The sequence below is a fragment of the Siniperca chuatsi genome, linkage group LG5, assembly GCF_020085105.1.
Source record: "Siniperca chuatsi isolate FFG_IHB_CAS linkage group LG5, ASM2008510v1, whole genome shotgun sequence".
Taxonomy (NCBI): domain Eukaryota; kingdom Metazoa; phylum Chordata; class Actinopteri; order Centrarchiformes; family Sinipercidae; genus Siniperca; species Siniperca chuatsi.
Genome location: NC_058046.1, coordinates 14,316,308 through 14,369,644, shown reverse-complemented (window position 1 = coordinate 14,369,644; position 53,337 = coordinate 14,316,308). Strand labels below are relative to the sequence as shown.

General features: G+C 40.4%; 5 protein-coding genes across 22 annotated transcripts; 1 reads left to right on the top strand and 4 right to left on the bottom strand.

Annotated features, from left to right (window-relative positions):
* Positions 1-2,450: 2,450 nt before the first annotated feature.
* On the bottom strand, positions 2,451-17,695 carry gfpt1 (glutamine--fructose-6-phosphate transaminase 1). The gene is made up of 19 exons (XM_044197982.1): positions 17,546-17,695; positions 15,535-15,642; positions 14,872-14,979; positions 14,622-14,747; positions 14,418-14,476; positions 14,192-14,326; positions 14,042-14,103; positions 13,882-13,961; positions 13,665-13,773; positions 13,354-13,517; positions 11,174-11,269; positions 10,813-10,910; positions 10,482-10,602; positions 9,964-10,121; positions 7,264-7,378; positions 6,712-6,839; positions 6,172-6,339; positions 5,460-5,621; positions 2,451-4,246 (listed from the first exon to the last, which is right to left on the bottom strand). Exons 1-19 carry the CDS (start codon positions 17,550-17,552, stop codon positions 4,202-4,204), a joined length of 2,049 nt encoding a protein of 682 aa, XP_044053917.1. The 5' UTR covers positions 17,553-17,695; the 3' UTR covers positions 2,451-4,201.
* Positions 17,696-18,572: 877 nt separating this feature from the next.
* On the bottom strand, positions 18,573-22,624 carry nfu1 (NFU1 iron-sulfur cluster scaffold homolog (S. cerevisiae)). The gene is made up of 8 exons (XM_044196197.1): positions 22,480-22,624; positions 21,428-21,528; positions 21,191-21,326; positions 20,393-20,459; positions 20,172-20,289; positions 20,006-20,069; positions 19,732-19,906; positions 18,573-19,001 (listed from the first exon to the last, which is right to left on the bottom strand). The coding sequence occupies exons 1-8, from the start codon at positions 22,536-22,538 to the stop codon at positions 18,963-18,965; spliced, it is 759 nt and encodes a 252-aa protein (XP_044052132.1). The 5' UTR covers positions 22,539-22,624; the 3' UTR covers positions 18,573-18,962.
* On the top strand, positions 22,589-25,362 carry lg5h9orf78 (linkage group 5 C9orf78 homolog). Its single transcript, XM_044196196.1, has 9 exons — positions 22,589-22,779; positions 22,988-23,047; positions 23,178-23,229; positions 23,318-23,388; positions 23,536-23,613; positions 24,039-24,236; positions 24,396-24,532; positions 24,631-24,738; positions 24,905-25,362. Exons 1-9 carry the CDS (start codon positions 22,703-22,705, stop codon positions 25,000-25,002), a joined length of 879 nt encoding a protein of 292 aa, XP_044052131.1. The 5' UTR covers positions 22,589-22,702; the 3' UTR covers positions 25,003-25,362.
* On the bottom strand, positions 25,359-29,494 carry med22 (mediator complex subunit 22). Of its 5 annotated transcripts, none has more exons than XM_044196200.1 (5): positions 29,337-29,494; positions 28,929-29,085; positions 28,527-28,607; positions 27,746-27,954; positions 25,359-26,140 (listed from the first exon to the last, which is right to left on the bottom strand). In XM_044196200.1, the coding sequence occupies exons 2-5, from the start codon at positions 29,049-29,051 to the stop codon at positions 25,942-25,944; spliced, it is 612 nt and encodes a 203-aa protein (XP_044052135.1). In that variant the 5' UTR covers positions 29,052-29,085; positions 29,337-29,494; the 3' UTR covers positions 25,359-25,941. The 5 variants fall into 5 exon arrangements, with proteins under 5 accessions (XP_044052135.1, XP_044052136.1, XP_044052134.1 ...); XM_044196201.1 differs by having other exon boundaries at positions 29,323-29,464; XM_044196199.1 differs by having other exon boundaries at positions 29,251-29,420.
* A 574-nt stretch (positions 29,495-30,068) lies between these two features.
* On the bottom strand, positions 30,069-53,016 carry LOC122876183 (AP2-associated protein kinase 1-like). Of its 14 annotated transcripts, XM_044196195.1 has the most exons (22): positions 51,994-53,016; positions 47,722-47,840; positions 46,988-47,096; positions 46,224-46,366; positions 45,946-46,067; positions 45,783-45,864; positions 45,490-45,622; positions 45,238-45,341; positions 44,732-44,811; positions 44,484-44,647; positions 43,707-43,897; positions 42,626-42,844; positions 42,025-42,212; positions 41,531-41,724; positions 41,374-41,442; positions 40,943-41,032; positions 39,065-39,169; positions 38,717-38,818; positions 37,848-38,024; positions 37,392-37,481; positions 36,734-36,833; positions 32,645-32,781 (listed from the first exon to the last, which is right to left on the bottom strand). In XM_044196195.1, exons 1-21 carry the CDS (start codon positions 52,151-52,153, stop codon positions 36,739-36,741), a joined length of 2,736 nt encoding a protein of 911 aa, XP_044052130.1. In that variant the 5' UTR covers positions 52,154-53,016; the 3' UTR covers positions 32,645-32,781; positions 36,734-36,738. The 14 variants fall into 14 exon arrangements, with proteins under 14 accessions (XP_044052116.1, XP_044052117.1, XP_044052119.1 ...); XM_044196181.1 differs by lacking the exon at positions 36,734-36,833 and having other exon boundaries at positions 30,069-32,781; positions 51,994-53,013; XM_044196182.1 differs by lacking the exon at positions 36,734-36,833 and having other exon boundaries at positions 30,069-32,781; positions 42,632-42,844; positions 51,994-53,013.
* Positions 53,017-53,337: the final 321 nt, after the last annotated feature.

Genomic DNA, 53,337 nt, shown 5'->3' with positions numbered 1-53,337 from the left:
TGTCTCAAAGAAAGTGAATTTGATTAAAATTTGAAGTTTTCTTTTGTCATTTTAAGTTGACAGTATGCAAGGACATTTACACTGGGCTTAGTTCAGTGAATTTTCCATGTCAGACAAACTCCATGCAAGATCTCTTTAGTCTGTTGCCAGTTTTTGTTTCCACTCTGACCAAACCATTACAGCACAGATGTCTAACATATGCATATATAAACATCGCATCACAGATTATGACTATTACTACACAGACTTCCCCCATATGATAAAAATTCAACAACAACAGGCACTAGTGTTATGCTGGGTGCTGTCTCCTTTTAAGTTATTTTTGGGAAGAATTTGGGTGAGGTTCTCCATCAGTATGAAACGTAGACCTTAATTAGTGACTGACAGTTTATCAAAAAGATTTTTCTCCAGACTTTTTCAGCAGTATAAGAGAGGCCAACTTTATGTTAAACCAACATTCACTGGTGTCTGGCCTACATACAGCGTGTGTGGTAGATTAGATTATCAAAAATCAGGTCATACGTGTTCTTGTGCACTGAGATCATTCGGTATTCAAAGAGAAAGCCATGTGCTTATCTATGTCTTCAAATTATTCATCAACTGCTAATAACCAGGGAAACTTTTTTTAACCAATCAAACAAGCCTTAAAAACAGAGAAGACAGAGGCATTATCACAGTTTTAAGCTGTCAGTATTACTTTCAAACCATCATCAGGAGCAGGTAGGACACATCTAATAAATACCAGGTGCGTCAGCTGATTGCATTAATTAGACTGGTGATGTCACAGGCCTACACCTCTTGTAAGAGAAAATAAACACAACACCCACTGCTGTCAATGTCATGAAAACAATTCCTTAGAACTTTTTGGGCCACTATTCAAGGTACATTTATAACTGCTAATTGAAAATGTTTATTTAAGAAGTAGGATGCTCCAATGTTTACTTTGGTCAATTATTTCTGTGTTTTTCCATATTGTCCATTGATGAATGTCTTTTTCATTAGTTGTCTCACAATGTAAAAGCTACTTCAGTTATGCATGTATGAAGAACAGGGCCCAGACAACAGAAAGTTTAATTATATCAGATGTTTGAATTAATGACATGAGATAATGATTTGATATTGAGATTCACACAGGACAATATATTCATTTCACCTTGGAAATACAAAATGTCAGGTGTAGTTTATAACAAACAATGGCTTTGATCCATTTAGGTGTTCCAGTCCAGGCTCCTGGTGAGGCTCAATGACATGGCTTACTGGGACACGTAAATACAATGGAGCCCTTGTTTTATTTGTTACATCTGTGCTTTTCCTGCTGTGACAAATCAAAATGTCTGTGATTTAAAATGGCCTCAAAATATCCAGAACCACTTCAAAATAGGTCCTGATTTAGTTAGCAAAACTATATTCAAGCCATGTAACAATTAATCAGTGGTGACAACACCTGCTGATAGTTATTCAATCCCACTCAGACACCATAAAGCAGCTGATTGGTCTGTACATGCTGTCGAAGGACTTGGCTGCAGCACAGAAACTTGAAATGCAACAGATGATGCGCTTTCTAGATGAAAAACTACCCACAATGCTGCCTGTGGTTGGAGAATGGAGGCTGTCTTTGTTCAGAGCTGTGGCCATCCTTTGTAATTACTCTGCAGCCGCACTTGAAGCCATTGTTGTGATTAGTCAGTGCAATGAAATCCTTCTGAGCATTGCACTTGCTTTCACCAACAGTTTAGCTTTTTACCTTTCAACCATGCTGAGGCTGAATTCGTTCCTCAGGCTAACGCTGGCAGGTGTGCTCCCGTCACGAGACGAACTGGACCAACATGGACGCTCGAGCTGCTCCACCTGGTCTTCATCACAGATCTTCAGAAGCATAAGCTGCTCTCCTCTTGACTGTAGGAGAACTGCGACGTGGTTAAAGTCGGTCCAGTTGGTACTGCATGTCGTGCCTGCACTCTACCGGTGTTCGCTGTCAGTTTGCATGACCATCATCCATGTGGCTCTAACGGCCCTATCAACTCTGTGCAGTGATTTCAGACCCAGTGTCTCCACCATTATGACTTCATGTAGATGCATCAGACCATTACTGTCCACCTTACAGACGGTGACTGGTTACTCTACACAGCTACTTGGAATCGTTTGGGATCTGTCATTGCTCATAAGCAGCCACTGAATGTGTCCTGTACCTGAACTTTGTATATAATGTACATAAAACATGAATCTAACCAAATATGATTTTTAAACTTTGAATAATATTCCAAATGTACGACTGTAAGACTGAACTTGTTTTTAATTTTAATAAAAGTGTGAAATAGTTGCTGACAAGTCTAATCAAGCACACTATTTGACATGATTGTCCATATTTCAGGATGTTTAGGACTATGACAAGCATGCACATCCTTAACTGCACATTTTTCATTGAATGAGCTTGGACACTTAACAAGGGAAGTATTTGACACTTTAATGCATCAGTTCCACTAATGAATAGTGCCCCACTCCCTCAGTAACCCAACAGCTTCCAACAGATGTTGCTAGGATTCACTGCAGCATCCTTTGTCAATGCCTCCAGTCAAGAAATCAAAATCTGCTTAAGTATGAGGGTTACAAAAGTACCTGTAACAACATTGTCCCGTTTTCAAACCCTTTCACTGGCTTGGGAGAAGCTCAATGTTGGGGAAAAGAAAAAAAAAGGGGGGAGGGGGGGGAGTTAAGGCTTGATTACAAAAGCAAGATAAATATCTTTAAACCTAAAATATGTGACTGACTTCAAAACAAGCAGCTCCCATTTCTTCACTACACAACTTTGTGTGTACAACAGCACTCTTGACCTTTGAAAGAAAGACATTTGGAATCACAGACACAGGTGATATCTACATAAACATCTACAGTCTGACATACTGACATAAAACTGTATATGCTCCCTTTTAAGCCTTGATGTATCTTCATAGCACACACAATCAATCAGTACATGTTTGGCTACAAAAACAATATAAATGAACATGTTTTGGTTTACAACTGCCAAAGCCAATGAGATTTTTGCTTTGACAGGACATTTCAAGTGACAGTAACATTCACATTTCAAATCAAAAGCATAACGTCAATAATATAAATTTTTATTTTTATTTTTTTAAGAAAATTAAACAAAACAAAAAAAGATTTGCATCAAATGGTTCCAATATTGCAGCAGTCGTGGTGGCAGGGCATGGGCCGGCAACTGGGTGCAACTTCTACTTCAGGTTAGTAACTTCATCTCGCTTGAATTCAGTTTGTAATTTCAATGTAAACTGGAGACCTGAAATCAGCAATAAGGTCTCTCTTTTGAGCAGTGAAGCAACAGAGTTGAACATAAGAACTAAACAGTAAAATAAAGAACTAAACAGCAAGTAGTAAAAGCAGAAACAGTGTATGGCCAGAAACACTAGGTTTATACACGAGAACATGCTTTTGTAACCTACCCAAGAAGATTTTACACAGTAGTGTATTCACAATCTTTTCTGTTATCTGACTTGTGATGCTGCTGTAATTTCTGTGTCCTCAGACAAAAGTCTGAGAGAGAAACGGAGTCAAACCTGGCAAACTGCGCTGCAATTACGAAGCGGTGACCTGGGGCTTGGAATGATTTACTTTTCTTACTGTGGAGTAAAGATGCTTCAAATGACTAGCTGCCAAAGAAAAATATCCCAACTAAACTACAAATCATTGCACTACAGGATAAAAAACAACCAAAAAACAAAAGAGCCAGTAAGGTCTTTAAAACCTAACTTCTGTCAGTCAACAGCTTTAACATCAGCTCCAAGATGCTCCCAGATGCTCCCAGTGAGACTAATCAGCACAAATAAACATGGAGCGGGAAAGTGAATAAACCCGAATGGCCACTGTCAGTTGCTACGGCTTCACAAACCCAGAGAGTAATGGAGATATATGTCAGTACGAGCCCAGACCCTGCCACCACGAACAAAACAACTTCTCTAACAGTAATTTGACAATGATGTCAATGGTGTTGGAGAAAATAGACAGTGAGATATAGATGATATGCAACTGTTGAGTAAAACATTGCATTAAAAAGAGTCATGACACGAGACACATAAACGGGACATGGTCTTCTCTTGGTTTCTGCATACAGACGCTCCCTCGCCGTCTCTGTGTGTTTGAATACGTGTCCGCCAGGCTTTTGTTGCTAGGTGATGAATGGTGCGGTTCACTCTACTGTCACAGACTTGGCCAGGTTTCTTGGACAGTCCACCTGTGTTCAAACAGAAGAGGTCACTTACTACATGACAAACAACAGCCATTCAAATGGTCAAGTAATACAGGGCTTCGGCTGTTGACTTAATGCTACTGTCAAACTATCCAGTACGATTCACCAGAATCTTAACAAAAACGTTAATGTGCGAGCCAGCAATATGGCAGCTTGATAGCCCTGCTCTTATAATTCTCAAATCCTCGACCAGAACACTTAGACATACTTTAAAAAAAAAAAAGCAAAGCATGTGACTGAGCTGTGTGCACATAAATGTTTGCTTCTCTGTCAGAACAGCAGTGCAATTTGGCTCTGTTGTGAGTAGTTATTGACTTAAAAACGAAAAGAAACTGGGCTGCGCTGTCAGGACGTCTCTCTGAAATGAAGTGCTCCAAAACCAGCATCAACACTGGCTATATTTACATGCCACTTCAGTTAAGCTGTTTACTTTGACATCCTGTAATAAATCAAAGCTAGTGAAGTATACAAAAAGGCTAAAACAGCTAGTGCAATCCTGTTTAAATAGTAAAGCTACATCTAAAAAACGGAGACAGACGCAATAATACAAACACTATTAATAGTGACAGTTGGTGTTCTTTGCCAACAGGGATTTTTGTTTGTTAAAAATGAACCAATGACAAGTCTGCACTGACTGAGGTGTTTACATGTAATTGTAATCCTCGCAATGTCCTCGCACCTTCACTACAGGGTTCTGAAATAAGGAAGTTTACATGCTTCGACTCAAAATTAGGTTACTTGTTTAAGTGAGTTAAAACACTATGATCTGCACATATAAACACTGCATTTTGTTTATTTCTGGCAGTGGATCTCTGTGCCTTCAGAGCAGTCAAGGGGTACACAGCCAGATGATCAGGGACACTGAGCTTACAATTACACTGTATAAGCAGGTGCAGGATTTTTTGGACAGTTCATCTCTAACTAAATGTCAAAATTATTGTTCTCAACTTGTATACACTTATTATGACTATTTTCCTACAGTGAACAGTCTATGTAAACACTGGCGATGCTGAACGTTTTTAGTTAGAATGATGACTTCGGATGCAAATGGTGGAGATGTGGGAGTTGAGAAACTGATATTTTACTGCATTTGTGTGTTTTAAGTGACAGATGAGGTATTAAAAAAAAAAAAAAAAAATTCGCATCTGGCAAAACAGTCAGGATCAGTTACCGCTGAGCCTGAAGGGACAGCACTTACATCGTAGCCTCGGAGGACAGCCAGGTGGAAGGACAGCAGCTGCAGCGGGATGACGCTCAGGACGCCCTGCAGGCAGTCCACACAGTGAGGCACTTTGATGTTGCGGCTTGAGTTCTTGATGGTCTCATAATCGTCTTTGTCACAGATCACAATGGGGCGGCCCTGTACATCGAACAAAGCAAATCATCTGTCAATCCTAAACCTGGATACGTGTGGCAAAAAGCTGAATCTGAAAAGTACCTGCCCCCCAGTTGATTTTCACACCTATTAAACCCACATGTGCTGCAGATTACTAACAGCAATGATGTCACGCTGAACCGACCCCTCCCTTGTATTTATTGAGGTGAAAGACCAGAGGTGTGGCACAGTCAGGACCTTGAAAATTAGCCTAACATGCAAAACGTGCTGTGGTCATCAAAAGTTCAGGGACTTTAAAATTTAACATTTAAATGTTTCCTGAGCATTTAATAATCTGCAGGGTCAATGATTATGGGTTTAGGGCTGCAACAGGATATTTAAGACAAATCATAATTTGTTTTTTTGTTTTTTTTTTGGGGGGGGGGGGGGTGAGACAAGACTGATGAGATGATTTCAATGCTCTGTGTAGCAATTACGGACTTAAACATTTCGCTTTAATATTTCCTAAATAAATCAACAGTTGGTAAATATCCATTACATTTAATTTTTTGGGGTGTGTGTATATAGGTCTTACCTGGCGGGCAACAACTTGCTGCAGGGCGTTCTGACATTTGTTGTAAGTGTGGTCTCTCATGATGATCATGATGACTGGCATGAGTTTATCCACCAGGGCCAGTGGGCCGTGTTTCAGCTCTCCGGCCAGGATTCCCTCGGAATGCATGTACGTGATTTCCTTGATTTTCTACACAGGATGAAAAACATCCACAGGTTAAGAAAATCTCAGCTTACGTTGTCATTACCGTTTACACCTCAGTCCATGTCTGTACTAACACCGCTTTTCTAAGACTTAAAATTGCTTTGCTCAGTATTTTATTATTCAAAAGGAGGAGTGAGATGTACAGTCAGAAAAGTATCTATTATATAACTCATCACTGAAAACCAACCTTTTTGGAGTAAAAAAAGGGTAAAATATTTATTGCAGTCTGGCATTATGTTTATAAAGCCCTCGAGAGACACTTCATTACTGATTTATAAAATAACAGCAGTTTTAATAGTGCAAGAAGAAACAAAAACTCAGACGAAGCTGGTGGAAAAGAAGGTTGTACTTGCTCACCAATGCTCCTTCCAGGCAGGTAGCATAATGGTAGCCTCTGCCCATGATTAGTACACTTTTCTGCTGGTACAGCTCTGTCGCCAACTTCTGGATCTCATCATCCAAACTGAGGACCTCCTTAATCAGATCTAACACAGACATATCAGAAAAACAGATATGATTGAAACTTAAAAGAAAACTATGCATAATCGTGAATAAAATACTGTGTCAACATGCTGCTGCTGTCACATGGACTCAGACTCATAATGTTGGGCAGGGAGCAGCAGAGTGGCCAGACATTCCTCATTAGTTTACCATTAGGGACATGCCATCATATGCTTTAGATCCAGAGAAGCATGCGAGGGCCTACAGCCAATAGCCAGTCCTCCCTCTCCCTCTCTCATCACTTAGCTTCATCTTCCAAGAGGATTGTTTGAACAAACGACAAAAATCAAACAGGCTTTGGATGCACTTGATCTTTGCTCTGTGAGCTGGTTTTCCATCCCTATACATTATAATCTCACATGTGATCAGGACTTCCCTGGCTGAACCAGGATACTTGGCTTGATTTACCTGGAAGCACTCTCAGGCCCTGGATTATCTCACGGCGCCTGGGCTGCATGGAAATCCTGTCATCGCACATCAAGAGAGCAAACATGATCAGGGCCACAAACTGGCTGGTGTAGGCCTGCAGAGCAAAAAGTCAGAAAAGCAGAGTGTTATTAATCTTAGCACTATATTGAGAGGTGGGGCTGTGCAGTGATTGAGCCCCCCCCCCCTTTTTTTTTTTTTTAAATATTTCATTGGTTTTCTTATCCACCGCTTAATAAAGACAACAGTTGTCTGATGATGTGTGGATGAATATAGAAATGGTCACAAAACTATCACTGGACGTTCCAATATTGCTTGTTGTGACCTGATTACTAAAAAAGGTAGTAGTTTTCCTGTTTTACAGCACAATACTGAATACAAAGAGCAGCAACCAGATCCTGACTTGAGCCTCTCTTTCAGTAGAATCCTTGCAGTCTGTACTTCTTGTCTCCCTGTTTTCATAGTGAACTCTGTCTCCAGCTGATAATCTGCACCAGATGAGAAATGGAAGGCAAGGTGGGTTTCAGTACATGCCAAGAAGCATTAAAATGCATGCAGTTGAGCTCAGTCAAGCTAGTGCTGCTCATCCTGGAAAACTTGGTGAACACACAACATCACACCAGAGAGCAAAGCTCACAACCCCGGCACATATGAGACTCGATGCCTGCCGTCATCACCGCCCACTCTCTCTGTTCCTTCATCTCTGAGCACGTTTGGAGGCCTTCCATGCCCATTTGGGAGATTTAATCAGTGCTCAGGTGAAGCCAAGTCATTTCACGGGACCCTCCGGACTCAGAAATGCCAGTGTCTAGGGCCAAGAAAATAGCTGTAAAACCTTTATACTGTTTTTTTCCACCCCTGACAGCACGCTAACCACAGTCCCTCAGAACTCTGACAGCCTGCGCTGTTTGGTCAGATGTGGCAACATATTTAATCCACATAGTAAACTGTGGTGTCTTTCTGTGTTCATGTCACCAACTTGTGTTTTTCATGAAGAACATGCCAACTTTTACCGTGCAAAAGGTGACCACCCTTACATAAAGCTAAAAACGTCAGATTTCTCTCACACAGAAACAGTTGTGGACGAGAAAACAAACTTTGTAACCCTGAAAATTCCCAATGGATATGGTTACGTAATTCATCAAGGCAGTCTTCTTCAATTCCCAGTCAGTTGACCTGCCAGAAGGATTTGCCTTTTGATAGCATCAAAGTACTTTGTCTCAAGTCTCAACTTATTCCATAAAACTTGAATGTGATCATAGTAATTGGAAAAAGCTCTTCCTTTTTTTCCCCCCTCCTTTTTTCCAGTTCACAAAAAAAAAACTCAAATTAGCATGAAACAGAGAAAATAGAGTCCAAGTAGATGCATTTGGAGTCATTCAGCAGTTGGGTGCGATACATGTTCTCCAATGATTTGATGAGCTAGGTTTTGCAGCATTTGGTTGAGCTGGGTGTGGGTGTGTGGCCCAGCCAGCCAAGCAGTAAATGATGGCGTCTCCGAGGCGTGCTCTCGGGCTTTGGAGCAGCGCAATAGTCGCTGAGCCAAGCCCAAGGGCTGGGCCAGGGAGGGACCTGCTTCATTCTCCATCTCTCCTCACTAGCTGGTGCCGGGCTCCACCACTTCTCTGCTCTGAGTCCAAACTGACAAATGCTTTTGGTTTCGAGAAGGGCGTGGGTGGGTGGAGATAGAAAAATCAAGGATCCTAGCTTTACATGAGTTGAGATGAGAATATCAGGCGACTTCGACTCCCCGTGGGATCAGAGTGGAGGAAAATGTCAGCTTCCATGAGGCGGGGCCAGACTTACAATGGAATTTTCATCTGGGTTTCATTCAGTGTCAGTGGGCGTTGAGTTCATTTATGAGATGATGCAACAAATTGGTGTACAGTTTCCTCAAGCTCAGTATAAAAAAAAAAAAGGGGTCAGTTCAGCCAAAATATAATATAATATAAATATATATATAAAAAAGTATGTTTCTTCTAACTTGGGTGACATCTATCCATGCAAATATTTTTGGTGTGATATGATATGAGGTACACTTTCTAACTCGGACACGTGCTTGTGACAGAAAAAAGAAATTACATTCTTTTCTCAACTGAGCAATAAGTTCAGTGGGGCTTAGTGAGTTAGCAGTATCTGGTAATTTACATATGAATCTCTGCTAGTGGTGTACATTCACTTGAGTTGTCACCAACTGGTCTGTCTTGTCCAAAAGTATTAGCAAACATTCTTCATTGAAAAGTTAGAAAATTGGCAGGTTTATATCAATTAAAACTAAGGCTGCAATTGATGATAATTTTCTTAGTCTATAGTGTCTTGTGTGTTTTTTGTCCGACCAACAGTTTAAAACCCAAAAATATTCAATTTCCTATCATAGAAGACTAAGAAAACCAGCAAATTTACATTTGAGAAGCTGGAACCAATCAGTTTTTTGCATTAAAAATTACGATCATAATTTCAGAGGAGGGAATTATTTAAATTTATTTTATAGCAGCAATCTGGGAAGAAGTAAAATAAGTTTTATTGCATTTTGTGCGACCTAACCCTTTATCTGAAAAATACATGTTTGTAGATGTAGATTCCCCCCAACACAGAAAAGATTCACGTGTACTGTTTGAGTCACTTAGTGTCTATGAGAGTGTGTGATAAATGTGTCTTATGGTAAAAACATTAGAGGCTCACCTTAGTGCTGGCTACTCCGATCTCAGGCCCAGCGTTGATGTGGACTCCGCAGTCAGTCTCCCTGGAGATGGAGCTGCCCACTGTATTGGTGATGCCCACAGTCAGAGCTCCTCTCTCCTTACAGTAGCGCAGGGCCATGAGGCTGTCAGCAGTCTCCCCTGGAGGATTGGCAGGAATGGAAAAACATGACAGTTGCAATGTAACAGTTCTGACAAAAGAAAATAATGCTGATTTATTAGTTTGTTAGGAAATAGATTTTGCACCATACAAGACTCTGATTTGAAACAGCTTCACAGAAAAACCACCACAGAAATACCACACACACAAAAAAAAAAACCCCACACACATTCAGAAAACTCCACTGTGCTGTACAAGTTTGACTCAACAATTTGCTAAGACTCAAGCTGAGCACAAGAAAAGATAAATCAGGAAGAACTAGAGTGGCTCCCAGGGATGGAAAGTGGAGGACTTGGGGGAACGTGCACTAGATCAAGTCCAGATGGCATCGGCTTCCCCACCTGACTGGCTAATAAAGAAGCAGACGTCGTCTCGGAAGACGGGAGTGTTCCTGTCCAGGAAGTCGCTGGACAGCTCCACCATGACAGGCAACTCGGTTAGCTCCTCCAGGACCTGGCGGGTCTGGGAAAGCAACAGAGCACTGCTCAGTATCATTCTGTTAAAACAAGCCAGTCAAGCAGAGCATGTGCCAGCACACAAACCTCACACCTGTGTCCACAATTCACATTTCCTACTAGTCTGATGGATTCAGTGTGGATGGCAATACAGACATGTTTCCATTATGTGCATTTTCACCAAAGAAGAAAAAGCATTTGGTAAGTGGCTACTCACCGCCACCCCGGCATGGTAACTGGTGCCGCAGGCAATAAGGATAAGTCGTCGACACCTCTGGATCTCTTTGATGTGGTCCTTCAGTCCACCCAGGATCACTGAAAAGCAAACCGAACAGCTAATCCATCACTCTGCTCCATTATTTTCCACCTCATTAAAAAAAAAAAAAAAAAAAAAAAAGGGCTACAAAGAGCCCATGGCATGGGAGTATGTAGCATATGTATGTATGTAGCTCTGTTAATGTTAGCTCTGTCGTTTGAGCAAAATGCACAAAGGGACAGAATGGAAAATAGTGTTTTCATATTATTATTATTATTACATCAATGCTCCACTGAGAAAACGAATCAGACCCCACTCTAACCTGTGTTGTTGTCGAAGTTGACTCTCCCTCTCATGGTGTTGACCACAGACTCTGGCTGCTCAAAGATCTCCTTCTGCATGAAGGCACTGTAGTTGCCTGTGGTGGGAGGACCAGAAATCAGGGAAACATTTCCAACACTAGTTAAAAAAAACAAAAAAAAGGTAAATGTCTGTTTGACAACACAGTGATTGTCTTTTTATAAAGTGTGAGCCCACATGAGGCCATCTGAGAAGGGTCATGCAAACCACAGCTTCCCAGAGGAGTAAGAAAAATCTTTACATGGTTTTAATGTAGGGAGTTACTGTCTTTTTGTTGCTTTATTAACATATTCAGAGCCACAGGGTAAATCATCACTTAAATGAAGGGAAACAAACATGAGACATCAGGGAGATAGTGTTTTTCCATCAATAATAAACTGTGGCACTGAAATATGCAAGCGTTTGTCAGCCTGCTTCTGACAGCAATTTGGGTCATGCGAATTAGGTTATTCAGCAGAAAGGCTCCAGAAACTGAAACGGAGAAGAGAGGCTGAGTAATGACAGGACCACAAAGGAATGTCAAGACCAGCCAACATCAGTTTACTTCTGCCCTCTGCTGGTTTACTGAGGAAGAGTCGATGGAGAAGAAGGAAATACAAAAATTCACACTCACAAATTAGTAAAAGGTAGTGCGGCAGGGACACTTTTTTAAAAAAAATGTTTGTTTTTTTTTTTATAAATAAATTGTGTGAAATTAAACAATGACCATGATGTTAAAGAGCTGTCTTTAAGGGTGTTTACATCCATATTGGGTAAACAGTGCAAGGCACCCTTTTTCTTCTAAGTTCCCTAATTTAAAAAGGACAACAGCAGGATAAAGCAGACGATTGTAAATTTGACCAATACTGTACACTTTGGTCCCCTTTAAAAAACGATTCAATTATTTTTTCAAGCACAAATGCTAAATATTTGCTGGTTCTAACTTCTCAAATATGATGATTTGCTGCGCATTTTTGTCATAAGATAGTAATATTGATTTTGGACTGTTGGTCGGATTAAAAAAAAAGAAAAAAGAAAAAAAAAGCAATTTAAAGACATCACTTTAGGCTCAGTGAAGATAGATGTTTTTCACTACTTTGACGTTTCATAAACTAAATGATTAATCGAGAAACTATTCGACAGATTAATCAATAATGAAAATAGTGGAATAATGAAAATGCGGCCCTATTCCCCTTAAAAAGGAGTAGTCTGACATTTTGGGAAACACATTTATTTGCTTGCTTGATGAGAGTTAGGTGAGAAGATCAATACCTCTCTCATGTCTGTACGGTAAATATGAAACTACAGCCAACAGCCAGTTAACTTAGCTTAGCACAAAGATTGGAAACATGGAGAAAGAGCTGGCCTGGCTCTCTCGGAAGGTAACAAAATCCACCTTCCAGTACCTCTAAAGCCAAAATCTACAAATCAGTGTTTTACGGGAGGTTGTGTGCTGGACTGTTTCTTGGCTGGGACCTGTAACTTCCTAGAGTCTCCACTCTTTGCCTGGCAACTGGTCCCAGCCAAGAAACAGTCCGACACACAACCTCCTGTTAAAAATGACCGTTTGCCTTTAAACACTGGTTTTTGTGCGGATTAAAACAACAAGATATAACATGAGATTTGAGACATGACAATCAATCTTCTCAACTAACTCTCAACAGCAAAGCAATTACGCATATTTCCAAAAATGTTGAACCACTCCTTTAGTTTGGGGGGACTCTGTATAAAAAGAGCTACAATTCCTACAACCGTTAATCTGATGTAAATGTAAATACTCTCAAATTAAAGCTGAAATTTACACTTTAGCACTCATTAGCCTTCGATTCATTTCATATCCTGTGTGCAGGAGCTCAAAGCTAAAAACAACAAGAGGGATGGTGAGGGTAATAAAGTCCTATAAGTCAGGGGTCATTTTAATGACAGTTGCTTCCCTGGGGGTGCAACTGATCCAGAACGGTGGTAACTACCTGGATAACAAGGATGGCCTAAGGGCTGGTTGTTAAAAGCCAGTTCAGCTATCTCCCGTTAAGACTCGCACAATAATAACAGGGTTCAGCACAAAATTACAAGGCAGTGTACCAATAATTTATTTGCAAATATGGCCAGGAGAAATGTATGGTGGGAGGGAGTGAACAGAACAAAGGCTGACCATCCACTCACCCTTCATGATCTGCTGTAGCTCCATCTGCAGGGTCTGGATGGCGCGGGCTGGATAGTCTCCGGCCCTACGCTTTATCCTGTGGATGGACAGCCGGCCATCCATCACAGCAGCCACGTCATCATCCTCCAGGAAGATCACCCGGTTTGTGTGCTCAATCACTGCACTGTCATGACGAGAGAGACGGACCAAAAAAAACAACATCAAACACACTCCACAGATGAAACGGAGACGTACGGAAATGGTGAGCATGTTTCATAGAGAATCTTTGGATGCTGTAAAGGTGGATGCAAAGACACAGGTATCTGCTTACCTTGCATCAGAAGCAAAGTAGTACTCCACAGCTTTCTCATCCACAGGGAACAGGCATGTGTCCTGGTCTGTCCTGGGTAGGGCGCTGCAGCTTTTCTTGTCTTTAGCAGCTGAGAAATAAAAAAATAAATAAAAAGAAAGAAAAGAAACTGGGCCTCAGTCACACTTATGCAATCATATGTGGACAAACTAGACTAAAAACTGAAATTTAAACTTACAAGAGCGGTACAGCACAGGAATATGATCTGCGGACAGCTTGTGATCACTCCTCACTCCCATCAGCAGGGGACTTCCCCTCCTGCACAGCAACATTTTTATGAGCCAACAACACCTTAATCTGCAATAACTAACAGTTTGACAGCATCAGTGGGAGCGTACCTTGTGCCAACTGCCTCTCCCGGGTAGTGGACACTCTTGAAGACCAGGGCAAAAGCTCCCTCCTGCCAGGTGGAAGAACACACACATCAGACATGCCTTTCTATCTGCTGATCACTTCCGCAGAAGCGGTGTGCATGAGCAGGTCCTTACCAGCTGCTGCGTGACCCGTTCCACGAGTGTAGAAAAATTTATGTCGTCACTCTCCCGGTTGTCATACATGTACTTCACCAGCTTGGCGATGGTCTCTGTGTCAGTCTCTGATTCAAACTCGTAGCCTTTGCTCTCCTGTGGAGATGGAGAGAGAGTTAACCCTGTCTCCCGTTAGAGTGATGAAAAATACGTTATATTATATATATATTATTAGATATTGGCTCACTAAGAATTTCCTCAGGTCTTTGTAGTTGGTGATAATTCCATTGTGAATGACGATGAACTCTGCAGACCAAAAAGATTATCATAAACTTTAAGATATCAAGATACCTACACCCAGGTCAAAAAACTGACTGAACCGTTGTGAAATACAAGGTAAAACGTTTAGCCGTGTGGAGAGAGTTCGCTTTCCATCTTTAACACAACTGACCATTTGTCTTGTCAGATCTATGCGGATGGCTGTTAACTGGGCTTGGTACACCGTGGGTGGCCCAGCGGGTGTGAGCAATGCCGAGGTGAACATCAAACTCCACATCCAGGTCAATATCCTGCTGTTCTAAAAGTCAAACAAACACAGAATATTAGTATCATAACTGTACCACAGTATATAGGATGACAAATCAAAGCTTCATTTGTTAATGATTGATTCTTGTCAAGTGAACAATTTCATCTCAGCTTACTGTGGATCTCTTCATCAAGAGCTTTCACTTTTCCACTTTTCTTGATCAGATGGATGGACTTGGCATTTGACTCCCACTCCTTGCCATTTCCGCCATCAATTCCCACACCTGACAAAATATAAAAAAATAAAACATGAGAATTACAGTGATCAAATTCTTCAGTATTAACTGGTTAAAAAAAAAAAAAAAAAGGTATTATGGTGCTTTTACCACTTGGCAAGTAATGTCCTGTTTTATTGGTCTAATGTCAGAACGAAGTCCAACATAACATGCTGTAACACTCAACACAATCATAGAAAAAACCTTTAAGACCTGCGTGGAATACAAACAGACTTAACATAAAGTACATTTGCTCTGTTAGTGGTGCAGTCAGTCTAACCCAGCAACATGATAATAGCTGTTCAATACTTCACAGCGAACATCAGTCTTGCTTCGTGTTCCTAACTCATTAGAACAACTAAACATGAGTAAGTGTGATTGATAAGACAATTCTTATGTTACATTAATGTTATATTGGACACACTGTAAATACTATCAGCAACTTGGTGGCATTATCAGAATAGTTGTCCTGCAGGCAGAAAGTGAGGGGACAGTGAATGAAAGAGGCTTGATAAAACAAATAAGTGTGTGCTGGTGATAAGAGCCTTTTCCCATCTCTCTCACCGGCTGAGTCGTAGCCTCTGTACTCCAGACGCTGCAGACCTTTGAGGAGGATCTCAAGGATCTCACGTCGAGTCCTTGGCACATGGTAGTTGAGATAGGCAAAGATTCCTGGGGAGAAGAACAAAATGACTTTCACATTCAGTGCTGTGTTCTTCCTTTAAAAGTCTGCTTAGAAGTGCAGCTTCTACCATGTGACAGTGTTAGTTAACTGTTAATTCAGCACTGTTTTGGAATCGTTAACTTCGACAATTGTATTTTGTACAACCAAAAACATACTGTCACAATACAATTCCACCAGAAGTCGATGTACGACAATAATGAATTTCTGATCTACACTAATAAGAATGAATATGTCAAGGCGGCAGCTGAAACCAAGAAGAATGTAATGCGATTCCTTAAGAAATGACAAAGTGGGACAAGCATTACTTAGTTATGTCAGCCTCGACTATTTTGGTTTCCACGTCAAAACTCTATGGTGGGTAATGCCTGAGAAACTAGTCTTACAGGAGGGGTTACTGCACTATAAAAACAGATAATGTTTTGTCTGGGCAGTAAGACCTGCTTAGAAACAATGGAGTGTATCTATAGCCCTAACGTTTTGCAAGCTGATATCTCCTGTCTGGGGAAAAGGAAGTAACTGTCACAGTAACATAAGACATTTAATTCAAGAGGTTTTGGTTTTAGTCCAAAAAACTGCATATAATTTTAAGATGTTTACAGTGTCACTCTGTAAAATCAGACTGAGAGTCGTTTGTGTACAATTACAAAACTTACTCAAAGACTATTCTCGTACAATAACAGGCCCACATAAATCAAGCCAAGTGCCATATAGTCTCATTATATTGAAAAAAATGCAGACATCTCTATGGCCGATATCTCCAAAACTCTGCAACTCACACCAAAACAATCTACATAGATAAATAGCACTATGGGCAGAGGGAAAATATGTATTTTAAATTTTGGAGTTTTGGAGTCATTTAATTGACAAATTTTTATTCAGCAAGTAACTCAAACTGAGAGGAGTATCTTAATTTGTCAAAGGGAAGGCATGAAATACAGCCCTGTTACACAGCTAAGCAGTGACAGATAAATGCTAATGTAGAGCCAGAGGGCTGCCTGGTTCAACAGAGCATGCATTCAGAACAGCAGGTGATCCAGGAAGGCAGTGAGGGCCAAATCGCCTTGGGAAAGTGTTGCAGCAAGCGGGCAAAAATCATAAGACCCACCTTTGCTTAAGAAATAGGTTTAACAAGAGTAAAAATGAACCAGAGCAAAATGACATCTTACTGTGATAGTAGATATTAACAGAGAAGCATTTGGTTTTGGTATCCTAAGAATACCAATTAGTCTATCTGGTCTGGTCAGAGATTGTAGTGACAATGATGCACGACAGACAGAGAGGTTATCAATGACAAGTGTGTGTGAGAAGGAGACAGGCATTAGAGGACAGTAATAGATACTAAAAAAGCATCTCTGCTACATTTCCCAAACTGATCATGACCAAATACATCATTTTCCGGGTACTTTCTCAATCAAAGTTTGACGTTAGTCCTGTATGACAGCCATACAGGAGTGTTCATTCAACCACTTCTATTAACGCTAGAGTGTTTATGGTTTACGCAAGTGGAAAGTTACGCGATGGACGTAATGTCACCGCAAACCTCTGGCGTTAGCAGGAAGAAAGCAGGGCATCATTTTGACGCTACTCGCGGATGTCGAGTTGCCGTTAGACACTCTTAACTTCACATCACACAGCATGTTCAGTAGAATTAAACACTGGTTGCTTTATATTTGGCTAGCTAATAGCATCGGCAGCACTAGCTCACATTCGCTAACTCAGGTTAACGTCAACGTTAGCCACCCCTAGCTAATTTCAACTGACTTGCACATTTAACCTAACACAACAATGCTAGCAGTATTTCATATTTGATTAAAATGCTGTTCTAGTAAATGGGGAATACGATACATTTCCGTCTGAATAACAAAAATGTAGAATTTATTCAGTACTCACCACACATGTCTACAGTCTGCCTGCCAGTTACAGATACTCTGGTAGCTGGGAACGCCTGTCCGATGAGCTTCGCCCCCTTCTGATTTCACTGAATCAGAGCCAACCAACTAATTCCATACCGCCTTCTGATTGGTCGAGTGACCTGTCAGTCAGGTTGCACCTATCAACGCAGGCACTCCTGACGTGGCATCAGGATGCAGATCCGTGGGCAGGACAGCCCTATTCATTGCAGCTAAAATCAACATCACTGCACAATGACAGGCCTGTGCTGTCTTCCAACTGCAAATTAATGTAAAATCTGGTAAAACAATGTAGCACTATAGCAAATTTTCGATAATTGTTTGGATTAACTAACCAATCGCCTGTCAATAAAATTACATGAAATGCGTCTTCAGTACAGGGCCTTAGCCAGGATTTTAGAAATACTACTTGAGTCCAAAGTCCTCCAGCACAACCCACACACCTTTTGTGTACAATTTGTATTTCACCTTTTACTTACATTTACTTATATTTTTTAAAATATTTTCTTTATTCCTCTACACTTTTGCATATAGTACATCAAAAGCCATTCCTACACTGCCAGGTCTGTAATTCTGGTGAATACCAAATCAATTTTGTTTTAATAAAATAAAATAAAATTTGATAAAAGAAAAAAAGGCAAATATCAGAATCCACCTTTTTTACACTTAAAACATGTAACGTGCATTATCATAGAATATAAACGCCTCTTCCTGTCATTAAAACCCCCAAACTCCCAGAAACACAAGGGTAAATGATCTTCGTTACAGCCCCAAGGATTTAATTAGTAATGCCAGGCAACAAATGCAACTCGCATTTGTCAAAAGTATTTCTACATGGAAAATTACAAAAAATATATTAAAATTTGTTCATAAAAGAGTATGATTGTGACAGTGATATCTAGCAACTATAATCTTATACATTTACACTGGAAGAGGCATGTAAAAAAGTAGTTATAAAGCACATAAATTATTCACTGCACATACACAACAAAATACAGCAGTCAAAATATTTCAATAAACTTTATTTATATACATACAGTATATGTATGTCAGCGCTAAAGGCTGTTCTGACAAGCGACTGACTCAGAAAAGGTGTAACAATGTGAAATAATAAATACGACTGATTTCAGCTCTACAGTCATCACTTTCTATGACTGGGCTTTTCTGTCCCAATATTTTAAAATACCGTCATTGTACAGAAAATTGCTACCAGAATCAATAATAACATCTGGATGAATGATGATGATGATGAGTTGTCACACACAGCTACGCTATACACCAGGTCATTTTATTGCAACTATGGCTTGCATTAAAGGAGGTGGCCGGGGGAGGGAGGAATGTGTAAATGTGGTTCTGGTTTCAGTGTAGTTCAAACTTCAGCAGCCTCCTCCTCATCCTCAAACTTGAACAGCCTCCTCCTCATCCTCATCCTTCACCTGTGAGAAAAATTAAAAAATGTTTTCAAGTAGGACAGACTTTTTCCACTGCTTATTCTTTAATGCATTTTTGAAGAGTTTGTTTGCCCTATAAATGTATGTGTGCTGACTGTAGCTGGTAATTATGAGTAATGACAAGGTATGCGCCAATATAAACAGTTATCTAATCATAAAGTGTAATTTAAAAATACAGTGCTCATACAATTTACAACATAAAACATCTGTTTTCAGGCTTGGCCACTCTAAAATGTTATTCTAACAAATTATTGTAGGCCTGTAGTATACTCAGCATTAAATATAAGCATTTAAATAATAAAACAAAACTACTAATATCTAAAAGACAATGTGAAGTTTAAAAAACAAATATATTTCACAATAGAGGAAGATATCATTTGTTTTGCACTTTAATAAATCAAGCAGTTTGGTATTGAATTTGCTCCTATATCTGAGTGGATGGCAGAGAATAAAGAGGTGGCAACAGGCAACATGTGTTTTTTGCATTCAAATTGGTTACTGTCATAACATACACCTGTTGCAGTATGATAACTGTTAACATTTTTCATCAAGGTATATAGTTTAATTATACATCAATCGCTATCCCAGCCCTTACTGTGAACCAAAACATGGCTGAATACAAAATATTCGTGAGAATTCAGAAAGAAGAAGTGTGCATTACTGTAACTAAATTAAGCAGCAGGTTTACAACGTATCCTCTGGCAGGAGAACAAACCTGCTCCACTGATTCAACTTCGGGGACGTAAAACTGCAGCATGTTTTGGATTCCACTCTTCAAAGTAACAATGGAACTGGGACAACTGGTGCAGGAGCCCTGCAGCTTCAGTTTAACAATGCCGTCCTCAAACCCCCGATACAAAACATCACCTCCATCCTCCTGCACTGTTGGCCTGGGAAAGAAGAACATCAATAAGTGTGGAAAAAGGATAGAAAGCCATGGTAATTACGTACAGACGCTGATATTAGAGTGCATCTTCACAAGAAGCTACCTTATTCGAGTATCCAGCAGTTCTTTGATCATAGCAACTACTTCATCATCATCATCTGATGGTGCTGAAAAGACAAGTGGAGATTCCTTGGCGTTCACAAACAGCATGTCCTACCAGTTCTGTCTATTTCAGTGTTTTGCCCTGCACGGCTGGCTGATATTCTTACCTGTATCTGCACTAGGTTTGCTGTCCTCATTGACAACAGGAAGTCCAGAAGTGAAAAAGTCCATAATGGCAGCATATACATCTGGCTTGATTACTTTCCATTCCATATTTGCATCAGACTACAAAGAAACAGAAAAGAAAAAAAGTTATTGCAAGCAATGACATTACAATGTGCTACACTATGAGGTACTGTATACAGTATGTAACTTGACCTGGTTTTACCTTTGATATGGTGATAAAGTCGGGGCCCAGGAACACACTTTTGACTCCATCAATCCTGAAAAGCTGCCTAAAGACAACTCTTGTTACTGTACATTTGGGACGAATTACCGAGTTAATTTGACACTTGAAGCATTTTAAAATGTTTTGAAATACTAAAAAGTGAGGCTATACAAACCAAACCAATAATAGAGATTATGCTTAAAAAAAGAAAATTGTAGATATACATAGATATGTATCTATGCACACGCGTGTATTTCATCTTCTAATCTAATATATCATTTATTACAGCATGTACAGTATCTCAATTTAGAACTATTAACATTGACTGATTTTAACCTCATTTACATGTAAACGCTCAAACAGGCAACACAGTAACAGAAAGTATCTAATCATGCATTGGAAGACACACTGTGTTTCACACACTTATAAGCATTGGATTGGACAGATAGAGGAACAGTGTGCTCAGCTTTAAGGACACTGTCTGCAGACTCAAGGACAACCTGAGGAGCACACAGAAGTCTCACTGCGAGTGCTTAACGAGAATTAAAACTTATTTTGTGAGTACAGACATTGGCTTTGGTTCTCATCCTACTGGTACGGCAGGTGAATGAATCTTCACAAGTGTAACTAATAATAATAATGGCTGTATTCCATTTAGGTGTGAAATGGTGGAACAAAGCCAGCATCAACATTATTATTTAAACCTGTGCTTTTCCTGCTATGCCATATCAAAATGCCTGCTGTGAAAACGATTTAATACTCTCCGTTCATTAACCTTGTATTTCAGAGGTCATATACCTGGCTAAGGGTGAGCAGTGCGCATCACGAGGGCTGGAAAAATTCATAGTTCCTGATTCAAGAACTGTACGACCGGGCAGAAACTTTAGGCTGTTAGGATTTGGTGTGTCCTGCGTCTGCACAAACATGGTCCTTCCTGGAAATAGACAAAACACAAAGAACAAGAATGTAACAACAGTCATTATATGGTGTTTTCTCCAAGGTAGAGCGCCACAAGGATGCTGCAGGTGTACAAACCAGGAACAACCCAATGGGGGTTTTGTGGCCATCTGTTCGAGACTCCTGTGTTATGTGAAGGCCAATGTAATCCGGCGCTCTGATATCCACTGCCAGCAAGACTGAGACAACACATATGAGAGATTCAAAAGGTTACTACAACAACAATCAGAAAATTTTGTTCAGTTAGTCATATCATGTTTCATTTCCTCCCTCCCACTTGTGGATGTGGCAGTAAGAGATTCAAAGAGTAATCAGTCGAGTAAGACATAAGACACAAGACACAACATGTAGCTGAAGTAATACAAATTGTTACATGGGATAATAAGTAAACTTGCCCTACAATGACTGATGCAGCACATGTTACGTTGTATAGTTATCATTTGACTTGTCCTAGCCAACTTAATAATATAGATTAGCTTCTATACTACAGGCAGAATATCATGATTACTGGAATTAAAACACAGATATAAACAACAGAACATATATGGGCTCATATGTCCTATATGAGCGGCACTGCCAGCTCATAGCAAGAATATTCTGAGTTCATAAAATCAAAGCTACACAGGAGAGTCCAGTCAGAGTTAAGACCTCAATCCTCTCTATTAATTGTGGCTTGCTATTCACTTGTAGTTTTGCAAAAATAACTTATGAAACATTACAATGCCCGGATGTTCACATGGGCTCAAGGCTGTAGTTAACTGCTGACAAAGGTCACAACAACTAAATCTCGATTTGAGGCGTCTTGAATGGGGTGTATTTATTTGTGAACTTAATTCAGTAACATTTGTAAAGTTTTTTTTTATAGTATGACATTAAAGAGTCATCTTTGTTGAACAGTGTCAAAAAACTTTAATAACTGACTGTGATCTAAAGAGCTAAACAATAACAGACACGCACATCACATCACGCTGCTCTGAGATTTAATAATCAATCTGCGTCACTCTGCAACTTAGCTACCTAGCTAGCCGCTAATAGTTAACGTCAGCCGGACTGGATGCATTCATACAAGCATGAAAAAAGCACAATGACATGACATCGCACTTTCACAGCGGACAAACAGATAAACTTACGGACGCGAAAGTCTTGCTGAAATACCCAACAACCTGCCGACATGTCCGTAAGTCGCCATGTTTGTTGTGATTCCCTGAAAAGAACGGAAGAGTTTTGTCCTATTTGCGGAAGTGACGCGCTATTATTGTACGTTCGTTAAAGTTTTCCCTCGATAGCTAGCCAGCTGCTATCGTCAAGCGCAATTTTGCTAAAGCTCTGAAATAACATTACGCTGCGTTGAAAATGCCTTGTGGCAAAAACTTTAGGAGGAGAAGGGAGTCATCAGATGTGGAGGAGGACGAGACAACCGAAGAAGTCAGGTAAAGTACTTTATTGAAACTGTACAACATGAACAAAAATACTTTCTAGCTAGATTAACGTTATGTTAGCTAACCGACTAACGTTATCTCAGCCAAGTGCTCCATCAAAGTTAAAAACTACCTATTTACTATCGGACTTTGTGTATTTGGTTTTAGCTGTATATTTAGCTAATGTCATTTAATTTGTGTGTGTTTTTTGGTCGTTTAGATCAAAAGTAGAAGAGGCCAAAGAGCTTCAAAGTTTGCGGAAACGACAGACCGGAGTCAGGTAACGTGAATGTAACACTTGTAATGCTGTTTCTCAAACAATGAACACGTTTCAAAAGGTTAAGTCTCTGAAGTATAATATGAGAAACATATGAGATATAAATTAATATTTATATTTCCTTTTTGTTTAGTCTTACCGCCCTATTGGTAGGAGAGAAACTGCCGCCCGAGGCTGAAATTGATGTAAGTGATCTTTTTGACTTTGAATTTATTTGAATTAACCAGAATATGTGTGTGTTTAACTGGCTAATAAAATAAACATTTCTCACAGAATGACCCTTTTAAACTGAAGACTGGAGGGGTTGTAGACCTGAAGAAAATCAAAGACAGGAATAGGGACATGTGAGTAAATCGGCGACTGCTTTAATTATTTTGACGCAGTGTTATTAACATATTATGTATGTACTAGTATGTCATTACAAAATGCAAAATGTGTGCCATCACATATGACACTGATCTGACCCAAGATGACCTCAATTCCACATGCAGGACAGAAGACAAGACGGACCTCAACCTGGGCACCTCCTTTTCTGCTGAAACTAACAGAAGAGACGAGGATGCCGACATGTATGTCTGTTTTTACATTTGTAACATACACACACATACAGGTACACACTCTCACTCTCTTTGGTATTCACAGTGTGCTGACTTAAGTACAGTGGGCACACACTGGTCAGACTTCAGTTAGGTGAACAGATTTATCCCAATCCAATACCTCAACTAGAGCTCTTTATTTCGCTGCATGAGTATAGCTTTATGTTATACAGCAATATTCAACACCTGGTTTATCTAAATGTGGAGGGCCAACATGCTTGGTTTAGATCGGCCATTTTAGTTTGAAAGATGAGTGAATTTCCAGTAATAGTTATCGCACATCTAAAATGCCAAACAAGATTGTAATCCCCAACATTTCGGACACAGTTATGCATACTCACACACAGTTGTTTACAAAGAAATATTTAAAAATATTTTTCATGAATCTGTCCTCACAGGATGAAATATATTGAGACAGAGCTGAAAAAGAAGAAGGGGTTGGTGGAAGCCGAGGAACAGAAAGTCAAGGTGAAGAACGCAGAGGACCACCTGTATGAGCTGCCTGAGAGCATCCGAGTCAATTCTGCCAAGAAGACGGAGGAGATGTTGTCCAATCAGATGCTGAGTGGGATTCCTGAAGTCGATCTTGGCATTGAGTACGTATAGAAGATTCTCAAAATGATCCTGTAGATTAAATTTTTTTTAGAATCTTCAAGAGTAGAATCTTCAGTAGTAGTCTGCTTTGAGACTTGACTAGCTGACAGAAAGGATGCGACTCTGTTACTGATAGCCTGTTTCTGTGATTTCTTTCTCAGTGCAAAGATAAAGAACATTATCTTCACAGAGGAGGCAAAAGCCAAGCTTCTGGCAGAACAGAGGAACAAGAAAAAAGACAACGGCACATCATTTGTACCCACCAACATCGCCGTCAACTATGTCCAACACAATCGCTGTGAGTTCTGTCAGTCTGTAAACATTGGGGTTGAAATAGTGAGAGGACACCAGAACGTGATGAGAGGTGAAAAGATTACATTTTCTCTTTTTTTCCAGTCTATCACGAGGATGTGAATGCACCACAGAGACACCACAGACGTAGAGAGGAAGAGCCCAAAGCAAGGCCGCTACGTGTGGGAGACACTGAGAAACCAGGTCCAGAAGGTAAGAGACTGTACACCACTACACACTGTTCCTTATAGTATACCGTCGCAGTTCGATACCACTGTACATCTTTCTATAAACTCTGGCATTAGTGACTTTATTTGGAACATGGTTTATACAAATAAAACCTATGATCTGATTTATACCTTCTTCTGTTACTCCACAGCATCGTCACCACCCAACTACCGCAAACGTCCAAACAACGAAAAGGCTACAGATGACTACCATTATGAGAAGTTCAAGAAGATGAATCGACGATATTGAGGAGCTGGATGTTTGTTTTTGTTAATTTTTTAAAAAAGAATACTTAATCAACTTGATGTCTCTTGAAGCCTCCAGATGATCCATGAAGATAACTAGCAGACTGGCTTTCTCAAACAACTGTTCATCAGACTCCCCCCAAGATAGTGTTTTATTTTGTAAATAGCTCCTTGTGGTTATCTGTATTAGGTATATTTGCTTTGTGATGTGTTATGTTAAAGGAGAATTCCACATTGAAGAAATCATGTGGTTCAGGATTGTCTGATGACCAAGGAAATAAACCCATAATAAGGAATACAGGAATAACATAAGACGTGTTGGACTGAGTTGTACTGACTTGATTAAAAACATAAAACAACAAGATTTAAGTTGCTCTTTAATGCGACCAGTGCTCAACGGCGTAGAAAAGCAGAAATAAAACATTACAAAAACAAAAAGGTACAAAATATAAGAACTAACACTCACACATATTCAATACTTAAGTCAAGTCCAAAATAAGAATATAAAAAAATGTGTACTGGTTTAAATGCTGCAAAGGTACATTAAAAAATCATCAAGTTGTCTGCATTTTTTATACTGTCCATCAGTATTGTATATATAGTATATGAGTCTGTTTGCAAATCTATTTTAATTCATTTTGAAAAAGTCATTTAAACTGAGGGGAATGTTATATCTAATACCTTTTACAGTGCATTGTTTTGATATGAGTTCTTCAGGTATTTTTTTAGTACAGTTTATTTTACTCTTTTCCTGTAATACCAGTTTACACAAAAGAAATCCTCAATGCCATAGTTTAAGTTTTTCTCCATAACACGTTACAGTGGCAGACCTAATCAGACACTAGTTCACAATGTGTAATGGAAACTAAATGAGCCAAATTACTTCGGTACAAACTGAGCACAAGTGTTCCAATCAGTGTCCACTTTTCCCCTCATGGTTTCTCTATAGAGGATGTCCCGTGTCCGTTGAGGTGGTGTTGGGGGTTTGTCTCCTGTGAAGGAGGTCCCTCCACGTCCTCTCGCTCACCCTGGGTAGAGCTGCAGCTGCTTCCTGGGGAGGCCCAACTGTCTCGTCGGCGGTAGGCCTCACACAGTGGCAGATCAGTGCTGTCCCATTGACTGTAGCTTTGCGGAGCGGAAACCAGTAGGAGGCAAAGAATCAGTGCAGCACAGAAAGAGAGGAGCAGATGAGAGCGGCAGGTCAGAATAAGCACATTCATACACATAGAGGAGCACATAAGGTCACACATACGATAGAAGCATGGAGGTTATGCAGAAGCACTGGAAACTGGATCAACGCATAAAACAGCTGTTTATTAACTAGATACTGTAGTCAGAGGTGTGGCTTATTAACTGTTGATTTTAAGTTCAGCAAAAAGGTGCGATTAGTTGCTGATGGAGGAGAAAGCAGAGCGAGTGCAGCGAGAAAGGAAGGCCCACAGCCAGCATGCTCCAAACAGGACTGAGAGATACTTCTTAATACTTTGTCACAGAAAACAAGACAAACTACTACAGTGTTTTGTCTCTACTTTATTGCTTAATCATTCTGGGTCTATTGGAACAGCTGGCACAAACTGGCACACATGTACAACCACACCACGTGTGCTGGCCACCACTTGCATGGTTACAGCTTGAGTCGCGTGTGATCTTAAGGACGGAATCAATTAAAAAAATAACCTAATTGCTTTTACAGAAAACGTCTACTTGAGAAACTTGTAGTAGCTTCATATTTGACCTCCAATAAATAAGAAACAGTCTTGTCTACTTTTACAGTCTATACCAAACATTCATCCACAGTCCATCCTTAAAATCTACCATATAGCCCATCACCATTACATTTATGACTTAAAGTATTACATATAAATAATCTTGAATGAATGACATATTTATAAAATCTATATTCTGATATAGTTTTAGTTCTTTCATTGTGTAATTCTTCTAAAAAGGAGTTCACTTTGCCTATGAAGCTTTGTGTAGCTACACCCAGAAGCCTTTTAACAACCATCTAACAATTCATCCATGGATAAAATAGCAAGAGCTTTAAATTCATGGATTTTAATGAACTCTGGTCATTACTTTGATTTATTATATTTTAGTTATAAATGAACTAGGAGGAAATGCCTCATTACTTACATTCCACTAAACCATGCATCTCTCCCATTGTGCCTGACAATGTTTGTTAAAACTTCTCTCAAGCCAAACTGAAAGTCTGATCTCCATTTAGAAATAAACCCAGCAGTAGATCAACGCCAATGCTTTCTGTTCTGAATTATGAAATGTATCCTTGTCACCAGAAAAGCTTTCTGGCTTTCAAACTGCATCAAATGCCCAAAAATACATGTTATAGTATAAAATACTAATGTATAAAATATATAGTTCAAGAGCTGGAAACATTTACGCTGCTGACATTCGGTTGTATACCGCTTTAATGCTGAAGTCCTCTCTACTTTGACCAATTACGACACACGTCATAGAGCAGAAAAAAGTCAAGGCATATTCTAATCAATAACAATGTAAAGTCACCTATTTAGATGAGCTCCATCACACCGACCCTCAACAATGATTTGTGTTGATGAATGGATGGATGTGACGATGAGATAAATTCAACCCAAAAAGTGTCATGTTTAGATGGTGGCAGAACTTAACCCTTCCGTGGGCTCAACAGTGAATGGTAAAGGTGAGACAGTACATGGTGCTGGGCAACAGAGGGGCGGTGGGATGGGGGAAAAGTATGAGCCTACTTGTACCTGGAGGAGTAATATTCTTCCTCTAGCTCATACAGGTCGATGGCGATCTCGTCACGGAGCGAGGTGAGCTTCTTGTCACACTCCTCCTGCAGCGAGCGGAGCTGCTGGTTCTGGAGGCTGATGGCGTCGTTCACGGAGGGAAAGTCGTTCAGAATCAGGAACTGCTTCAGATCAGACACCAGCTTCATCAGGGACTCACCAGCTCGTACCTGATACAGCAACGCAGTAGAGGGTAAATGGGTTTAGAAATGAATGATTGTGTTTTTTCTGTTCCTGTTTCTGGATTGAAGACGTGTTTCAGCTACTCAAAAAAAAATCCTACAAGTCCACAAACTGAGTCACGGGGCTGTGATGCATTTCACTTTATCGTTAACCTCTCAAACTCCACAGTCCTACCAGTTGGTCAGCAAGTACAAATTAATGCTGCGCAGCCATACTTGACTCAAACCAAGATAACTTCATTTTAAATTCTAGTGGAGAGCCCAAACTTTACAAAGATACCACACATATCAGGCTGACATTTGTAGAAATTATGCACTTCTACAATATTTCCATTTAAAGGAATGGTACAACCAGAAAATATGTAGTCTAGGGTTTGAACATTTTACTCAGTATAAACATCATAAATGACAAGGGACAAGTTGATACAGAAGTTACATGTGATACTGCCAGACAGTGTAGAATCTTTCCCACTCCCTACTAAATAAAATACAGGGTGTCTATCTGCGTGACAGAAAAAAATAAAAACAACTGAGTATGTTGTATATTCTCTTATACTTACAATGTTGGCTGCTCTGACATGCATCTCATAATGGTCCTGCTCTGCTTGGGTTGCTCGGGCAACCTGTGTCTCATCCTCTATCTGGAGAAAGAAAACAGTGTGAGAATATTACATACACACTATATATACACTCCACATATGTTTGGAGGGCAAAGAGAAAACAAGTTGAGAGAGAGGAGAGGAAATGAGAGTGATGCTGATACCAACAGTTCATCTATTGAACAATTTCCCTCGGGATAAATAAAGTTCAGCTTTTACCATTAAGAAGCATTTATGCTGTATTATTTCTTGACTTTCCTGCTTTCCATCATAAGTAAGAAACATACAACACATGGGAAAGAGCAGAGAAAGCTGTAGAATAACAGAAGAGAAACGAGAAGAGAGGGCGCTGTATCTATGTACCTTTGCTGTTTTGATAATTTCTGTGAAGTTGTCCAGGATGGACCTGATATCATCTTTCAGTCTCTTGTTGTAGTTCTGTAGCAGAGACTCTTTGCTTTGAGAGAGCACTCTCTGAGTAGCCATCGCGCTCACGAAAAGGCAACACAGCGTACGTTACCTGTTCACATCAAGTTAACACACAGAAATCCATTCAGCGGATGAGGTTTATAATACAACAAAAAAACAGTGTAGACAAAACGCAAAAATCCTTCACGAGCGAGCAACTACCTAGCATGAAAACTCGCGTGCTTTCGTAAAAGAAACGGATGAGAAAAACGTGTACCTTACGTGGTTTTCATATCTGTACTACTGCATAAATATATATTATTACAGGTTCTTAGTGGTTATCTCTTACTTCTTATCACATACTTTATAAACGATGTCGTTATTGTATAAAACGATAACCACTGCCTTCGCTCTTCTTGCTCTTCTTCTTCTTGATATTTAATGGCGGCTAACATCCGGTGTGTCTGTGTATTACCGCTCTCCAGCGGAGTATCACTGATTTCACACCGCAAAAACCATCGATATACTGTAGGTATGCACGTAGCAAAACAGTGTCACTCAAAAAAAAAAAAAAAACAGAAAAAAGAAAAAGGTCGGTTTTATTTCTATAATATCAAGAATAGTTACATTTATTTATTTAATTATAGCATGAATCAATGCATAAACCACTGAAAATGTATTGCAAGCATTATTAGCCTAAAGTGTACCTAAAGTATGAAAAGTTCAAGTTCTCATTATGCAGAAAAATGCACCCTCTTAGTGCCTGTTATATTACAATATTGTGTTATTATTGTTGATGCATTAACATATGAGCAGCATTTTAGTGTTGCAGTTGGTGGAGGGGAAGCTATTAACAACTGTATAAACATGTTTTGTATGTAAAATCTAAATCTGCAAAGCATAGTAAATAGCTCTCGGATAAATGTAGTGGAGTAAAAAGTACAATGTTTCACACTGAGATGTAGTGGAATAGTTAGCGTAAAATAGAAATGTGCTTCAAACTGTAGTAAAGCACAGTACTTGAGTATGTGTACTTAGTTACATCCACAACAATGTTTCAGTGATGATAAATAACTGTGCTACATTTGATTTACATTAATTTAATTTTTTTTATTGACTTACAACATAGTTTTCAAAGGCAGGCTGTGCAGTGTAACAAGTATTTCGAGTGCTTTTTTGCCCAACATCATCAACTATTGAATCCTCCAAAGACTTATCGTACAACACTGGTCGAAATACATTTTACAGCTGTGTTACAATCAAAACACATTCTTAGGGAACCCTGACTCTGTGTCAGTGACTATGTGCAACCTTCATGTATACAAATCAGGTGAGAAAAGTGAGCATTTCTATAAAAAAAAAAAAAAAAGAAAACTGAGGATTTTATATTGCAACAGAGGAATACATGAATTAAACTTTGGGTTGAAACAGGTTAGATCCCCTTTCTTAAAAGTGCCATGGTGGGAACGAAAAAGTGTTCCATGATTTTGCAAAGCACAAAGACAATAAAATATTCCCAAATGTTGATGGAAATAAACTCAAAAAGGAATGTCATAAATCAGTCACCATTCAAGATCTCACTTACAAGATACTACTATTACAGTCCCTGACTGGAACTGTGAAGCGTAAGTGCTATAGATATTTGTGACTACAGGAAAGCATTTTTTAAAGTTGCAGTTAAAGTTTTCACTTCAGTTGTTTGTAAGTGTGAGTCACAGCTAGTACACTTTTGGAGTTTATAGAGATGTCTACGATAGAGATGCATTACAGAGTTGAATGAACATCTTGGTGCATTAGCATACTGCAGACAGCAAAAGGAAGTTGTACATGATTGTACATGAGTATTTGGTTGTGAATGCAAGTGCAATAACGTGATGTAAATGCAGCAGTTTTTCTTGGGAGGGCACAAAAGGCAAAAGTGATTGATGCTGTTTGATGTGGTACTGTAGGAGGGAAGGACTGTAAGAGTGTAAGGCTTTGGAGATATCATCTTGTAAAAATGGAGAAACAGAAAAGTGAATCTTCTACATTTATGTAACAAAGGAACTACCATAATGTATGTTCTATGCCTAACATTTATATACGGTTTGTATGTTGCATGGAATAAACACTTATATTCCATTTTCATCAGACAGGACAGTGACCACAAACATAATACACATGACAAAAATGCAAACCTTTTGAAAAAAAAAACAACAAATGTTATCCTGAAATGTCAATGCATCATTATCCAGCACCAGCTTCATAACAAACTGTCAAGCATGAAGACCAAAAGGCCCAAAAAGATGGACTTTGATGGCATAATTGTAAGGCCGTTTACATATTTCAGATACAGATAAATTCCTCATCTTGTCACAAAAAAGTGTTGAGAGACTGTGGATGTGTTTCTCTCACTCATTGTGCTACACAGTGTTTTTTCCTCTTCAAACTTCTGTGAAATTATGATCTTGTGATTCAAGCTGATTCTGTCCTTTCTGAGAACTAATACAATAGATGAATGAGGCGTTATCAGATCATAGTTTCACTGGAAAGCTCAAATATAGAGGAAATTAAACTACCAAAGCTACAGTCAATCTACAAACTCCCTCACTATGTGGTATTGTAGCGCTGACACAAAAAGAAACTGAGGTAGGCAAGAAAACAATCAAATGCTTGACCACCATATTGTCTTTGTGTAGGTGTATGGACCAAAAAGATTTAAGGACAATTCAAAAGGAATGTGACAGGAAAAATAAAAAGTGACTAGGAGTCTGAGAATAATGTCAGTTTTCTTACTCTAACGGAGCATTCAAGTGTAAAGATGATCTTGCACTATCAGAACTAATTGGAGCCAGTTAAGAATGAGATCCATGCATGCCTGCAGTCCAGCTGCAGCGCTGGTGACAGCATGCAGTATGCCTGTTATAGTTTGCATAATTTAGCGGCGCTGATACCCCCTGCCCTGACATCTGAGTGTGTGTTCAGGGCTTTTCTTGCGGGGCCTTGAGGTGAAAGGGTGCAGAGACAAAAGGGTCTACAGCGCTCACTTCTGAAGTCCATGAGTGAAGAGGTCCAACAGGGACTGATGCCACAGCGGCTTGCCTGCTCACGTTAGACACTACTCTTTGAGCTGCTACTGGCTGCTGGGGCACAGGTCCCTCAAAGTGTCGGGAATATTTGGCCAGAGCTTGTGGGCGGAACGGTTGTTGGGCAACTTGTCCCAACACACCTTGATTGGGGGTTACAGCATGAACTCCAGCTGCATGAGGATATGAGGTCTTGGGCTGAGCTCCTGAAGCCTCCTTTCTTTTTCCAAAAGGAGCCTGAGAGAATACATCGAGCTGCTGCTGAGCTGAAAGGAGGGCACGTGGAAACGGAGCATTGGCAAACACATCGCCTGTGTCTTCTTGCCCAATCCGAAAGGGGGCTTTTGTGAAAACATCTGCAGCGACTTCTGCCTCCTTCGCTGGCTCATGTACATGCTGGGAATGATTCTGAGCAAAGGTGCTTGGAGTAGATTGATGGAAGGTAGTAGATGGTTGTGTTGGTGCTGCGCTGGAGTGCTGGAGTGATGAGTGGAGGGCTAAGTGAGGTCCTTGTTCTTCTTCATCCTCAGAGTCCAGCAGCAGAGGTCTGGAGCCGCTGCAGTCATGTGCTGCTACATGACTCTCAATGGTTTCCTCATCCTGCTGCTCTTCCGTATGGGCTTCCTTCTCCTCATCTTCATCGCTGGAGTGCACACATCCCTCGTTTGTTTGAGGATCTCCTGGAGGTTCAGGCTCTTGTCCCTCACCAAGTACAGAGTAGCCATTACTCTCCCCTTGCACATCTGTATTAGAAAGCAGAGGTAGAGAAAAACATATCAGAGGTGAAGACAAACATTAGACAGTATAAATATTGTAACAAAAAACTTTACCATCCGAGGTCCAGCTGCGTGTTTCTCTACCAGACCATCAAACCTCAGTCACACACACAACATACTATATGACCGATGGATCATCTGTAACATCTGTAACCACTGAAGAATCAATGAGAACGACCCAACAGTGAGAAATCAGCACAAGACTACAACAATACAGACACATTCTACTCTGAACACGTCACATAATACAGACAAGACTGGCCAGCTCTACCATTACAACATCAAATAACCTTGTTTCCACAAATTAGTTTCAGCACAGCTGCAGTATCCTCAACCTCCTACAACGGTGCCTTGTGTTAGAGTAAACAGTGACAGCAGTTATGCTTTTAGTTAGAATTGATTGTGTTGAGGTAGAGGGAGCTCAGAGGGAGTCAGTAGCTCTGTGGAAACAAGGACAAAGAGCCTTCACAGCAAAAGAAGAGATAATTAGGGACAGACAGGTTTGCACAGATGAGCAGAGACAGATCAGTCTTACCTCAGTGTATGTAGACAGCAGCTGTTAACTGGCAGCTCTTGGGAAGATGTTAGTTGCAGCCATTAGAGGGAAACACCAGTTTTTGTTTTGTTTTACTTCTTGGGTAACTTCCTTCACCACACGTCTGTTTTAAACTGTCCACAGCCAATTTCACATAGTATACACATTCCTACATGATTTGAGCCAGAGTTAATCAAACGAAAAATGACCTACAGATCAAGTCACAGGTCAGAGCTGACTACCAAAACAACAACAAACAATGAGACTGCTTATGTAATCATGTGGAATAACAGCTATCAATTCCTAACAATACAGCTCATAGACTCTACAGTCTATCTATGGTACAATCTAACAAAAAGGAACGCAATTCACAGACCCAATGCCTTATCAAAGTCCCTGGCCTGGAATCACAACAGCAGTGAACAGTAATGTGATTTTAAAATACATGTCTACCAACATCCAGGAAGCTTAGAACTACTAAGATATGAAGCGTTCACAAGAAAAGCTCAAAAAAGGACAGCTGCGCAAGTTGTCAGACAGACAAGTGTCTGATGATGCTTATACTAAGAGGTGAAAACATATTTCCATAGTGCAAGGCACACGCTAAATAATGGTTCAATACTGAAATCGGAGCAGAAAAGGCCTTGATGAATTCCAATCCATTTAGTTTAGAGTATGTGTAATCTAATTTGGTTCCCAGAAGGAAAAATGATCTGTCTGCTAATTAATACAATGAAAATGGAAGAATGAATCTTCAGACTGTCAATAAAGTCAGTGGGTCTTCTGTTCTTCCAAATAAAAATCAAATAATGTGACCCAAAGAGACTTAATTTACATTCACATTAATGAGTTTTATTCAGTGTCTCTCTTTTTGAAACTTAATTCATAAAAATAGAAGTACACACTCCATAATGGTCCTGACACATCGACATCTGCAGAATCATGTCAGACATTTTGATATAATCAAAGTCATTTTTATACTCTCTACCATATCAACCCAACCAGCACAAGTACATTGGTTTCACACAGCAACACAGGTAAAACTCTACGGCCAAGGCTAGAACTCTACAGGATACAGCACTGTAGTGTCTGATAAGAATACGAAGCATTATTGTAGGATTGCATAGATTAGCCACAAAAATGCAAATGACTTAACTGAACAACATTAGATGGAAAGAAAAAAGCATAGTCTTATGCCATGCCAGTTCTTGTCCATGTCTATGACCTTTACAATATGTCATACTGGGGGGAGGAGGAGGAGAAAGCTGTTTATGTCCCAAACTTTAAGCATATACAGTATACCAGTGATGGCATATCAGGGAAAGTGTACTGTTTTCAGTTTGTATGTACATATCTATGGTGGTATATATATAAAAAGAGACTTGCCTATGCAATGCAACTTCCTTGGCTAGAGAAAAGCCTGAATGAAAGGTAATACTTGGTGGGATTCTTACATTAAAGATGTAATGCAAAGTCAGATGTAGTGATTGTGATCAGCTAATACAACTTATACAGCTGTTTTTTAGAGTCACACAAGCCTTTCTTAAGCTCATCAGCCAAATGAGAGATAACAGAGGTGAGAGGTGCTACAGAGATATCGGGAAAAAAATTCCATCACTAGCTCTGTTTTGCTGCCTGTTAGATAAAATCTATCACAGTAATATACAATAACTTACAAGTACCAGTGTCATGTAAAGAAACTCCAGTGGAGAGATAAAACACTACCCAGTCAGGTAAGTCATAAGCACTTTGTTTCATGTATCAATGTCGACATCTGAAACAAAAGCATGAGCTGAATGCTTAATGTGTATGGAGGGAAAAAACAGAGGGACTTTGGACAGAGAGGGTCAACATCTTTGCACTCTTAAATACAGCTTCATACGCAAATATTTTTTATCCATATATTCTTATAAATTTTACATATTTTATAATGGCATTCAGTTCATACATTCATTCTAAAGCACTATCAATACTAGTCACATGTATTCATACCATGATAGATGAAATGCCTTTAAATATTACACAAACAAACAATGCAATGAAATCTACATTGAACTTCCCTCTATGTAACAGTGGTATGCTGCTAAAATTCTGCTCATGTTCACTGACCCTGAGAGCAGACTGACGCACAGAAAACGTATCATTATAATCAAGTCTTTCCTTTAGCTTTAGCATAGCTACAGGTCAAATAATTTGATTCCCTTTTGTTTCCACTGTGCTTATCTTGACAATGAGTCGAAGATGGTGAGTTCATGACCCTACACATAAAAAGAAGTAATTATAAAACGCACACATACCATGGTCTTACGAAGTGTTGTAGATAATGCTGACGGTGAAAGTATCCTGTCATGGTAATGGAGCCGAATTAATCAGCCATGTTAACACTGCCCCCACCAGTTTCAGGATTTCAAGACATCATTACGAGTGACAGATTTACAGGTGTAGTTTTAGGAGAAATAATACCCTGCTTAACATCCAAGAAGAGGTGACAATATACAGTTATGCTGACGCTACAGCTCTTATTACATGTACTAAGTTAGCTTAGAATAATAGCTGTTAAAAACATGGCTACTGGTCTATAAGGGAATAGTAGCACAGAACTGAACAGATTTGACTTCATAAGATGGTGCACACTGTACAATATGTGTGTACTAAAATCATATCCAAACAAAATGTTTGAAAAAGGCAGCCTAATTCTCCTTGCACAGTACAGTATACCACAACAGTTTGAGAAATCTGTTAAGCTGACCTTTTTTTCTTTACAAATTGGTTAAATCAGTGCAAACCTCTCTCAGTAGTTCCCTCAGGGTGCGTCTTTGTCTGGTCAATAGTTTAGTTCAAAGCGTTCACAGGAAAGTGCATCACATTATCCTGGTCCTCACTCTTTAGTCAGACCCCTGACACAAATGAGCATGCCTGAAGGTGGCTTGTTTAAATAAAGCTTCAACCCTGAACAAGTACACAAAGTGAACACGATGCAGCTGTGATCAAGCAGTTTAGCATGTGCGTGCGATGAAAGGCGACCACCATGGCAGTGCACTCAATGAGGGATATTAATGCAAGTATGAGGAAAGCATGAGGAAGACCATGGTGTAGCAGGGACAGAAGCAGACGATATGCTCAGGCATTAATGAAAAGATTTTTACCAGCGTGGGAATGTCAACGGCCAGCAGAAATATATGAAACCAGCTAAGCAGGCAACTAGAGATGGAGTTGAGGCCAAGGAGGCACATAAAAAGAAAGGTTCCACTGAACCAATCTATGCTGGCTCCTCTGTTTCACTTCATAAAAGGTGCTACATTAAGTGCCTCTGCTTCCCCATCTCTATCCCCCACCCTCCCTCCCTTTGTTAGGATAGCACACTGTCCCTTCGACCTCTCCCACCCCCTCTAGAGGTCGATGAGCTGATCCACCAGCAGAAGGGAGCGGGCCAAGTTGGGGATGCTGGACTCTGAACTGCCACTGTTGCTGAGCGTGTGACCACCTGAAACGTGCCAGAAAGAGAGAGAGACAGAGACAGAGATGGACATGGAAGAGCCAAGGGAGATTATGAAAAACAAGCAAAGAATAAGTAATATTAACAGAGATTGTATGGAGAAATTAAGAGGGAGGAGTTGATGGAGATGAAGGGAAAATTATGGTAGAGCAGAGAGATGCATGAACGGAGGGCAGAAAGAGAAACAGGCAGAGAGTGAGCTGGGATAATCTTTATACAGCTGCATCATTATAGGGGGAGAGTAAGGGAATGCCATTCTAACATGAGAACACTTTCAAGATAAACTACAAAGAGCCAAACACCTGCAAGGTGGAGAATCACTGGCAGTGTAACATTAGAAACAAAAGAGAGGAAGATGACTAATGGGAGAGCTTGATGGGATAAAAAGCCTTGATGTGACAAGCACACCATACAAAACTTCTCACATCAGCAGTCACAGGAAACAGCTATGGTAACTGAATTAGGGGCTAAGTCATTCATCTTTGTGGGTCATAGTCTGGGCTTCAGCAGGTGTGAGTGCTCATCTCGGGATTCTGTTAACCTTACCTTGATTTGAGTTTTTGGAGATGAGCACAGGAATAGGGTCAAACTCGTCGTCATTGCCCTTCTCCCCACACGACATGAGGAAAGCAGAGTCTGCGGTGAAGGAAGAGGAAGTGAAGGAATGATGGAGGGGGAAAGAAGTTAACTCAGCCAAAGAAAAGAGCAAAAAGAAAGGAGGATGCAAGTAGATTAAAAATAGATGGAGTCAGGGCAGTCACAGTATTTAAAAGCCATGCATTTTAGGTGGCATTTGGCTCTTCTACACATGAGTCAAGGGTCTGTGAAGCTGTCATTTAATATGTCTAATTCCATTTCCATATCACGTGTCACTTTTTGTTTTCTCTGTTTAAACAGGCCCTACTGTTTTTGGAAGGATCTGTATTCTGTGATGGTTTCACGGGCTGGGTCACCCAGCAGAAATAAGGCTAGCTGAGGGGTGCTGCAAAGGGGAGGTCTTACCAGAAGCTGTCTGACCAGGCGGCAGCTCCTCCAGACAGGATCCAGAGCCGGAGCCAGGAGGAGCAGAGGAGCAGGAGGAGGAGGAGGAAGGGAGACCAGAAACAGACTGGTTTCCATGAGAAGAAGTATGAGATAACAGATCGCAACCCAGCAGAGTGTCCTCCCCAGTGAGAGAGTCTGAGACAGGATGAAGCAAAGCCAGATGGACAAGGGGTTACAGCAAAAATAAGATTGTTAGCTTAAGGAGCAGAGGAAAATGCATTTTGTTAGTAAGACAGTTCACTGTTTTATCTCTGAAAGCATATAATCATCAGCATCAAAGAAAACTCTTGGTAGAAATCCCGTAGAAAATATACAGCAAAGTCAGGGACAGAAGCAACACTTTAACAGTGAGCAGTAACTATGAATTTAAAGCCTAAATGTTTGCCACAGCTAATATCGATCATTACAGAATAATGTAGACTGTGGGTGGATTTTAGGCAACATTAGCATCTCTAATGAAAAATCTGTTATATGTTATTGAATAGACCGCTTCACACCATAGAAAAACTTGGTGTCATGGCACACCTCACTGCGCTACACTACAGACACTGTTCCAGTTACTGAAGTTAGCTGCCATTTTGAACGAGCGACAGGCCAAAATGATTTTGCAGTTGTTTTTGCCAGGACAGCGTGAACTGGCACAATAGTGCTTGTTATGGATACATTAGTTTGTGACTGCAGTTGTAAAAATCATTCAATAAAAACCTCCAGATGAAATCAACAAGTGACAAGGGGATTGTGATCACAACTGGAAACAATTATTCCTTGTTGAAAGTGCTGCAAAGAATTAGTTTAAGATGTTCTATTCTATGGGCCAGGATGCTAACCTGGCATGCTGGCAGGGATGAGCTCTGCCTGGCCTGAATGTCGCTGGGCCTGGGGGGCTTCCAAACCAGGAATCAGTGAATCCACACACACCTCTGCCTTTGCTACATGGAGACAGCAAGTGGAAAAAAAAAAAGGTAATACAAAGAAATAATTAGTAATGTAAAAGAAAATAGATTGTCTTAGTAGGGATAACATTTATAAAGGCCTTCTTTACTCCTTCCCCCAGTGGGTCTGTCCGACTTCAGGATGATATGAGTGAAAGAAGAGAAGGAAGGCAAGGAAGACGCATGTAGAGACACAAATGGGGAATTTTAGGGCAAGGCAGGGGACAAAAACAGAGCTAGTACCATTGGTGGAGCTCTCTGCAGAACTACTGAAGGGGCCAGTCAGGGTTAAGAGGTCGGGGAGAAGCAGAGAAGTTTCAGGGGACTTCAGTCCCTCAATCAGCTTCTCTGTGAGCGAGCCAGAGAGAGAAGATGGAGAGAGGTAATGGACAGATGGGCAAGAGAGAGAAAAAGGCGATGAGGAAGGATTTTGCATACAAATCAAAAAAGGAGCAGAAAAAATTAAAGAGATACAAAACTCTAGCAATGTGGGTTTATATTAAATACGGACAAATTCAATGAGGATAATTACAGTTTAGTAATATTTATAATATAGTAGATATCAGGTTGCCTACATGTCCTACATTATTAGGGACAAAAAACAAAATGAAAGGATGATGACTGCATGAACAGATCATGTGAACATTTCAAGGTAATTTTACATTCACATGACTCAAAAATCAGGTTACCTGTAACGTCAATAAAACAATAATGATAAAACAATTGTATGATTTGTTAGTTTATTTAGTTATGCCCACCACAGCCAAACACTCCAAGACCAGTAAGTTGAGTGAAATCCCATGCATTCAAAAAGGACAAAACTCTGCTATCCTTTACCAGTAGAATTATGGTACCAAACAGTTACTGCAGAAAACACTGAAAATTATTCACGCTATTGAAGTACAAACTCCAACACCAAACATTTTATTATATAAAACAAGCCACAGCAATCAGTGAGTTTCTTCATAGACTGCCCCATTGCACTGTCACTGCCCACACGCCAACCCTCTCAACTAATTTTAGTAATTGGTGCAGACAAATGAGCAGAGGACACCTTTGTTAAGTTGGCTTTACCAAAACCTTCATCATAAAAAAAATGTATTATTTTCTTAAAATGATGCACCTCTATTATAATAAAAAATTACTAGTCTGATTAAGATGAAATACAGCCCATGCATGAAACGACAAATTACTGACTTTTCACTGCAGCTCATACTTACAGGAAACTGGTATAGGACAAAATGGGGTCTTAGACAAGGAATGTGTTGGCTCAGAAAATGGCACAGCAGATGTGACCTTTTACCTCCTTCACTATAGGAAAGAGGTCGACACTGATGAAAAGCTTTTTACAAATCCTAAATGTCAAAAAGCTAATTTTTCCAGTAAAGTCAACAGAGAACATATGTAATATTAAAAATGCTATACAGTATGCTATAACGAGGCTGCTGCTCAGATGGAGCTCTCTGCTCCATCAGCAGAAGTCAGACTGTGTTTGCTTGTGTGAGCGATACAGAGCGAGTCAAAGAGACAGCTTAGGCTGGGTAGAAGATTAACCACACCCTGATTACATAATAGCCTCAACATTTTTATCCTCTCAGTTCAGGCCTTAAACTGCAGTTACACAAAGGAGGTTGCACAGCTAAGAAGCATGCACCTCCAAAAGGGCTGAAGGCTAAACTGAGGAGAACATAAAAGGCTGGGTCATCATTTTAAAAAGGCAGCATACTTAACTTTCTCTTGTTCTTAGTGACACTGGTAAGCAGGCTCCTCCAGCAGTAAAGCAATCCAATTAACAAAGGAGAATTTGTCCTTTGTGTTGCCAGGCAACAGCGAAAGCACAGATCTGCAAATGAGATGCTAGCTGTAGCTATGGTCTCTATTCATGGAAGCTGACAAGGAGCTACTGTGAGGCTGCTTGCTATTTCAACAAGATAAGACCATGTACAAATCCAAACCACAAAACTAGCACTCATAAACTAACCTCTCGGAAGTGTGATACCCAGGAAACTACTTCAATAAATACAAAAGTGACTCATAAGCTCTAAGAATATATTTGTTCAAGAGCCCAAGGCCTGAGAGAATCACGGCTCGTTCAGTCTCATGTTGTGACAAGAAAATTACCTGTGGTGTCAGAGATGGAGAGGGTATTAAAAGGGTCTGGGACAGTCAACAACGCTGAACCTGCACTCATGATGTCTACAGATCTTTCACCTTAACATTGCACAGTGAATAAAGATGGAAGAGAACAAATGAAGGAACATGAGAGCATGAACAACACGAGCAGAAAGTGCGTGGGACTAGGGGATAGAGAAGACATAAGCTAACTTTTATACAACTCTAAACATTCGTCAAGACAGCATAAACACATAAAGAGGACATAATCCAGCTAACTGGTTGAGTTCCACCTTTCTCAATATGGAATTGTTGCATGTAGATATTGAGGAAAAAAGTCCATTTGATGACTGCTATATCACTCAAAGAGAAGCCTCCTGGGAAATAAAGTACACAAAGCAATGAGAAAGCATACTGGGAAGAATTAGGCAAAGCCTTACCTGGAAAAGCATTGAGCCCTGGAATGAGATTTTCACTGGAGCCCATGACCTTCTCTCCTGGTGAAGCAGCTGTGCACAAAGAAACAATTATTTTTAGATCACTCAACTATTTACCAATGCTGCAGGAGCAAGTATGCAGTGTACAAGTTGAACTTACTCTCAGCTAGCTTTGCAAAGTCTTTGTTAAGCAGCTCCTCTGCTGTTAGCTTGGAGAAGTTATCATCCCCAAAGGGGTTCCAGCTGGGCTGAGTGTTGGGTGCAGTAAGGGCTGCTTGGGCGTCACCATCACCTGGATGATACACACTCTGCTGGGACGAGCAAGGGGAGCCTGAAGGAGTAGTGCTGGCTGATCTGCAGTACACAGAGGTGTAAACATAAACATGGGTAAGCGTGCATAGTGAAATTCGATCATGGGCGTTAAGTCTGTGGACACTGGCCTACTGATGTGTGCAAATAAGAGTGAGTGAACGGAGTTATTTAAAGACTGAATCGAGTGATTCTTCTTGTGATTCTCTGGGATGTAAAAGGGTCGTTTATCCTCCTTCGGGGTTCTGTCATATGAATGGACTGTCTATTGCCCTTCTCAGCTCACCCAGTGCCATGAAAGGACAGTTCATCCTCAGATCACTGAAGGGAGTTAATTCTGCTCACTTGGACTTGTTGAGGCTGGCCTCAGCTGCGGCTGCCTGGAGTAGCAGGGTGGACTTGCTGACTGGGACCCCAAACACGGCACTGTGAGTGACATCGCTCAGGATGCGTCTGTGGCCGCTCTTAGGGGCCATCTTTGGCGACGAGGGGGGTGTCAATGAGCCGACTTTGTGAATTCCTCGGCCAGCCGTCTATAAGGAGAATACAGAGGGGGAAATATGAGGGAAAATGTCCTTGATGCCAACAGAGAGAATTTCTGTTTAGTGCATAAAGACAAACATACAAAACAGACCCCCCAAAAATTATTTTGATAGTTGAAAGAAGCAGTTCAGAATGCAACACTAAATGATTTGGTTATCACATGATTTATACAGTATCTACCTGCAGCAGTGATGATTTCTAATAAATACGGCACTAAAGAAAGCATTTCTAGCTACATGGCATTCATATTGTCACATTTAAGATATTATGTGAGACCATTCCTTCTTTCCCTGTGCCCCAGAAGAGGAAAAGTAAAAATTCAGATGTGATTGGTTAGAGAAGAGTTGGTAATCAAATCCATGGCCCAAAAGAGCAGCAGACGGCAGCAGGAGTAGGATGTTACCATGACCTCTGGGTCAGCTGCAGGACCAACGACTGCAGACTCAGGGATGGGGGTCAGATGAGAAGCTGCTGTTTCATGGACAGGGGCTACATGCTGCTGGTGTTGCAGTCGCAGGGTAACAACTGGAGGAACAGGCTTAGCTTTGGACTGCAGCAGGGTAAACGCCTGAGACGCTGTTTGTTGTTGCTGCTGCTGGTGGAGGCTCTGTACCAGTAGATGCTACATAGGAATACCACACAGCCAAGCATGAGGAAGGCCCAGTTTGTCATGATTTATAGCTCTCTGCCAAGTGCAGAAGCCTTTTATAGTATGCTTTTCAGGGTTTATTTTCTACCTTTTTGACAGCACACAATGGAAATCAAGAAGAAATATGGGAAAGAGGGAGAGAGACAGACACAGAGAGATAGAAATGAAGGAGGGAGGTTGAGATGAGATTTATCCACAACATTTTAGGTAAGTATTTTTTCCCTTAAACAGGCTGGCTCAGGCTAAAAATAGTAACAGAGGGAATAATCAGAGGTTTTACAGTTCATTCATGGATACTTATGAGATACAAATAAAGCATTAAAAAGAAATCATAGTAGTTGAATTTTACATTCTGAACAACAAGATAAAACATGGTCAAATAAACTAGATTATGATATAGTTTAAGATTATGGCTCATTACCACCTCAATACTGCAATTTGTGTGTGGTATCGCATTGTGTGTTTTGTGTGAATTGAATGAGGAGTAGCTGCAAATATTGTGCAAAAATGACATCTCAAACCAAGCCATCACTTTTTAATCAGTTATTGGTCTAATATATCGGTCTAATGTTTTCGGAAACTCAAGCATGACTCTTCTAAAGAATGTATGAATATTCTGTGAATAAAGGAACATTTATTCCCCAAATTAGTTCCAAATAATTTTCCTGGAACTATTTGCTCAAAAACTCCGATACTGTTGTTTGATTTGAATATTAGACCATCATGCCTGAAAATGTGTCACCACGTGTACACAGCATTGTCACACACCATCTGTGAGCATCCCTGAGTGAGATTTACTCAATGTTATTTTTTGTTGCTCTGCCAGGACGCCTACCTGCTGGTTACTCTGTGGGCTTAAGAAGGCTGAGACTTGCTGCTGCTGCATGAGGAGCTGCTGATGCTGTTGTGTAGCCTGTGGCAGCATGTTGGCTGTCTGAGCTGGCTGTGGTGCAGCCTGTGCAGCAGGAGCCTGTTGAGCAGGTTGGACAGCAGCTGCAGCTGTAGGTGGGACACTGATACCAACACCTGGAAGGGAGAAGAATGAGAAGAACATAGACCTATCATTTATCACATCAATATGATCTTTTAAAAATGCAACCAAATTTCTGGTGACCTGAAGAATCCATGCACAGATTCTTGCTTTCATCCAACTGTCAAGTACACAAACTCTTGACATGTAAAAATTAAAGGTAAAACGTTTATTGCTTTTTGGTGCTTTTTTATTTCAAGACATACATTTTAAACCACAAACACTACTTAGTTGGAGACCCAGCAAATGAGTGACTTAGAACTGCAAAATAAAACGCTGCTGTAATTAATGTCTGTCTTTGGGCCACAGATGGATGGCCTTGTCAAATGTGAATGTCAAAGGACTCATAAGAAGACAATTAAAAGCATTTTAAGAATGGGAAAACCAATCCACTGGGAATACAAGCCCTTGATAGGCTTTAGAGTCAAATTCTTGAGCAGTTCACTATGCTGAATCAATACAAGATGTCACTTTGAGTAAAGCGTTACCAGGATAACCACACCACCATAAACAGAGGCCCCTATTACCTAGTAAGAATGGCCTTAACCCTGACACACAGAGGTATCACAGAGCTACTTATACCTATGGCCTGGGGTGCTCCAGCAGCCACACTGGGTCTCTTGCGTGGGGTGAGAGCTGGCTGGATGGGGAGAATGCCTGATATTGGCTGGGGCTGAGCCTGGCCAGCCTTGGGCCGTTGCCGAGGTGCAATTGAGGTTGCCGTGGTAGGAATGGGGTCTGTGAGCCTGATGGAAGGAAAAGAGAAAACTGACTAGTAATGTAGAAGTTTCTTACAATGATAACACTCAAATGCTTTGCTTTTCACTCACCTGGCTTTGGTTTGACTCTTTTTGGTCACTGCTTCACTGGCTCTGATAGGCTCAGGAAGTTTAGCAGGAATAGGAGAATTCTACAACAGTAAGGGGATTTGAAATTTTAATTTGAGTTTAAATTCTTTATATCAGTGAAGAAAACATTCAAACATTCACTCCAGCATCAATTTGCAGATTCCATGAATGCACCATTATTGCCCACTGTAATAATACTTAAAGGGGTGAGGTCAGAAATATGGCTTAATCAGAAGACCAAGTGTTGAACTGCTTTGTAAATGCATTAGACAAGGGCACGATTAATGGAGGGCAGCCAACTGGCTAAAGCTGGAAAGCATAACTTCTCTCCAATATCATTGTCCTAGATTACTTCCCTTAGAAAGCAACAGGACAACTGAACCACTGTATGTGAGATGCATAAAAAGGCCTAAATTAATATTTATCACAAACCCTACAACATATTTTCATCTCAAATTCCTGCAGTTCCTCTTGTAATGGTGACTTACATGTACATTTGGGACTGGACACTCTCGTCGAGCCAGTTTAAAGGCAAAGTAGGATATTTGGTAGATGTCTGGTCTCACATCTGGGTCAGGTTCCAGCATGTATCCTGAGAAATCAACAAACAAAGGATGTTAAGTTTGTGTCAGACACATGAAAATTCAGATTCAAACTTACAGTAACTGCACATACAGTACATGGGATGTGTATGCTGTATGTAGAGTAGTGTGTATATTCTGAGGAACAGGGTTACTCACTGATGAGACAGTGCATGTCCAGGGAGTAGCGGGAGTTGTCTGGGATAGTGAAACTTCCATCACAGATAGCCACTTGGCTCTCCCCGAAAGGAAGCGTGAAGTAGCACAGCTTATAGAGTAGACAACCCATGGCCTGTACAGACAAGAGAATCAACACACTTCAAGTAAATGATAGATAGTCTGTGTCTAGCATGTCTGTACTAACTAACGCACATGTCATTATCATGGTGAATTAATGTGATCATACAGTCATCTTGATGTAGCATTGTGGTAATGAATACAGTCCTTCTCACCCAAATGTCTGCCTTTGTTGTGATGATCTTTCCACCATAGAGGTTGACCATCTCTGGAGCGCGGTATGACAGAGTAGTGTACCTGGTTTTAAGAACAGACCAATGAGCTTCTGAATCTTAATAAGAGAAAGCAAAGAAGATATGAAGAGCTCAGAAAACTCACTTTTTGATTTCCTCCTCCACGACTGGCACCCCTTCTGTCTGAGGGTTTTGGAAGCGGTTAGTGGCACTTCCAAAATCACAGAGCACGTAGTGTCCCCGGTCGTGTAGAAGAATATTTTCCACCTACATGAGAAAGACAAGATGATACCTGTTAGAACTGAGTACATGAGGTAAACAACGCTGTCACAACAAATTACTTACAAATAATTAGTGTCGCCAGTAATTGGCTAGCCTTATGCAGCGAGTAGTATGAGCATATTGGGAAATGAATTGCCTTGCCTTGAGATCTCGGTGGATGATTGGACTCTTGCACTGATGGAGACAAGCGAGCGCCTCGCACGTGTCACAAAAGATCTGTAACACCTCGGCTTCAGTGAAGCCTGTCTGTAACCGCTGGTTCATTAGGTTAACCACCTGCCCACCTGCATAAAACAAACAGGTCAACTAAGAATCTATGAAATGTCAGCTGACACTCCGATAAAAAGGTACTATAATTTTTTCATATACTTTCTTTTATACTTTTTATATGTATGTATGTTGGATATTAATTACTATTTCAATTATTTGCACATTTGAGCCCATTCACAGTCCATCCTCCCCTACTCACCCGATCTTTCCTCTCTACAACCTATGCTTAAGATACCCCATTAAGCAGATCATCTGATTATAAAAAAACATTTTAAATACTGGTCATAGTGATGAAACAGCAGAATATACCAGTGAATTAAAATTGTAATGTAGCATAAAATAGCTTCAAATACATTTTCTATAGTGGCATGTTTATTAAAAATTAAGTTTACACAAAATAATTGTTCTCTGTACTCTTTTAACTTAACTCTACAGCAGGCTTCAACAACCACACAGTAATGTTAATATTTGAACGTCCTATAAATAACACCACTCAGTTATATAGTGACTGAAACTAAGTTCTATTGACCATGACAGCTATCAGTTGAATTTTTGCCTTCAAACAGAATAGGTGCTGTGAGGAGCGAAGGGTAATACAGCTTTGAACAGAGACAGAAAGGGATGGGCCAATCTACCTCGACAGAAGTCCATTAAGATTAGGACTTCCCACACGTCGCCAGCTCCAACTGCAGTTACGCTGGAATCCAGGAAACCAACTATGTTTTTGTTGCCCACTAGGTCCCTCTGTGTATACAAACACAGATAAAGCAACAATGACAAACAATGGAGATTTTATGGAGCATTCATAGAGTTTACAGTCCTAAAACATTTGGCTTAGTAAACTACAAAATAGATCCATGTTTGTTACTATTTAGTCTATTTTTATCTGTAGAGAGATGCTGATTCTCTGCCAAAGGTCTGGAAGTAATGACTGCAGGAACTGCTTAGTTTCACTTACAGCAAGGACTCTAGTTCGGAAATGGACAGGCAAGGAAGCTTTGTTGGCAAAGTGCTAATTGAAAATTTTCAAGAATTCCATGTGTTAAAAGGGCATTAATTAAAATCCCTTCCTGGGTCAAAGAGTATTTTCAGATCATTTTCAGCGTTTGTACTTAAAGTACATAGAACTTCAAGCATTCAGGGTTAGTCACATTCAGACCACAAAGTTCAGAAAAGTATCCCTGAGTCAATTTCGCATTTCTCTGTGTGTGGTAAATTATGTTACATCTACATTTTCCTGATACTGCCCACCTCGGACTGCAAGCAGGTCAACATTAACGTACAATAACACAATCTACTCTTACAAGACCATCTCCTAGTCAAGTAGTTTCTTGGACTTAGCAGTCAGTTACTGGACTGTCTTACTCACCATAATCTGTATCTCAAGTTTGCAGACCTGCAGATCATGTTCGTTGTTGACATACATCCTTTTGAGTGCACAACGTAGGCCTTGATGAGTCCGCACCAAAAAAACAATAGCAAAACCTCCTGCAAATGAGTAGAGAGATAAATAAGGATAAAAGAGAACGAGCACATGCAAATTTCAAAAGTACACCACCAACTAAATACGCTGTAATCCAGATGTACTATCTCAAAATATCCTGTTACTTTGCATTTTTTTACTTTTAGCTATAGCAGCAACAACGCCATACATGGTGACATATTGCTTTTTTAACACAAGATGTGTAGTGATATTAAAAACTGGGTACTTTCACTTTTCATTATTATTATAATAGTGTATTTCACACAGTGATGAGGTAAGGAAAGGAGTGCTTAAAGGGAATACTGTATGTGATGAGTGCACGGTTGGCTGGCTGGCACACTGGTAAGAGAAGCTTGAAACAGTACTGTGTGAGTCAGCAGTTGCACTGAGGGGAAGGATGCAAGAAGCAGACAACACTGACCAAAGATACAGGAAGTGTTAGAATTCCACCTTTGGTTGCAGTGATGACACATGGAGAAAACCATGAGCTGGCTGTGTCCATCCATAGCAACACAAACCACCGACAACCACACATACAGTATGCATAAAAGATATTTCTTTCAACAGATATGAATAAATATACCTGAGTCAAGCCACGGTGAGATAGTGCTGTAAAAATTCAGTATTGGAAAATAAACAGTTTTGGTTGTACTGCACTGAACTGTGGGATAGTCTATTGTCTTCACTGACTTCTAGATATGAACGGGCCTAAGCTTGTATTTGGTTCCCTCTTGATTTTATGTTGAGAGCATGTAGCAGCTTTCACAGTAAAGGTCCAAATAGTGGTGTTACTGCAGCTCTTCTGTTCACAGTTTTTTCTCTCACAGCTTGTGTTAATGCCTTGAACTGGGCTGACTCATCCAGCTGGCATTACTAAGCCAAGGACAGCTCCACGTGACTGGTCTGGGTGATGTTTGATAAAGACTGCCTTGGGCAACATTACTGTGTGCCATATTATTTAAGAAATGAATGGAGTACAAAAAGACAATGGGAGTCAGCAAAATGTAATCATTTTTCAACAGTCTTGCCTAAATGGTTACATAAATATAATAATCCTCAGACTACTATGAAATCCTGTGTGTTTCAGTGCTCCGTCCCGTATGCGACAGGGTGGAGCTGGGTCCCCATGGATGATAACGCATCACAATTTCACTGATGTCATCAGCTATAAATTCAATACTAGAAATTTCACTTTTAACAGCTAAAATCTGCGACACAGTGCTGCACCAACAGACATGGTATTGGCAGAGCACTTGGATGAGTATAAGACACAGAGAAGCAATGTGCTTGAGAAGTGGGTTTCAATGAAAACAATATCAAACTAATTGAGACCCTATCCTGAATCAGAATAAAGAGGGGAGCACACTTCATGAGCACATGAAACACAGGCCATACGTGTGTGTGTGTGTGTGTGTGTGTGTGTGTGTGTGTGTGGTATGTCAGAGTTCAGACAGTTGAACCCCTGCTGTCTTGCACAGTCTAATCTGAGATGCACGTAAGGAATGAGAAGGATTAGCAGCCTTCTTAAGCAACATTTAGCAGTCGTCTACAATCTCAGTAGACAAATAATTGTAAGTACAGCTACAAATAGCTACTGCCTCTTGACATAACTGACTGTCAGGATTATACCACTCTAGTTTATACATACACACACACAAGCAAATGCACACAAAAATACACCTTTAGGCACTGCTATGAAAAGCACAGTGAATTGTTATAGTGTTCAATCACAATTTCTCATCAGTGTAATGGAACTTAAATAACTACCCTCTAGGTTTAGGACAACTACACACATGTCCTCACGACTACTATGCTGTTTACAAACATGCTCGCTGCAAGGTTACACGACATTGCAATGACAGCAGGGGCGACTGTGGCTTAGTGGTAGAGCGTCCACCAATCGGAAGGTCGGCGGTTCGATCCCGGCTTCCCCCAGCCCACATGTCGAAATGTCCTTGGGAAAGACACTGAACCCCAAATTGCTCCCGAGGGCTGTGCATTTGGTGTATGAATGCTTAGTTAGTTTGATGAGCAGTTCTGCCATCGCTGTATGAATGTGTGAGAATGGGGTGAATGAGATATGTAGTTGAAGCGCTTTCAGTAGTCAGAAAGACTAGAAAGGCGCTATATAAGTACAGTCCATTTACCATTACCATTTACAGCAAGAAATACTAGCAGCAGTCTCACCTACTGGAGACAAAATTAGCATGGACTATCCAGTTACAGAAAGTTGATTGAGCTGGATGACTTTGGTTTACAAATGAGGGAATGACTCACTGAAGCTCCATGTTGTGTAGCCTAATAGCAGGACACTAATTGCAGGGACGCATTCTCTGTTACAATGCAACACGTCACATACATTTCCAAAACAGGGCTAATGTTACCAGCAGTAACTCTATATAGACAGAAGAAAACATATCTTGATGATAGTAGATAGTTAGTTAGTTAGTTAGTTAGTTGTAGATAGTTGATAGTAAAGACAGAAAATCCTCAGACAACTAACTGAGAACAAATCACAGACATCTGCCTGAAGCCCAAACATGTCTAAAATAAAAGCTACAATAATGACATGACACCAAGCATGTAGCCTACCTTTGGACCAGTATGTCCCTCTGACCGCTTTTGTCAGTATATTGTGAAGTGTGTTTATTTCAGCTAAAGGCAACAGAGTTCAACAATGACAGCAAAGGGAAAAAAACAGCATTTCCAAATGGAGCAGCCAGCTAACAGAAACCAATAGCCCAGACTGTACAAACAAAACCATCTGAATAAAAAGGTCTAGTGACACTGAGGGGAGTCACATTGCAAGCAGTAGGTCCACTGCCGGAGCAAGAAAAAATATGATCTGCAGAAAAACATTCCAACTAGCATTTTGTGAAAAATGTATAATATTGGGGAAATTGTTAATTTTTGCCACCTATGCAAAATCCTGTTTATGAGGCCTAACAATTACCAATCTCAATGCTGCCTCTCTCTTCATCTCTGCATCAAGTCCAAAGTTTTTCTAGAACTGATAAGAAAACTACAATAAGCCTTCACTCACAGAAATATACAAATTCCACTAAAAGTTTCCACTGACATCTCAGTGCAGTGTAGGGCTGAGGTTAAATGTCTAACCCATTCATAAAGCCACGGTGTGGCCTAACAGATGGTGCCCATCTATAGTACTGATGAATTAATCAGTCTTCTATCATTTATTATTTAGTAACAGGAACTCTTAGCTAACAGAGCATGGCAGACTCATTATTTCACTGCAAAGACAAATGACCATGGGAAACCTGTAAACCTCTATCACAAAGTCTGTTTAACCATGTTCTAGTAAAGACTACCTTTAAAGTTAAGACCAGTTTCCAACAAAACATGTATCACCTTTGAACTCAATGAATAAGATTCACCTACAGCTAATCAACATGCAAGATTATTTTAACATGGGATAAGTGCGGGGCCCCAGTATCTTATGAATTTTGGTATTTAAGTCCCACCATGTCAGGAGGTCACATTTTATGTGGCTGCACATCAACCTTTGCCCCCTTCTAACAAACAAGAAGATTGTTAATCCAAACATCTGAAATCTACATTTGTGATTTGTCACTCCCTTTGCAAATAGATGACTCAGCATGGCATTGGTCCTTGTGACAACACAGTAGAAAATCCAGTTATACAATGTTCCTCCCAGCCTTGGGGTAAAAAGTACAGTAATGCAAAGAGAAGTCAATCTGAACTGTATACCACACCCTCTCCCACATTTGAATTTTCAGCCTTGAAACCTTTTATTTCCCCATTCTAGTGATCATTACACAGAAGCAACCAAGCTCAGGCCACAAAAGAAAAGTGTGACTGGAGCAAGGCTACCTGGCAAGTAAATAAACATCAAGAGCTGCCTGGGGTGGTCACAACTGATACTGTAACTGTTATAGCCTTGTGCCAATAAGCATGGCCTCTGCCTTTCAGATCAATAATAAAGGTGGTAGTGTATCATTACATTGGTGCTCTAGCTGGGCCATAACCAAACAAAAACAGGCCCACTCTTTCAACTAATGTTATTGACTGTCCATCCTCACAACAATGTGGTAACGTTACAGTTCAGATTGTGGATCCAGTTAAACGTGTTTGTGTGACATGCGTGTAATCCACACAACAGAAAGCCACATAATTTACCTTCGGCTACAATTTCCTCGACGGTCACTTGATATCGTCCAATGGTAAAGACCCGTCCGATGAAACTGCCACCGCCGCCGGAACCAGCGCCTCCTCCACCGACTCCGGAGCCAGGCCCAGAGCTCACCAACTCCCGACGAGAATCAAAAAATTTTTTCATTTCCCCCCGAGGTTATCCAAAGCACAGTCCAGTCAAAAATGTATTAGTATCGTAACAACAATTACGATTGGATATAACCAGTCCCTGTTCGCTGAGGTGCTGGTGTGCAGTTTTTCAATAATTGAATGAATGCAGTCAGCTAGCTTAAAGCTAAATGCTAGCTAACTAGCTGGACTTCAAAATATCCCAAAGACCGCTGTCCGACGCTCCTTTGCTAACTCATACTTTGAACAGCAAGCGGAGTCAAATATTGTTGAGAAAATAACAAGAAATAACGTTCATGCGGAAGACGCCGCTTTCCACTCTGAACCGACTGTCTAAATTAGCCAGGCTATGAGCCCGAAAAAACACTTGTTAGCCGTTAGCTCATCTAGCCAAGCAGCTAGGTGCGGTGACAGCTGTCAGATGATAGACTGGCAGCCAGGTAGGTCCTTAGTGTCCAATGCAGCTTATTACACATCTCCACCGATATCTTACACCCGAAATGTTACTGAGTTCACCTGCTGCTCTACTCGTCTGTATCGTAGTAAAAATTACAGACCTCCGCTGCCTTCGTGCGTCCAGCCGGCTGTAAGAAGGCTGGCCAACTAACTTAATGAGAGAGCTAACGTAGCTACAAACAGAGAAGGTGCTAGTGGGAAGAGTCCTCTCTTTTTCTTTTTTTTATTAATAAATCTGATTTCTCTTGATGTGATTGGTCAAATGAACAACGACTTCCTGCCAGTCTACGCTAGTCTCTAGGCTCTGGTCCATGGATGTAGCTTCATGTCACCGGCTTCCATTGAAAATGGCTTGAAACCTGTAGCTTTGTTGCCGGTAGTCTGAACCACACATGCATGCTCTGGTCCCCAATACAATAACCAAACGAGCCCCCACTCTTCAAAAGTGACAGCCTGACCAGCTCAGTGCTGCACGGATCATCTATAATCTCAAAATTGCCTTGAGAGGTACAGAGTAGGCTGACTAAGACTGTTTAGGTTTATGCATTGTGTAGTTTAGCAATCTGAAACTTTGTACATTTCAAATGATATAGGAGATTAGTTTTAGTTCATTAATATACATAGGGTAGCATCAGATATCCCAGTGTTAAGGGAAAAAAGAGGGGAGTGTGAAAAGTGAATAATTTTAATCTGCTGAATTTGTGTATAAATACAGGCAAAGGATTGGACTTGCAGCTGTTCTAT

Excerpts from the sequence above, each read along its gene's own strand:
- gfpt1 (XM_044197982.1), bottom strand. Across the intron at positions 6,340-6,711 it reads CCTGCCTGGAAGGAGCATTG|AAAATCAAGGAAATCACGTA; the intron begins GTGAGCAAGTAC and ends CATCCTGTGTAG. Across the intron at positions 5,622-6,171 it reads AGCAAGTTGTTGCCCGCCAG|GGCCGCCCCATTGTGATCTG; the intron begins GTAAGACCTATA and ends TTCGATGTACAG.
- lg5h9orf78 (XM_044196196.1), top strand. The coding sequence starts at position 22,703 with ATGCCTTGTGGCAAAAACTTTAGGAGGAGAAGGGAGTCATCAGATGTG. Across the intron at positions 22,780-22,987 it reads GAGACAACCGAAGAAGTCAG|ATCAAAAGTAGAAGAGGCCA; the intron begins GTAAAGTACTTT and ends TTGGTCGTTTAG. Across the intron at positions 24,237-24,395 it reads GAAGTCGATCTTGGCATTGA|TGCAAAGATAAAGAACATTA; the intron begins GTACGTATAGAA and ends TTTCTTTCTCAG.
- nfu1 (XM_044196197.1), bottom strand. The coding sequence starts at position 22,538 with ATGGCGACTTACGGACATGTCGGCAGGTTGTTGGGTATTTCAGCAAGA. Across the intron at positions 21,327-21,427 it reads CCCCCATTGGGTTGTTCCTG|GAAGGACCATGTTTGTGCAG; the intron begins GTTTGTACACCT and ends GTCTATTTCCAG. Across the intron at positions 20,290-20,392 it reads ACTTTATCACCATATCAAAG|TCTGATGCAAATATGGAATG; the intron begins GTAAAACCAGGT and ends GTTTCTTTGTAG.
- LOC122876183 (XM_044196181.1), bottom strand. The coding sequence starts at position 52,153 with ATGAAAAAATTTTTTGATTCTCGTCGGGAGTTGGTGAGCTCTGGGCCT. Across the intron at positions 45,865-45,945 it reads GTGGAGGAGGAAATCAAAAA|GTACACTACTCTGTCATACC; the intron begins GTGAGTTTTCTG and ends TCTTAAAACCAG. Across the intron at positions 42,845-43,706 it reads GCCCACAGAGTAACCAGCAG|CATCTACTGGTACAGAGCCT; the intron begins GTAGGCGTCCTG and ends ATTCCTATGTAG.
- med22 (XM_044196200.1), bottom strand. The coding sequence starts at position 29,051 with ATGGCTACTCAGAGAGTGCTCTCTCAAAGCAAAGAGTCTCTGCTACAG. Across the intron at positions 28,608-28,928 it reads AAATTATCAAAACAGCAAAG|ATAGAGGATGAGACACAGGT; the intron begins GTACATAGATAC and ends TTCTTTCTCCAG. Across the intron at positions 26,141-27,745 it reads GAAGAATATTACTCCTCCAG|GTTTCCGCTCCGCAAAGCTA; the intron begins GTACAAGTAGGC and ends TGCCTCCTACTG.